The sequence below is a fragment of the Ammospiza caudacuta genome, chromosome 5 (genome assembly GCF_027887145.1).
Source record: "Ammospiza caudacuta isolate bAmmCau1 chromosome 5, bAmmCau1.pri, whole genome shotgun sequence".
Taxonomy (NCBI): domain Eukaryota; kingdom Metazoa; phylum Chordata; class Aves; order Passeriformes; family Passerellidae; genus Ammospiza; species Ammospiza caudacuta.
The window spans coordinates 11,865,612-11,931,864 of NC_080597.1; the positions used below are offsets into that span (position 1 = coordinate 11,865,612).

The 66,253-nt window shown below is 39.6% G+C and overlaps 1 protein-coding gene across 1 annotated transcript; it reads left to right on the top strand.

The window, feature by feature from the left end:
• Positions 1 to 2,746: 2,746 nt before the first annotated feature.
• On the top strand, positions 2,747 to 60,154 carry FGD4 (FYVE, RhoGEF and PH domain containing 4). The gene is made up of 17 exons (XM_058805239.1): positions 2,747 to 2,770; positions 16,575 to 16,739; positions 25,363 to 25,534; positions 29,410 to 29,887; positions 35,280 to 35,369; positions 37,358 to 37,503; positions 41,058 to 41,214; positions 42,269 to 42,407; positions 43,339 to 43,397; positions 44,019 to 44,165; positions 45,420 to 45,592; positions 47,778 to 47,808; positions 47,976 to 48,071; positions 49,006 to 49,131; positions 51,656 to 51,796; positions 52,933 to 53,073; positions 53,258 to 60,154. The coding sequence occupies exons 1-17, from the start codon at positions 2,755 to 2,757 to the stop codon at positions 53,513 to 53,515; spliced, it is 2,535 nt and encodes an 844-aa protein (XP_058661222.1). The 5' UTR covers positions 2,747 to 2,754; the 3' UTR covers positions 53,516 to 60,154.
• The last annotated feature ends 6,099 nt before the right edge of the window (positions 60,155 to 66,253 follow it).

A 66,253-nucleotide genomic window follows, 5' to 3' on the forward strand; every position in this document is an offset into this window, starting at 1 on the left:
AAAAAACTAATCTTATTTTTAAATTAACTTTTCTTTAAAGTTTATAGGCATGTTGTGGTGACAGGGAAGACATAGCTGCACCTCTTGTTGATGAGTTGGCAGCTTATACTTGCATTGTGCAATTTGCATGTTTCTGCTTTTAGAGAAAGCAAAGTTGGGCATAGAACACTTGTGAAACCAGGGTAATAGGTTAATGAGATATTCCCCTCTAGCAGTTTAATCTCTTCCAAATCCCCTTATCTGCTGGCTAATCAAATAGATATGGAACAATTATATATTACTTTTAAAAAAAAGGAGGCGTTAAATACGTATTTCAAAGATGGGCAGTGGTGACTTCTTTATACCTGTTCAAATGTTGCTACTTCTGGAAGTGAAATAGGATCCCCAGTTTCCTTCATGTTTGTAAAATTCCTTCTTTCTGAGTGGTAGCAGAGCTGCAGTGACTCTCCTTGTCTGGCCCCTGCTTTTCCTTGTGTGACCTCTTCTCTTCTCTTCTCTTCTCTTCTCTTCTCTTCTCTTCTCTTCTCTTCTCTTCTCTTCTCTTCTCTTCTCTTCTCTTCTCTTCTCTTCTCTTCTCTTCTCTTCTCTTCTCTTCTCTTCTCTTCTCTTCTCTTCTCTTCTCCCTCTCCTCTCCTCTCCTCTCCTCTCCTCTCCTCTCCTCTCCTCTCCCTCTCCCTCTCCCTCTCCCTCTCCCTCTCCCTCTCCCTCTCCCTCTCCCTCTCCCTCTCCCTCTCCCTCTCCCTCTCCCTCTCCCTCTCCCTCTCCCTCTCCCTCTCCCTCTCCCTCTCCTCCTGTCAGTAACAATTTATGTAGCTGCTTATCTAAAATAATTGCTTCTTGAATTTTCTGTAGCCATTTGTCTTCTAGTTTTCTAACCTACTATATTGTTTGTGTCAATATTGAACCCTATATTGCTGATTCAATCTGAATTTAAAATCAGGTATTTGTATGACAGGCATTGTCAGTGGTTTTGCTGGGCTGGGGAGGGCAGACCTGGCTGAAGAAAGGCTGGCAAAGCCCTCATTCACCAGCAGATGGACAACCCAGACTCCTGGGGAAAGTGGTTTATTCCAAATGTGGGAAACTGAGCAGAAAATTTGCCTTCTCAACAAAGGATTTCCTGGAGCAATAAGGTGTTCTGTTATAAAGGCACTTCATGTGCAAGCCCAAGCAACAGGGGCAAGTTTGAACTCCTGCAGGTGAACTTTCAAAATACAAATAAAACTTATGCACTGGAGTCTTCTTGGTCTGATTATGAAACTCAGCTAATTCTATTTTTTATTTTAATGGTGCATTGATGACCCAGGTGAATAAAATGTGTATGTGTCTTTAAGGAGCCTGGGGTTACTTTCAAGAAATATCAGGGATGAGGAAATGCAACTTCCTAGCTCAGCAGTTTAAATACTCAAAACAGAAAGAAAACTGGTAAATCTTGGCCAAGGTGCTAAAAATGTGTTCCATTTAGGTTTCAAATCCATATGTGTGGAGCTTGCATCTGCTCATCTCGAGACGAATAAGGCACCAAAAATGTTGAAATGACGGGAGGAAAGTTGTTGTTTTGCTGGTTTTGGCAATATCCCTCTGCCGTACAACATCTGTAATAGAAAGGAAACAATTAGCTGCCCAGAGGGCTGTCCCCTCAGTGACAAACACATTCTCAGGGTTTGTTTTGCAAGCGTGTTCCCTGTAACCCTTGGTGCTCACCCCTCCGAGCAGCCCTGCGGTGCTGTGAGCGTGGGGATGGTGAGAGGCTGGAGACGGAAGGGGCTGCAGGGAGCTGTGCCTTGGGCCAGTGCAGAGGTTGAAAATGATCTCAGCTGGCTGCTGTATTCTGATTCATATTATCAGAATTGGCAGGGCTGGATTTAAATCCCACGGTTTTTCTCCTGCTGAGATGAATGTGTGCCAGCTGGGGATCACATGGTGTGGGAGTGCTGAACAATAAAAGAAAGTTACTCGGGGTAACTTCCCTTTCCAGTTAATCCTTTTGCTTTTTGAAACTTTGTATTTCTTCAGTTAATAATTCACTCTAATATCTTTGTATTGTGCCCTGGAGCACGATACGTAGTTTATGTCATTTTAAAAATAGATTTTAAATTATTCTAATCAATTTCAAGCAATGCAAAATAAACTAATGTTTTCATAACAATTCTTTAATGTCGACTCTTTTGGTCAGTACTCTGGTATCCTTTGTCCTGTATACTTAATTCTTGGCATAAATTTAAAGAGAGATTAGTAAATGCAGAGGATTTGACATGAGCACCATGCATTAAAAAGGGAGAACAAAGCACCAAACAGAAAAATGTACTAGCTTGTCCTTTAACCTTGATGCTGTTTTAATTTCAAACAGCAACACAATGAAGAGTAACAAAACTTTCATAGTGGCTGAGGTATTAGACAAAACAACTTACAGCAGTCCCTCCTCCTCCTCCTGCTTTCTCCAGCAGTTTGTAGGTTACATAAGCAGATTTCTTTGTTTTTCCCCTTTCCTCGTGAACAGACTTCACTCTTTTCTCTGAGCAGACTGCTTTGCTTACGCCTCTCCCCTCAGCACAGGCTGGCCCTCCGAGAGGAGGAGCATCGTGTGGCTGAGCCCCAGCATGTGAACTGTGAGCACAAACCGAGCATCTGGGGAGAACTCCTTCCTGGCAACTTGTAGGGCTTGTCAATGGCATCAGTGTGAGCCTCTGGTGGGGTCATTGCCATTGCAAAAGCAGCTCCTCGTGCAGTGGTACTGGATTACGTTTGCAAACAATGTCTTCTGAACCAGGTAAGGCTGACTGGGATGCTTCTGGCAAGCTTTAGTCTCTTCAAGGCTTGGGGTGTGTTTGTGTGCAGAGACACCAAGAGTTAAACTTTATACTCTGAGGCAGATAAACCGGTGAACATCAGCTGCCTTGTGATGCAATACAGCTGGAATGCTCTGGTGGATTTTTCCTCCTATTTGCAGTAGATGAGCTTGAAGTCTCCTGAACGGACTGCCTGATACATCTGCCACACCAATAACCCCGCTGCTTTGGGCTTGTTTCGCTGCTGCTTTCACCAGCTCAGGACTTTCTTAAAAGCCAGTCCGTTTTTTGATGTTTGTAAGTGGTTTCAGTTCCTGGTTCATTTGCCAGATCCACTGAGCTGTGTTCATAGCTGTAAGGTTTCTAGAGGACATATCTATAAGAAAGCATTACCTCTGAGATTTTGTTTTAGGAAGTAGGTGTACACTTATGACTTATAGCCAGCTTTGCACCTATGATGTTGCAATAATCCATTTAACTAATGCTTATGCTACACTTAATGTACAGAATTTGCTTCCAGAATTTTAAAAGAAACTCACATTTTATTGCACCATCCAGTGAAAGGTTTGGATTTTTTCCATTGTATGCTTGTAATGAGTTTTAAAGAATACTATTAAAAATACTGCTTTACTTCTGAGTGCATTTTTCAGTTCTGAGAAAAACTCAGCTTGGGGTAAGCTCAGTCAAAAGGCATACCCAAGCCTAACACTTAATGTAAAACAGCAAATATTCTGAATTAGGTTTTTCACAGAGAGAGGGGTGATGCTGATCTGTGGAAGGTTTGGGTTTAGCATGCCAGTCTCCCTCTCTGGAAAGCCCTCTGAGGCTTGAGAGAGGGAAGGAAGTTGCCAGTGGAGTGAGTTTGAGATTTGCTAGAGAAGCTCAGAGTAGATGTATGCAGATAGCTCTACCCATTTCTCCTGATTTCAGTACTTGTGAGCATCTGCTTTTTTAGGGGGGTACAAAGAACACTTGTTTTAAAAAATTGGCTCCTTATCTGTTTTATGAGCAAGTTTGAAACTGCCCTTTCCCCTCTAGCATTTAATAATCAACGAAAAGGATGGGAATCACAGCTTTCCTCCCACTCCTTAAATACCATTTTGTTGTATCCAGAGAAGAATTTACATGTGGATGTAGGAAACTTTCTGATCTTTCCCTGATCTCTTAAGAGCTGTTCTCTAATGTGTATCCTTTTCCTTTAAATGTGACAGGAACCCTTACGGATCTTTCAGGAAGGATAATGTGGTGTTATAACCACTATTTCCTCTTTCCCTTTGGCTTGCTTTCAGTCTGCAAAGGCCTAGGCCTACAGAATTCTTACATGTAACAGTGGCAGTCTGAAGGTCAAATAGAGTGGTGAAGCTGTGACATTTGGGGTTTTTTTGAGATTAACTATGTGATGCACAAATAAATTTTTACAAGCTTTAAGGTGACATAAATTATGCTATCAGGTGTAGAAGAACTGTGGATATAGACAGTGCACAGAGAAAGGGTGACAGCAAATAATTCCAGTCTGTGTGGGTTTTAAATCAAGTGGACAGATATCCCTGGATCCCCCTAAGCAGTGTCAGAGAAGCAGTGAGTCTCTTGCTGACGCATTGGCTGCCTCCAGTCTGAAACACGAATAAATCCTTCCAGTGCTGAATGCTGGGACTGGGTGAGAGGGCAAAAGGAGGGACAGTACCTGCAGGAAATATAAATTCACATATCAGTCCATTCATTGCTATCACCATGGGTAGTTTGCGCAGTTGAGGGTCTGCAGGTACCTGAGCAAAGCAGTTTTTCCAAGCACTAAAGGCCACAACAAATATGGAGAATGTACCTTTCATGGAGTGTTGATGTTTTTGAAGACTCAAACGTTATAGATTTATGTTCTTTTAGTTATAGCATTCACTATAAGGGAAAAAACTGATTTCAAGCAATGGCTTTTCAAAGAGTCACTGATACCATGACTCAGAAGTCAACAGGGACTCCAGTGTTTTCATTAGTGCCACCATTATGCTTTTCTTTGTGCCTGCAGCACTGAGTCTTATCTTAGCCTTTTCGTGATATGTGGTGTATAAACAGAAAATGTCTGTTGGTTTACACCAATGCTTGTAAACCCAGAGTATTTGTTGAGTCTACTAAAAATTCATAATATTTATGCAATTGTCCTCTATCTCTCTCCTTCTGTTCTGGGTTTATAGTTATTATAAAACAAAGAAGTAAGTTTCTTCAGTGTTAAGAGTTTGGAACTTTAATGCCTGTGTACTTCTAACAGTTTTTGACAGGCAATTCTCAACCTTGAGAAGGACAGGTGGTCAGGAAAAACAGTCTTTCCTTTACATTGCCATAAGATATGTAATGCATTATGGTTACTCTTGCTTGCCTGTGAAAAACCCCTGCAGTCATGATCTGCCACTATAAAAAAAGGAAACAAAAAGAAGGGGAGGCAACAGCTGGTTTACGTCATGTGAGGTGGAGAGGGATTGGAGTATTGCCGAACCTTGTATTAGAAAAGAAATTAAATCCTTAACCTTAAACAAATGTTATTTTTACGAGTAATTTCGTAGAGTTTATTTGCTCTCTGTTTTGGAAAACTTTATTCCCCATCATGCAAGCCATCCACTATTTTTAGTGACTATTACAACGCTCTTTCTACTGATGCCAAGCGTTGAGGCTCTACGGAGAGCGCTAAATATTACATAGGAGTCAGCAACATTCTGTTGGGCTGCAGTTCTGTGAGCAGCTCAGTGATCCCGTGGGCAGCTGCTGCCAGGAGGCTGCCAGGTCCCTTCCTGGGGCTCTTGGGCTCACCCAGAGCCAGCTCAGCTCGTTCCCACTGTACAAAACTCCGGTGTAAAAGCCGCGTCCGCTCGCCCGGGAGCTGTGCGTGCTTACCCTGACCCGGAGAGAAACCCAGCCAGCCCTGGGGTGGGTAAGAAGGGGAGCAGTGGGAATTCCAGGGATGTGGAGGGATGGAAAAGGTGGAACTTCTCATCGTGGTGGGGGCTGCTCACTCTGGGCTAGCTGCAGTTTGGGTGGGAACAGCCTTTTTTTGGTCTGTCCTGGCGCCCTCAAACATTTGCGTTTTGAATGGTTGCACGTCCTCAAGGTGTTTTGGACAAAACTTCAACCATTTCAAAATTATTTCTCTTCTTGGAGTCTAGTTGGCCTTAATGTATTTTTTACATTACATTACTTTTTTTTTTTTTGTTTTAAATAGCATTTTTCTATCCATTTGCACACTCAAAGATAAATATTCATAGGAATATTAAGCTTTTTGGAACAGTATGATAGATATTCAAATTTGCATATAAACAAGATGTTTGAATTATCAGCTTTTTATAAGTTTTAAGAAATTGCATTCAAAATTCATCATACTGTTGCTGTTTTTCTAATTTTTTTTAACATTTGAGATTTTAAATGTAGGTCTAGGAAAGAGAGGAGAGGGAACTAAGCAATAGAATACTTTTCAATTTTAATCTCTCAGCTATTCAGAGCATGAAGTGTAAAGCTGTTTCAATCTGTATAATGTTCAAGGGGCAAATGCATTCACGTGCAGGTCTGTTCACCTGGAGTGAATTCTGTGGACAATACAAAGAGAGGTCATTTCTGGCAATTAAGGGCTAGGGGATTTTTTTTCCCATTTGGATTCCAGGCAACTTGTATTTGGCTTCCTTACATAAGGATGATCATGAGCCAGTGGGTTACTGTGAAATGGTGATTAGTTTCTTGTTCCTTATGGAAAGGAGGTGATGTAAAATCTGGCATAATTGTGCTAGGCTTTAAAGAGACTGGACAAGGAAGGTCCTTCCTGAATGATTGCACAGGAAGGATCTAAATGCACTTAAACGAGGCTTTTTGTAGCTATTCTTCACTTTTTTTTCCCTCAACCAGGTCAAAAGCAGGAAGCTCTTGAATTCTTGTGAAGTGTCCAGCTTGGGGTTCTTTATATTTCTGGTTTGGTGCAGCGAGCATTGCCTGGGAGCTGCTTGTTTGGGAGCTGCTGGTTGTTAATGACTTGGCAGGGAGGCTGGAGCTCCTGGGCAGCCGGGCTTGGGGAGGAAGGCAGCGGCCACGGGGTGGCTGTGGTGCTGCACTGCTGGGGCCCGGGGCTTCCCTGCATCCCCACCTCCCTCTTCATCATAAAGTTCACGGGTTTGCATTCACTTGTAACCTTTCATGTAACAGGAAGCAGTGCCTGGTAGCCTGTTGTAGTGCTATTGTGCACTTAATACCCTGCTGCCTCTTCTATAATTAGAGCATAGTTCAAACCATCCGTTTTTAGATAATGCTTGTTTCTATTATTTTTTTCCCCTCTCTGTCCCTACTGTTTTCTCCAATCACACTGAGATATGATTCAATAAAATCAGTATTACCTAGTGGCTACTTGCTTCTGGAAAGAGAATCTTGTATTCCTTTCCCTATCAATAAATTTGCGTCTTTGCCCAGGCTCCAGTGCATCTAAGGTGAACGAAAGCGTGGAACTGGCTGCTTTATTTTTTGGGCAGGGTTACATTTCTGATGGCTCAACTTTCCCAGACCACATCCTGAGGCTAGATGGGTGCCAGCACTGGTGCACACAGAGGGGTGGGAGCGGGTGGAATGGCTTGTGTCCGTGACAGCTGGCTGCTGGGTGAGCCCTGGGCGGGCAGAGGCTGGCAGGACACACGCACTGCTCAGCAGCTGGATCAGGCAAACAGTTTCCATCTATCAGTGGTAATTTTATTGACTTGTGTTGAGTAATTGACTTCTTTCTGCATCTTTGGCTGTTCTGCATTTTGGATGTACTATATTATGTGTTTATTTCTTTAAATTACTTCAATGTGCCTGTGTTTTACAACTTCTGCCCAGATCTTCTGCAATAATACATCAGTTACAGTTTCAATCTTCTGTAATTAGATACTTTATTTTTTTCCCCTTTGGGTCTGTGGGGGCTTTTTGCTTTGGCTAGTTTAGCATCCTGTTTCTAAAAATGTTTTCTTTTAGTCCTTTTATCTACAGAAATAGTTGATTTCAAGTCTCAAAGCATATGGATAGTTTCCAAAATAGCTCTGACTTGAGATGAAATAACTTCTCAGATAACTGGGCAGAGAACAAGATTGAAGTGTCAGTGACTTGTTAGAGAAGTTCAGAAGCAATGAATACTGTGCAAAATTATGAAATTTGTAGTTAACTCAAATTTCTCTAAGCACACCGATATTTTATAATGGGTTATGAATTATAGAAGGGGAGATCTTTCTGTCACTGTCTGAGTAATCCCTGCACTTGCCTGGTAAGTATATGCTAATGAATCCTCTTGAATTATTCCAGTGATTTGAATGAGATAGTCAGATGCATTTTCCCTTCAGCTGACCCCAGTATTGCAGGTGCCTTCCTTAATATGAAGTTGAATTGGGCTACCCAGCATGGTGTCATACTGTTTATCTGATATATAATAAAAGAAAGAAGAAAATAAATCATCCTAAAACTTGACAAATAAAGTGAAAAAAACCCAGGCTCACTGTAACAGCCCTTGCCCAGACAAGTGATTCTTCTGTGATCAGAAAATCTGTTTTTACAAATGAGGTGTCTTGTTTAGTAAATAGGAGCTTGGGGCACTTAGTGAGTGATGATTGCCATCTGTGCAGAATATGCTGGTGACAAAAACTTAGTGAAAATTTTCATTGTTGCATAAAATAATAGTTGAGGAGACATTGGTCACCTCATGCAGCTCTGTGGAGAAAACTAAAACGAAAAAATAATTCTGGGAAAACGTGGAGGAGCGTATCCTGTCAATCTTTTCTTTTGGTAGGGTTCATAATCAAAGTGACTATTAATGCAGAAGGGACTCCAGAAAGCCACACAAAACTTGCTCAAGCTCTTCCTCATCAAACATGAAGGAAGCTGTAAAGAGAGCATGGGATAGGGAGGGGAGCAAGTGCCCCCCAGACACAGAACTCACCCCATTAATGTGCTCCCATTACCACAATGGGGGAAGAGGTTGGCAGATGTAGTCAGGACTCTGCTGTGACTTTGTGAAATGCACTCATGTGAGAAGCAGCTCTTGAGCTGAAAGTTGCCATCAGGAGTTATGGCACTGGCAAAAGGCAGTGCTGCCAAGGAGGGAGGAATTGCCTGAATTTTCCTGGTGGAGAAATGAGACAGTAAATAGCAGGGCAGCTGACTTGGGCGACGGGGTCAACTTGCCCTGCCTGCCCTGGAGTGATGGAGCTGATGCTTCTCATTGTACTCATTTTCTGTCTTGTTTTGTGGCTTTGGATCCTGTGGTTCTTAGCTACGTGAAGTTCATGGTACATGGCTGTAGGGTCAGGAGCTGTATTCACTTGCAAGTGTTTTAGTCGTAATAAAAGCAAAGAAAAAATATTGTCCAAATCTGCTGAAAGATTTTGACATTATTTCATGAAGCACAAACCATTAAAAGTCTCTACAAGTAAAAGAATACTATTGCTTATTTTCTCTCTAGACTTTGTGCTTGGTAATACTTGTTCAGAGGCTAAAGTGAAAACAAGGCTTTGGGGGAACATATTGTAATACAGGAACTAAGTATGTGGAAGAGGAGTAATTTATTCCTCTGAACAGAACTCCTTGCACTCGGAGCTCTCCCTTCAGTCATGTGTTTCTGGAGATGTGGTTTGTTCATTTATTTTCTCTGTGTACTTAAGAAACCCCCATTATTCATTAAATAGCTGATGAAGTATTCCACCATCAGCAAAACCATCGTCACAGTGAGTACAAGTGTAGGTGACTTATAAAAACCTCAGTGAAGAAATGTTGTTGTTTGGCAGAGGACCTGTCATAAGCTTCTGTTTTCAAACCACAATCATTTGAAGTTCTGTACAGTGCTTTTTGTTTTAATGGAACAGCATCAGCAGTGCATGTTATATTATTTTGCTAATCTGAAATTGAAACAAATGTTGAAAGATAATCCCATTAATTGTTGACTCATTTTAATAAGACTCCCAGCAGATGAGCAGGTTGGCCTGCAAGGAAATGATTATCAGAGCCAAAAGAACAAAGATTGCAGCCAGACAGGACAATAGAGTGAAGCACACTGAGTCTGCCTCCTGTAGCCAGCATTGGCAGGACATTTGTAGTGACTGAATTCACCATTCACGTCCTTGCTTTGTGTGATTCACTGTATGCTGAGACTGAGATCAGGGGATTACTTTTAAATCTGATTTAGTTAATATTTTGGTAGTTCATCTTAAAGCTTGGGCTTTATAATCTTGAATTTGTTACTTTAAATATTTATTCTACTTAAAAGTGGTGGCATCCATAGCAACTCCATCTTTTTGGTAAAAATTACTGAAAGTTCTATTTCAGTCTAGAAAGAAAAGTTACCATCAGAAAGATGCATGATTTCTTCCAACCAAAACAACTGTAATGCTTGGCAAAACATGGGAAAAGCAGCATGGAATGAGCAAGTCTCCTAAATACCTGCAAATCAAACCAATCATCTTAGACCAAGCAGATATGAGAAAATTTGATGTTGGGTTCTGTCACTGATGCTCTGCATAACCCTCCTCAGTTTATTAAAAATGAAACTATTTCAGAAGTTGTTTCTTCTTTTAAAATAATTTGGGTGTTGTCCACAGTTAAACTTGCTGAAGTTTCTTTCACTTTTCCTTCTGTGTTGCTGCTCTGTGTATTTGTTGCCAGTGGTTCACACACTGTTGTGCATACCACAGTCTGGAAACCTTTGCTCTCTGTTACTAAGTAAGGTACCATATCTACCAAGAAGTTAAATATTTTCTGGTTCTTGGCAAGTATCATATAGCAAGTATTTGGTCTGACAGTTTGAAATTCAGTAAGGTTTCCTGTTTAACTTCACTATCACATGTTATGAGGGCATTCACAGGGGTCATTAAACTAAAAGAGCAGCAGTATTTATATACTTTTTGCAATCTACAATTTATATGTATCATATTCACTTGAAGATTTATTTACTCCATCCAGAAAATGCTATGAAAGGCAGGTAATATTGGTTTGGTAGTTCTATTAATGTTTGTATGCAGTGAGAAATAATAGTTTTATATGGTTTGAATCTTTTTTACTCCCAGAAAATGGTCTACCTTCTTCTGTTGAACTTAGAATATTTTTGCCTGTGTCTGGGGAATAGCTCTGCAAGAAAAAACTCTACGTTTTTGCATTTTGTCAGCATAGGTATCTGAACTAATCCTTTAAAAGAACCTGATCTGCCCCCTATCCTTTGCCAAGATTCCATTTTTCAAAGATAATTCTAAACCGTCTGTTATTTGCTATTTATTTTTCTGGCCAGCACCTTCTTGCAGGAAGAAAACTAATTTATTTGGTGAGACAGCCCTCCTGACTTCAGCAAAAGCTATTTTTTTCTCTATTTGCAGTGTTTGGTTGTCAGCTATTTACAATATTTCAGCGATGGCTCACCACAGTAAAGGCTGGCCTGATGTTTAACCTTTTATAGCTCATCTGCACAGAATATCAGTGTGGAGTTTCTGCACTATTCTGTAGCTGAAAACATTCACAATTCTACCACCACTGCAGTGGGACAGGTGAGGACGTATCAAAGCACAGCTGTGTCATTAACTTGGAATGATAGCTTTTAATAGGAATTGGAGGAAGGAAGATTATTTTTTTTTTTTTTCATGAGAGAAATGTTGACTTCCAGACTTCCTACCCTCCTCCTTCACACTCCTAATTCTCAGATAATTTGAGCTTAGTCCAGTTATTATTGACATTGGGTATGCTTCAGCAGTATAAGCCTCTCAGGAGCGTGTCAGCTCCCCTCTCAGAAAGGATAAATCTGTGAAGGGGAAGTAGCAGGTTACTTGAGGCTTAGGTTTGAGGGCAGGTTTGGACACAGCTGTGTGCAGAATCTGTGACCTCATGCGCTGGATGTCTGGCTCGGCCTCAGCGCGTGGTGCTGTGAGTGAGGAGCTGCTTGGTGCCTCCTTGTTGGTGACCAGGGAGCTGCTGCTCGCTCCTGCTGTGCCCTTGCCAGCTCCTGTAGTGTTTGGTGAGTAGGTGGGTGGCTTGGAGTAGTCTGTGCTAGTGTCAGTGTCACTCAGCACTCCTCTGAGCTGCTCAGGAGAATGTCTGGTTTGGTTGCTGTGCCTGAGCCAGTGCCTTGGCAGGGTCTATTTGCTGAATGTCCATTTCTGTCCAAGGCTGGCTCGGGTGAGGCTTTGCATTGATGTTACATCAATGAAAAGATCCAGCAGTAGAACAGCCACAGCCACTGGGGTGGGTGCTCTTGGGACTTAACACAGGGGGCATGCATAACTATATCATTTAAGAGAAGTAATTTTCATCCTTTAATTTTCCCCCTTGTCATAAGAGATTAATACTTCCCCCGTTGATTTTGTTTTTACATCCAGAACCACTGCATTTCTTTCATTCAGAATGCATGAACAAGAGTGGGATCACAGTGGCAATAAAAATTAGACAGTGCTGCAGCAGAAGAGAAGCACTATGTGCTTGGAAGTGGGAATGAAAATAAATGCAACAGAAGAGTTAATGGTGTTGAGATTGGCTTATGGAACTGCTGATGGAGGACCCATCAAATGCTAAGTCATTAGTGTAACCTTCCTGAATATAAATAGGCCATTTTTTAATCTTACTGGCACTTCAAGCTGGCTGGCTGTTTGTCTAAATGTTCATGGATCAAAGTTATTTCTAATTAAAATGCCCTGAAAAAAAAAATATAATGCATTGCCTAGCTTGAAACATACTTGCAGATGCAAGCATGTTTGCAAGCATTCTAGCTTCTCATTTCCTTGCAGATGATAAGCAAAGTAATTAAGTGCTTATCAAATTTGCACTGTTTATTTCTCTTTTCTATTAGCTATTATTACCTCTTTCTCCCTTACACTTCTTAAATCTTTCCCCACCTTTCTCTCCTCTTCAGTGTATTTAATTATTCCTGATTAAAAGAGGGAGGGTTTAATCATGTACTGGTCAACGCAGCAAGTGGCTGGTAGTATTTGGTTGTGCATGGCATTTCTGACTTGAGGTAAAATTTCTTAATTTTTTATAATTCATGGGAGTAGCAGAAGTGCATAAGTGTTTCTTTAATCAGGTCAGAATTAATCATGGTGGAGTTCTACTTCAGCCCAGTGCAGGTTTTTTGCAGCATGTCTGCATTTCTGCATATCTAATGGGATTTTATGTTGTATTTACAGGGCAACAACTGTATTTTAAAAAGGCAAATTGTGTCACTGCTTACTTAAGCCTCAAGAATTGAGCAGCCCTACTGAAATGCATGCTCCTCATTGTGGAGCAAGTATTTGGGCTGAATATTGCATGTTTTGGGCTTTTGTTATGACAAAATGTATTGTTATATTACAATACACTTGAATACAATACGCTAGATACAGGAATTTTCACTATGAGTTTGTGTTTCTGCCACAATTTTATTGTCTGCATCACCTGGAAGGTGCTATTGTTCATCACTGTTCATATACTCTTCATCATCATTGCCTAGAAACTAGGGCTCAGATTTCCATGAGTGTTAAAGGATGTGCTTTGCCCAGAGAATATTCAGTTTTGTATAGAAATATGCTGTGGCTAGATTTTTTTACCTTTTACTATTCCAGCTTTTACACAATTAACAAAATCACTGGTTTGAAATATGTGTTGAATGTCTGCAGCCTGTCCATCTTGAGCAAGCATGAGAGGAAGGAGGATTTGTTTAATGGCTCGTACAACAATCACAAGTTTGAAGTCGCTCTCTTTCCCCACAGCCCCATGTGCTGGGTTGTTGGTGTGAAGACAGAGCACATCTTGAATGAGAACACTTCTTGTAGCTTTTGTTTCCTGTAAGCAGCTGCAAAAATCCCATTCTAGAGAAGCACTCTTTTCTCTTGCTTGTGGTACCGTTCTGTCTTACAGTGGATGAGCTTTACCAAATGGCTTTTGCACACTGAATGCAGATAATATTTGCCAGTCTAGTGGGGACTATGTGATGCTGACAACAAAATTGGTTCTTAAGGCCACCTACTATTTTTGCATTAAAGGTTTTTTTTCAGCTGTTGCTGTTTTTGCTGGACTTTGTATTAAGGCTGTGTGTGTGCATGTGTAAACCAAGCAGAATGAAAGTCTGAACAGCTGCTGAGGAACTGGGGTTGTGCTGAAATGATCTTATCAGGCAGGTCTAAGGAAGGGCTGCTGCTGCTGGGAGGAGCTGTCCTGTCCCTTTCCAGCCATATTCCCAGCTGTTCCCTGTGCAAGCAGCAGTGCTGGGGCTGCTGAGCGAGGCCAAACCCACCCAAAATGCACTCCAGCTGCCACCTGCCCCATTTCTGCTGCTCATCTCACAGTGCAGTGCAACAGGGGCTGCTGCTGGCCCAGGGGAAGGAGTAGCCAGAAGCAGAAGCTGGAGCAGAAGGTGACAGGGAGCGGGGACCGTGGCTGACCACAGAGCAGCTCTATTCTCAGCAGCAGCTCTATTTACTGGGCGTTATGTGATTGTGAGTGATAACCTTCAACAGGTGTGAATGCCTTGATAAAGATGTGCGTGCAAAGCAAGTTCCCATTCTGGCCACAGCAGAACCTCATTTTCTTAGGAAATCCTTATGATAAATAAGATAGTATTTTGATGGAGATTTTTAGCCTTGGCCTGAGCAGTTGACACAGCAACGGCCCTTACTGAGCTGCACTCTGGGAGCTCTGGAGTTTGAAGCATCTTGGCTGACAAATCTGCAAACCAATTAGTTTTCAGTAAAGTTTAAGCCTTCACACTTTGACTCTCACTGCAAACTTATAACTGATCTGAATATAGATTTATAAATTGTGTGCAGTTGCCTACCCAATTTGTACAACCTACTGATCCCACAGGAGTTACTCTTAAATTTGTTTCTGAATTTAGAATTGCCCATTTAGAGTGCAAGCTGCTTCATTTGTAGCAGTATTTGTATGGGATTCTGTAGGAGAGGGAAATCCAGCCTGTCAGCTCTTAGGTGGAGACAAGGAAAACTTGCTGGTCCAACTCCCTGTACCATCAGCTTGGTCTTTCTAAGAGCTCTCAGAACTCCCACCCCCAGGAGAGAGACATATGGCACTTGAAGTACCTTGTTGGGCTTTCAGGAATGCTGTGGGACAGCGCTGTCACTGCTGTAGTACAACACAACTTTTTGGGGATGGGGATGACACCAAAGGAAACAGAGTAAAGGAATCTCTGCCTGAGATTGCAGGCATCTGAGATCTTGCTGCTGTGGAGTGGGGGCCCTGTTAGATTATCCTCATCACTCTGGAACAGCCACCTTTATGTTCTGGGAGATCCCTTGCCACTGGGATGAACTAGAAGAGGGGAAGGTGCTGTGCTGCTGCTGCGGGTGTTGTGCATGCATTGTCACCTGGGGCTCTGGTAGCAGGGATTGTCATCTCACCAAGGACCTCTGCAGGAATCTCTGTTGGTAGAGGCAGCCTCTGGGTGCAAGGCTACCTCAGTGTCCAACAGGAAAAATAGGCTTCCAGGAAATAAAGAATAAATACTTGAAAGTATTGTTGGAATCCAGAAAATGCTGAAGAATCATTGAGCAGCATAGAGCAGTAGTTGTAGCATCCCTTTCCATTGCTGTTCTAATTGTACAGGCTTGGCTGTAGCTGGGTGGGCTTTGCAGTGGGAGAAGTTGGATGGGACCAGAAGGTCCAAACTCTGCAGAGGAGTTGTTGTTCAGAAGATATAGGAAGATCACCTTATGAAATGGGTGAGTGGGTTTTGGATTTGCTTTTTACGGAAACATGCAAAAAAAACCCCAGCAAAGGCAAGAAAATAAAAAGGGTGGTAAAAAACAACAGGAAATAGAGATGCAGAAGCTCTACCCTAATATTTTTTTTAAATGAAAATAATTATGACAACACCACAATAATTGAGTAATGGGCTTTCCTCCTTTTCCTTGCTCCTCCCACAAAAATGTTCTGGAGTATTTTGGATTCAGAGGTAAATGAATCTTGACCTAAGTGACATCTCAAAGTCCTTCATACTATCCTTTCAGGTTTTTGATTGTGTTCAGAGAACCAATTGCTTTTAAGCCGGAAAACTAGAGTGCATGGTTTTGGCTTCCATAATTCACATTACTTACTGTAATAAGTGCTTTTATTACAGTTTCCATTGTTTGAATATGTTTTACTTTATATTTTCTTGCACATTTTTTATCAATAACAGCATATTGAGCCCATGAATGAGAATAAATTCCATTCTGCTAAGAAAGAATTTCTCTCTGGCTTTGTGCTGTGCTTTTTTTTTTTGTTTTTTTTTTGGGGGGGGGGGTGTTTTTGTTTTTTGGGGTTTTTTCTAACTGCTTATAATAGGTTCCTTTCCTACCAAAATAGACACAATTAGTTTAGCTGACTTTTGGATCCTTTCACCAAGTAATTAAATAAATGTTCTGAATATACAGCATTTTGTACACATTTTGAATACAGAAATAGAATAGATGAACAAAAATGCTGGTTCTGTTGAACCAGCTGGTCCAGTTCTGTTGAACAAGCAACAATTCAAATGGGAAAAATATCTGTTGGATATTGTCATGTTCCTATGGAAGAGCTCAGGCTAATCATGGTGGAAGTATATTCTTCATATCCAACCCTTCAAGGTTTAAACAACACAACAAATTTCAGTGAAAGGCAAAGAGGGTTTTTAGGATGAGACACTTTAAATATTTTAATATTCTCTGTAGGGAGTTGTTAGCACTCTAATAAATGTACTTGTAGTCTATTCTAGCCTATACTCAATCCTATTTCTTACTTTCGTGTGTATTTATACTTTTATTTAATTATACTTATTTTCTATATAAATTCTTGTGTGTGTTTATTTTCCAGGCAGCAGCATCTGTCCAAAGCCCTTGATACTGTCCAGGGCTTGTGCAGCAGGTGCCACAGCCAGGCTTGTGGAGCAGAATGTACGCTACGACGCGGCTCAGGGAATAAATGGAAGTGTGCCACTCAGACAGTCCCCACGCTCAGCTGCAAGTCCAAAGCCACAAGGTAAGTGTTCCCAAATATTTTTGTTAGGGAAGTTGTTGTCTCAGACTTCTGAGAGCAGAGCACCTTGAGAGAATTGTATTTGAAAGAGATAAAACCATGGGGCATAAGCTTGCTGCTTAAATGCAAATGTTCTGTAAATGCCTTGTGATTCTGTAGTTTCTGGCTTATTTTTCAAAAGTATTGCTGTTTTTGAGCAGGGAGGTTTGGACACTATTTTTAACTAGAGTGTTTGACACTCTGGCTTCAAGGCAGGGGTGGTGGGAAGATATTCAGGGTCTTTGGAGTTCTAGCAGAGATTGAGAGGAGCCTTCCTGCAGGAGTATGTGGAAAGATGGGAACTTCATGTTTGTGTATCAAAACCTGACAGTAATGTACACAGACTAGAATTAGATCTCCTTTCTCTCTTTTTCTTTCCATAAATATCTTTACTTTTAAAGGCAAAATAGTATATAGTAAATAGTAAAATAGTATATAGTAAATAGTATATACTCTATATATATATAATATAGTCGTATATATAGTATAATAGTATATATATACCCCTCTGTGTATATATATATATGTATACATACTTTATATATACACACTTTATATGCACATATGTATAATCATACATATATAAAATCACTATTCATATTGACTCAAACCATCTTTTTATGTGGTCTTCTCAGTAATATTTTGTTGATTCTGCTGTGGCTGGTCACAGCTAAGAGTCACTACGTTCCAGAAATCTTGATTTCAAATCAAATCTGGACTGATATCTTTTAGAGGTGACATGCAATAGGAACTTTGATTATTTAAGTTAAAAAAAAAGTGAGTTTTGAAGGCATAAATCACAGTGCTGGTCAGTGCATTGGATTCTGAGACACAGTGCTGATAAGACAGAAATGAGAATTACTTACGGAAAACCAGATGTGGAGAGCTGACCCTGGCTGAATGCCAGGTACTCACCAAAGCTGTTCTATCACTCCCCTCTTCAAATAGAGAGGGGAGAGAAAGTATAACAAAAGGCTCCTGAGCTGAGGTAAGGACAGGGGGAAGATCACAAGCTGATTACTGATTAAGCAACATAACAAATTTCAGGGTGCCCCCCATGGGAGACAGTTCTCCATGAGCTGCTCCAGCCTGTGTCCTTCTGTGTGCTTCAGTTCTCCATGAGCTGCTCCAGCATGAGTGCAGGGTGCAGCCCTTCAGGCACAGCCTGCTCCAGCATGGGTTCCCCACAGGGTCACAAACCCAGCCAGAAATCCTGCTCCAGAGTGGGCTTCTCTCTCTCTCTGGGTCTGCAGGTCCCTGCCTGGAGCCTGTGCCAGTGGGGGCTTCCCATGGGGTCACAGCTTCTCCTCAGGCATCCACATGCTCCACCATGGGTCTCCTCCATGGCTGCAGGGGGATCTCTGCATCCCCATGGACCTCCATGGGCTGCAGGTGGATCTCTGCAACTCCTGTGCCCTCCATGGCTGCAGGGGGATCTCTGCAACCCCTGTGCCCTCCATGGCTGCAGGTGGATCTCTGCAACCCCATGGACCTCCATGGCTGCAGGTGGATCTCTGCAACCCCATGGACCTCCATGGGCTGCAGGGGGATCTCTGCAACCCCTGTGCCCTCCATGGCTGCAGGTGGATCTCTGCAACCCCTGTGCCCTCCATGGGCTGCAGGTGGATCTCTGCAACCCCTGTGCCCTCCATGGGCTGCAGGTGGATCTCTGCAACCCCTGTGCCCTCCATGGGCTTCAGGGGCACAGCTGCCTCACCATGGGCTGTGGGGGAATCCCAGCTCCAGCACCTGGAGCACCTCCTGTCCCCCTTCTTCACTGACCTTGGTGTCTGCAAAGTTGTTCCTCCCACATATTGTCACTCCTCTCTTCTCAGCACAGTCATATCTGTACAATAACCTTTTTCCCCTCTCAAATGTGTTATCACAGAGGTGTTACTCCCTTCTCTGATGGCTCAGCCTTGACCAGTGGTGGGTCCATCCTAGAGCTGGCTGGTATTGGCTCTATTGGACATGAGGAAGCTTCTGGCAGCTCCTCACAGAAGCCACTCCTGTAGTCCCCCCAGCTACCAAAACCTGGTCACACAAATCCAGTAGCAGAGCACATCTAAATCAAGTACAGAAGCTAGAATCACACAGAGTCATCATGTGGTGGAGTCAAAAATATCTGTATCACTCAATGGGAAAATGCACCTTGAAGAATTTTGCATCAGTCCTGAGTTTGTCTTAGAGTTAAGGGCAGGAGGAAATTCTTAGAGATGTCAAGAAAGTTTTGTTTCCTTCAGGAGAATGAGAGCAAAATAAAGCTGGTTTTCTGTGTGTTATTTGTTTTTACAGAACATTTGCCAGTATTGTTAACTAAACTAAGACTTTTTGCCAGTCATATGTAAACATTACTTACTGAGGAGCCTTTCTGCACCATTTCCTAGGTCTCTGGAATTAATTCTCTACAGCAAAGGGAACATGTGTTCCTCCCAAAAAAATATTTTAGAAGTAATTAATGGATAAATAGAAATGTGCTATCAATAAAAAGATTTAAAGCCTTTCAAAACCAGAGCCAACACACTTATTATAAAATTTTAGCTATTAGATAAATTAGGAGTTTTATATTATTGGACCTCATTCATTCAAGTTACACAGCTGTTGTTGATCTTTCCTAGCCATGTTTCCTTTTGTTTGTCAATACTGTGTGCTCCAAAATGTGCCACAGCCAGGAATAGTGTGGTAGTCTAAGAAATGCAGCTGTGTAGACAGAATTCAATGATACTGTTGTAAATAGTATTTTGTGTCTCCTTTGTTCATGGCTCACTCTCCATTTAATAATATTAACTATGTGCATCAGATGGAAGTTTTATACTATATCTTTTTGTTTGGCTTTTTATTGAATTGAAGCAAAAGAAACCAGAATTAGTGAGAGAGGCATTTGGGAGACTAAATGTTCTAAGCAAACTAGGCTGTTCTGGTTTATTGGTTTAAAAGTGGCCACTATTTTTTTAAAGAGCTTTCATGCAGAGGTACAAAAATGTTTTTTGTTTTTAGCAGCAGGAAACATCTTTCCATATGCTTATTCTAGTCATGCAAATACTAAGTGGCCTTTAATAGTGAAAGGAAACAAGATGACAGACCTGAACTGCAATGCCAATGTATTTGGTTGTGGAGGAACTAACTGCAAAATGACCTTCATCTAACCTACCAAAGTAGTTAAAATGAGAGATATAAACATGGCTTTGAGGTTGTGTTACAAGTGTGGTACAACCATTTTCAGTAAAATTTGCTTTATTAAGGGAAATAGAGTTTTAACATTGAGGAAAAATGTTCAAAATCTTGTACTTCAAGTGAACCCTGTACTTTCGTCTCTACTTGGTCTCTGAGAAGCAGTTTAAGTATTTGGAAACAGTTCACTCAGGGTATCTAGGTCAAGTGAATAAATTTCTGCACGCAATCCAATATAAAATTCCTTATTTTCATTTTAATTTTTCCCCCTGGCATTTCAAGGAGTAAAAAACCTGTTTGGTACACTGTCAGTAATAGCAGAATTTTTGTTCTCCGATAATTCCTTCCATCAATTTTTGTTCCCCAGTAATTCCTTCCATCAACAAGTCAGCAGTTCGTGTGTCAGATTTCTGTCTGGAGCAGAGTTTGATTCAGGAAAATCTTTGGAACAAATTTGGAGTAAAGCCTGAAATGGGCTGAAAAGATGATGAGGGGGTTGAGCAAAGGAGTCAGGGCTGCAGAGCAAAGCAGTCAGAGTCTGTGTGTCTATCCCAGCTGTGAGATGTGCTGCTTTGCCTTTGCACCAGTGCAGTGCATTCCCTGATAAAGTGGACTAATCTGCACTGGAGGCAGTCAGTGGAAATAGCAAAATATGCTACCACATGGGAATCCACAAGAGAGGAAGTAAGTTGTTAAATAATTTGAAATTTGCCCTTACCTGCAAATATTTGGGTAGTCCTTTGAACCTTGCAATAGCAGAGTTCATGTAGAGTGACATGTAAAAATTACCTTTTTCCCCCCTAGTTTCTTCTATTCCTTGCTCTTTGATCCTCTTGCATCAGTTCTTTTATGATGTCAAGTTGCTAAATACTGGGCACTGAAACTGCTGTCTGTACAAGGCAGTTTTTTTGTAGGATGCAAAATATGTGGAAATGCCAACACTTCTTCAAAGCAGTGAAGTGCCTTGTCAGTTCAAGACTGTGCATCAGTTGCTCATTTAAATTTTTCTAATGAGAGCCTAGGAGTACTTATGAGTCTCCTGCTGAGGCTGAAGAGGCATTTTTGTTTGGGTTGGAGGTGAATTTCCACTCCAAATGTTGGCCTGGTTTGTGCTACTGTGAAATGATTAGGATGCAACAGATTCAACACTTAAACTCTGGCATTCAATTTTAGCTGAATATCTGCTGTGTAGCATGAATCCTGCCTTCCTTTCTCAGTTATTATATAGTCTGTGGTTAAAAGTTGACAGTGGCCTGGGCTTAAAAAAGCTGAGAGACCTCTTAAAGGACTGAAATATAGACTGTACTTCCCTGGCAAATGAAACTAAATTGAATGGAAGTGAGTGGAACTAAAACTGACAGCTGTTCCCAGGTAAGCTTCTCCAGTCTTGGTGGTCCTTTAAGAAACCTGCTACAAAGTCTCTTTTTAACTAAAACTAAAAAAATCCCCAAATTATCTCAGTGAAGATGACAAATGAGAGAACAAAAGACATCTGATTATTATTGGTCTTTTCTCTTGATATACTATTGAAAGATTCTTCTTGTGGCGTGAACCAAAAATGTGGAAACGCACATCTCAAAGAGAAGATGATTTTTTTTCTCTCTTTCTGCTGTGTTTAGGTTACTGGTTATTTCATGTTGTTCTTAAGAGTATAAATCTTTGGCATCTATTCAGCAGTGCTCATTTGATATTCCTGGTGATGATGGATGACTCAGCCAGGAGAGCTGTAGTTGCTTACCACAGGAACTTTTAACTTCATTTCCATTGAGTCAAGGCATAGCGGCATTTTTAACCATTGAACACATTATACTTTATAAGACAAGAGATAAATGACCTTTGTTGATATGCTTTGGAGTCTGCAAAGGTGGTTGTATCTTTTGGGCCATTTATAAAGCATTACCTGACATTTCCTTATGTATATATGCAAAGTTGAATGCACAGGCAGGCACTGCGGCATAAATCTTGATTTTGGTAGCAGTGTACAGTATCTGCTACCTCAGTATATGGAAGGGTTTTCTTTGGGCAGAATAAGCAGTTCATATCTCCTAATGAGCTCAAAATTCTGCAGTACAGAGGCAAAAGTATTTATAGACTCAAACAGAGCTATGTATTATGCAGGTTACTACAATAGGGCAGTCTTTTCTCTTTTTTTCCACTTAAGATCCTTGCTCTGTGCACACTGAAAAATAATCTGATTAAAATAAAACACTACAGAAGTACATTGAGGAAAGAATTAATAGAATTTGCTTTCCATAATCCCTGTTAACAAGGCTGACCTTACAGGAAGGTTTGAGGGTTGTGGATTGCTTTTTTTTTTTTTCTACACTACTGATTCTTTTCTTTCCATTGATCTTGTAACTATTCTTTCTCCATGGCAGTATTTCTGAACCCTACACTAGCTACAGCAGCAGCTGGTAGGGGAAATGCAGTCTGCTAGGTGCTGATAGGGAGTAAGGAATAAAATATTTTACCTAAGTGAATTGACTGCTTGGTTTGTGGTTGTCTTCTGAAGACATTAAAGTGATTTTCAGTATATGGGGATTGTCCAGTTTGACAAGAGGTTCCTCATTGCTTGCCATATGTGCTTAGCTGTGGTTTTTCAGCTGCAGAAGTTTGTGACACTTCCACAAAATGTCCTAGAATTTGATTTTTGTCCCAGTGGATCCAGTATAAAAATAGCCACCAACTAATTCCTTCTGCTTTATCAGTAGATATTAATTCCCTCAAGTTTAGCAGTTTTAATATATCCTTGTGAGGATTATTAACATTTCATGAGATGTACAGAAGAATTGGAGAGCTGTATGAGTCCATTGCGTAAGAGATCTCCCAGGACTGGGGGTTATACAGAGTCCATTGCAAGAGGAAGGAATGTTCCTACACATTGCTGTGGTGTGTTTCATGGCTTTGCAAGGGTTCCTCAGGGTGAGGGAGACAGACGAGAATCTTGCTTCATGGTCAGAAGGCTGGATTTATTAATCCATGACATATACTGCATTATTATTATGCTAATAGGAATAGAGAGAGAAGTTCAGAAGCTGCTAAGCTAAGAATAGAATAGGAATCAATAAACAAGAGAGCTCTCTGTGAATCTGTCCCAGAGAACTTGGTCCCTGATTGGCCCTTAATTGTAAACATGGAACATGGGCCAATCCCTGTTGCACCTGTTACATTCCACAGCAGCAGATAACCATTGTTTACATTCTTCTTCTGGGGCCTCAGCTTCTCAGAAGAGGAAAAATCCTAAAGAAAGGATTTCTATGAAAGGATGTCGGAGACAGTGGTGCTGGTCAGCAAATCCGCTCTGTGTCCCCTTTGCTGTCCCCCTCCTCCCCGAGGGGATGTGCTTGTGATCAATGCTGTGTCCTGCTTTTCCCCAGCCTGCTGGTGTCTCCCTGGCTCAGCTGTCCCATGGCTTTGTCAGCACAGGGAGCTTTTCCGTGCCTGGACAATTACGGGATGCTCACTGGCCTCATTCTGCCAGGCCTTGCCCGGGATCCCCGGGGAGAGGGAATGTGGGGAAAGCTGTTCCACTGCACTGCAGCTGCAGCGGGGCTGCATGGGGCTGCTCAGGAGGGACTGCAGACACTGAAGCAGTTGCACAATTTAATAATCTGCTTGTTTCAGGGTTGCAAATAACTGTTTCAAAAGAGCAGCATTACTGCATCCTTCCCCAAACTTTTTTTTGCATGTGTTAATAAATATAATACTTCTGAAGACTGAGGGCGCACATATGCACAGTAAAAGCATCTGACCTACAGTAATTGTCTTCCTTCTCCCTCTGATTGTGTTATCTATCAGCCTTTGCAGTTGATAGGATTGAAGTCTAAAGATTTTTATGGCAAATTCATTTCTTCACAGTGTATCTCATGGTACTTTTCAGACTGTAGTGATCACTGCAATCCCATTAAACTGCAGTTAGGTTGTTGGAAACACAAACAAATATTGCGTCCTGTATTACCTATAAATTAAATGAAGGGAAGAAATGAAAAATTGTCCTTAATTTAGTGTTCCTTCAAGTTTATCACCATCTATGATTAGTGTATTTGAAAGAATTTTTTCAGCATCCCTTTCAAATACCAGTTGATGGGATCTAAGATCATTCCTGTGATGCATGGGTTTTCCAGGGTAAGTTAGGAAGATATTCTAGCACCAGCAATGCAAGGAACATGGCTTTTCCGCATCCACCTATTGTGTATCCTGTACTGGAGCTTTTTTCCCTACCACAAGAGAGGTAAAAAAAGCCAGTTCAAGTCCTCCTTCCCTTCCCTTGCTCACTGGCAGGTTTTATAGTTGCTGGAGGGCCAGCACTGTGCCCCACTGGAATGTGGTGCCTGTGGAGCAGTGCCTGAGCCCGTGGGGCACTGGTTCCACGGGCAGGATATTGCCTACTCCTGCCAATTTGTGCCTGCCTTTCAATTACTTTTTCCCAATTTCATGTCAAATGCTTTCACTGCTCCCACAGTATGTTTTGGGGATGTGTGTGGGAATGAACAAGTGTTCGTGGGAATTAAGGTCCTTCTCCATCAAGTCTCTCCTTTTGATGGAGCTGGACATTCATTGCTCCAGTGTGGAATGCATTTGTGATGTGCTTTTGTTGCCCACAAATGCTGCATGGTTGTTTAAAGTTAAAGATTTTAGTGATGTGACTTCAGTTGCTTTATGTGTCACCTTGTCTTTTGTGTTCTAGTCACTGCTGTATTAAGCAGTGGCTGATCATCAACAATCTAATTAGAAGGACTTGTGGTAAGGATGGGGAAAAAGCAAGAATTAAAAAAATGTTTTCAGGGGGGAAGGTTTTCAGCAGTATAATTAGACAAAGGTTCAGTGAGTAAGGGAATTTTAAAGCTGAAGGCAAATACCTTTTCTACTGATTATTATTACTGAGGTCACAAGGGATAAGGTAAAGAATGAGAGCACCAGAATTTTGGGACAGCAATTTCCTTCGTCTTTCCTTTGTGCTTAATTCTTTTTTATTACAAAATCTGCAGTCATAAACTTCTCATATGTATTTCCTACAGTACACTATGCAAACAAACAGAAAGAAAACAAGAAAACTCCCTAATTTTCTAGCTTGTTAAAGTAGCATATGGTTCAGCTTTTAGTCAAGAAATAGAACAAGATCCCTAATACCAAACAGTGCATGAAGAATTATATGAAGTCCATGTATTTGTAAAGCAGCTTTGAGGTTGAATAAAGCCAAGGGTATCTCTTTTTCATTGATGCAATGAGTTCTTTATGCAAAAATCTCATTTGTGAAGGTACCCTGATCTTGCAGAAAGTGTCCCTGACCATGGCAGGGGGTTTGGAACTCGATGATCTTTTAGATCCCTTTCAACATAAGCCATTCTATGATTCTGTATTCTAGAAACTCAAAGAAATACGAGTGATTGATTTTTGTTGTTGTTGTTCTTTGCAGTGCCTCCAAAGCCAATTCATCTGCAGAAGGCAACATACCAAACCCCTAGGCATAAAGCTTTAACAAACCAGAAACCAAGAATGGAGGAAGAGACACCTGCTGCTGTTTCTAGTGTCACAAAGGAAAAGTCCAGTAAAGTGTCAGATCTCATCAACCGTTTTGAGGGAGGCAGGTATGTGATGGAATTTGTTTTGGTTTGTAACTCTGCTTGTTGTGTGGGGATTGTTGGAGCTTGAAGCTGTTGATGCCTTGTGAAGGCTGAGCTGGAGCAGAGGCTAGGCAGAGTTAAAGAATAAAGCAGGGATTTATTAGAAGGCTTCAATGGATACACCTGGAGCAGCACAAGAGCCCAGCCAGGGCTACACCCCAGATGAACCCAAAGTGGTCACTAAATTCGTGACCAGTCACTTTGCTAAGTTCTGGTCCATTTGCATATTGGAGTTAATTGTCCAATTATAGCTTTAGCTTATGAAGTCCCATCCTTCTTGTTTTTCTCTCTTCAGTCCACGTTGTTTATGCTCTTGGGCCTGAAATTTGGATCATTTGTCCTTGGTCCCCAGCTAGAGAAGGAATTGTTTTGTTTCCCTACTCTGTGAAGAGAGCTCCTCATCCCCTAATATGAGGCTCAGAACTACACAACAGAGCAGCACAGAATCTGAAAAATATAAAAGCTAAAACCTGAGAGGCATGACTGTGAGGAAGAACATTGGTACTGTGGTAGAGCTCAATCCTATCCCTGCTAAAGGACTTGATGGCAAAACTGCATGTGTTTTGAAATAGTGGGAGCCAGTTGTATATTTGGCTTAACAAGGTGTGCTTTTTCGTAAGGCTTTTTCATTATTCCTAATTTTCCTTTAAAAGACAAAAAAAAAAGAAACCTGCAGTATTTTAAAAACAACCTGGAAAATGTCAGCAATTGGAAATAATTTGAAGCTAATTTGAATATTTGAAAATGTCAGCAATTTGAAGCTAATATTAAATACTTCTTTTCTTGAAGGAGAAAAAAATACTTTTATGAGCAAATAGAAAAACCTGAAATACTGGTTTTAATTTCATACTGTCTTAACTTCAATTGTTCATGTATAGAGGGTGAACTCAACAAATTATTTGTAGTGGTATGGCATGCATTCCCTAAATGGCTTGCTTTGTAGTACTTGGTGATTTTGGTGGAAAAGCTCATTGTTCTTGAGTTTCAATTCTGTGGTTTATGGGAAACATGGAACTTTGGGAAAAAAGAACCACAGCCAACACTGCTTTCACAAAATGGTGTTTCTTGGGTGTTTTTAATTAGATGCACATGATGCATCTCTAAGTGGAGGCATTATAAACTCTGAAACAGAAGTTTCTAATATATCTGCTCTGTACAAAGAGACAGACTTTCCAGAAGGCCCATGGCAGAGGAACAGAAACTGTCCAGTAAGAGTTGAGCATTGCAAGGTTTGGATGTGGTTTCTTCATGTTCCCTTGGGACATGAAATCCCTTGGATCTCAGAAGGGAGGCCCCCTGTGGGAGTGAATGAATGATGCACAGCAGAGTACATGAATGCATGACCTGCTATGGAGTCAGAGTTAAAAAGGCTTTCATTGAAAGAATTTCCCCTCAAGATGGGTGAAATTTAATCCTTTATATGGAAGCTGCTGAGCATTGCAAAAGTGTTTTTGTCCGTTGGAATAGAAATAATTTCAGAGCTTCATCTGCAACAAACTTCTGTCATTAGGCAGAGATTTAATTGCACTTGGTGATGACAGGTTCTCAGAGATGGGAAAACAAGATTACTGCAGCACTGGAGGTCATGTGAATTCTTTTAGCACCAGTCTCTAATCCTGCTATCACTCTGTTTTCCAGTCTTCCTCCAAAGCATCACCCAGCTTTTAAACAGTGCAGTATCCTTAAAAAAATTTTTAAAAATTATCTTTTCTGGAAGAAAACTCTTCAGTATCCTTAAAAAAAAAATTTAAAAATTATCCTTTCTGGAAGAAAACTCTTCAGGTTTGTTGTGCCCTGCACCACTGAGCCTTACATTTCTTCCTCCTAGACCTGCTTGCTGTGCTGTGCAGGAACTTCTTCCATATTATGCAATCAAAGGAAACTATAAAGAAAGAAAGAAAACTTTCTTGTTGATAGAGCTTTACAAGTAGGGACATTTTGTGAACTATGGGAAGCTGTGTTGTTTTTTGGCAGCATAATTTATTCGGTGCACCAGTAATACCTGTCCAATGACTAAATTCTACTCAAGTCTATGATCTCTGCTTATGAGAAACTTTCATTATTAGCATGCTGGGTTCTGGATTATCCTGCGTAGCCAGTGGAGGTAATTCCTGTTTTTTTGAATGAGCTCAGCCCACAAAATATGTCTTCTGTGAAGCTGAACTTCAGTTTAATTAAAGATCTTGAAATGGCTAGGTAGCATGTTCATGAACTGCAAACTGTGATTGTCAACTCTAATAACTTATTTTCATTAGTCTGTTAAGCCCACAAGCATGTAGGCATGTCAGAAAGTTAATTAAACCTCTTTGTGCAGGCAGCTGAAAAACATATATTAATTTTATCCTGGAGTTAAGTTTATTTAATAAAAAAAACATAGTCTTTACATGACTAAAGAAAAAGTGATTTAAACTTTTTTTTTGTTATATGATGGAAGAAGATAAAGCTAGTGTAAGTTATTTTTCATCTGTATGCACAAAAGTGCAGGATATGTTTGCAACATTTATGTAAAGTATCCTATAAATAAGGACTAAAAGTACGTTTTCTAAGCAGTTTTCATCCTTCCAGAAGATGGAAGTCCATACCAAGAATAGTTAGGGGACAGTCAGGAACAAGAAATAATATGTTTAACGCAGAGACAAATTTTGGAGAACAAAGATCTTCAGAAAAGATGCAGCATGAAAAAAGGACATTGCTAAGGAAACAAAGGAAACAAAGGAAACTGGAAATGAGAAAAAAATGTAAAGGTCCTTGAATAATCTGAATTAACGAAAGGGATGCTAAATGTTCTTGATTGATTTTATTTGATTAATTTTTAATAATTAAAGAGCTGTTAGGGAATGGGCTATTTGTTAGTTTAAGCAGTGGACTAGGACTTGGGAAACCACAAGCCTTGCTCCATTTCTATCAATAACCTTCTGGGACACTTTGGACAAGTTGTCTGTCAGTTTCTTGGTTTCCTGCTCTTGGTTTCATGGAGCTAAGAATAGAAAAATTTAGGTTGCAAAAGATGACTGAGTCCAACTGTTAACCCAGCACTGCCAAACCAGTAAACCACCTCCTCAAGTGCCACATCTTTACAACTTTTAAATACCTCCACGGATGGTGGCTCAATGTCTTCCCTGGACACCCTGTTCCTGTAGCCATGATATTTTCTGAAAAATCCTTTCCTCAGGATTTTTTCTCCTGAGGAGCTGAGAGGCCTCAGGAACAAAATGTAAGCAATGGTTATCTGCTGCTGTGGAATGCAACAGGTGCATCTGTGATTGGCTCATGTTGGTTGTTTCTAATTAATGGCCAGTCACAGTCCAGCTGTCCAGACTGTCTCGGTCAGTCACAGGATTTTGTTATTACTCCTTTTCTATTCTTAGCTAGCCTTCTGATGAAATCCTTTTTTCTATTCTTTCAGTATAGTTTTAATGTAATATATATAATAAAATAATAAATTAAGCCTTCTGAAACATGGAGTCAGATCCTTGTCTGTTCCCTCATCCTGGGACCCCTGCAAACACCACCACATGTTCCAATGCCTGATGACCTTTCAGTGGAGAGTTTTTTCCTAATATCCAATATAAATCTCCCATACACATGTGATTCAAAACACATAGGGATGCAATGGCTCAGAATGGGCAGAGGTCTGGGTTTCTGGTAAGAGAAGCTTGTTTGTAAGTGTTTTATTGCATTTCAGGTCTCAGAACTTCCTAATATTAACACCGGAAAAATAAGACTTTTTGGGAGAAATCAGTTATGTGGTGCAACTCTCCTTTTTCACATAGTAGGATTTTCTATGAGTCCACATTTAACTCTCCTCTCATCCATGCTTTATTTGCTTGGTCTTTTAGCTCCCTGAACCCTAGCGACTTCAAGAAAGACCCCTCCGTTCTCCACATCACTAAATCTCAAGGAAGATATGGGTCCACTCCATCACCTCAGCCAAAACTCCCCTCCCAGCGCTCACTACAGACACAGGGAACCAGTAACACTGACAGAACTCAGGTTGCACAGCTGCCCACGGCCAACGGCGTGGCGGAGCAGGAGGAAGAGGAGCGGCGATCGCCGGAGCGCGGCTCGGCCGCGTCCACCCCGCTCCCGGACGGGGCCACGGACAGCAGCTTGACCAACGGGGAAGGAGAGAGCACTCGCACAGAGCCCCTGCCAGGTGAGGCTGCCTGCCAGGAGCAGGTGCTCAACAGCTGCCACAGGACTCCCAGCAGCGACGCGCTGCTCCCACCCGACGGCGAAACTCTAGGAACTGATGCTGATGTCAAGGAGGAGCCGGCTGAGGAAAGCAGTAAACAGGATCAACCTGTAGAAATAAAGGTAAAGACAGAAATGCTTTCATTCCTGATATATCGCTACTTTTCCTATTTTCTCTAGGTTTTTATTTACAAAAAATAGGCTTCCAGGAGCAGGTCAGAAATTGGAAATATTTTGGTTATTTTCCCTCTGGAAAAAGATAAGAAAAAAATCTTGCTTGCCTTTTCCCACACTCTCCTCTCCTTTTTACTCTTCTCCTCGTCCCCTTGGCTCTTTCCCCATTAGTTATCTGAGGTTTAAAAAAAGTGAAACTCAAATATGTGTGCCTGTTTAGCAGCATGCTTCAGCTGTGCTAGCCTACAAGGGACACATGTTAGTGGTGTATATGAAATAAAATGCCATGTGCAGTAAACTGTCATGATAGAGCTTCAGGCAGAAGAGTTGTGTGAATCCCTAACTTGGATGTGGTTGGCAAGTCAAAGCTGAAAAGGCAGTGGCAGTCGGCTAGTGATCAGATAGATGCAATGTTCAGGGTATACTAAATACGTGACTTTTAGCAAGGAGAACTTATGATGAATTTGAGTTCCCTTGTGAGGAAGATTTTAAATGCTTAAGCGAAGTAAGTGGGTGGAAGGAAATCTGTCTTGGGAAATTAATTGCTGAAAAATAGTGCATATTTTTCACTTGTGAAAGTTTACTTGTGAGTTTGCCTCCTTGTACCAAAGCAGTGAATGTGATTAACAGTTCTGCTCCAGCCATCCCCTGTTTGGCAAGGGGAGCTTCTCCTCTTCAACACAGAGCCAAACAGCTGATGCTGGAAAAGCTCTGCACTGTTGGTCAGGTGTGCACCTGCAGCAGCTCACTTGAGTTTGGTTAGCTGGGGATCACATACATACATACCAGGAGGTAAATTCTGTAATTCTGTGAGTAGGAAAGGTGGATGAAATATCCTGGGTAATGATAAGAAAGTGATGGGTTGTGTGGTTTTCTTCTTTTTATTAGGGGTTGTTTTCTTCTGTAATGTTTTTTTTTTTTCCAGTAATGAATGTTATGATACCCACCTAAGCATAAGCCTGGGAATAAGGCACTTTTGGCCCTCCACACCTGTGATAATGTTTCAGTCTCCTGTTGGGAAATGCTTTTTTCCCCTCTCTGTGCTGAATTCTCAGTGAGCAACAATGTTAAGCTTGAATCCAAGTCACGCAGTAAGGTGCTGGGAGCATTTTCAAGAAAAAAGCTGAAAAGGGAAGCAGTTCTGTCTTAAAGTTCAGGAGGGAACTGGACAAATGCTAATGGCAGCAATCTCTTTAAAATCTGTCTTGGAGCTGCTGGGACCAGCACATGTGATGTGTCTTATATTGACTCTGAGTCAGCTTGTGGGGTGTAATGTGGCTGTAACTGGATGTATATTGTTCATTGGTGCTTGAAGGGTACAAAACCAAGACATAGCCATGCAGGATGACTTTTAAGCTTGCACTTGGGTCACAGCAGCCCTTCCTGAGATACCTTGTGCAGCAAGGACTTCCCCTTTAGTCTGGTGGGGTTGAGAAGTGTGTCTGCCACCCTTTACAGAATCAAACACTGATTTAGTTTGCGTTAATGCACCCTGGAGATGGAAATCAGCCCTGTGGTGGTCTAAAGAGCTGCTGCCACGCTGTCTGGATTAGGAGAAGGATGATGAGCAACAGGAGAGTTCTGGTGGAGCTTTAAGCTGTTTCTGTGTTCAAGCACACACTGGTAAGAATTAAGAGCATTAGACAATCTGTGATTTTGCTAAATGCCTACTTAGTCGTTATAGAATATTAAAACTGGGATGTAGTCCAGCTGAAGTTGCTCCACACAGGATAACAGCACTCTCCTGCCCTTTTGATTAAAAATGTAAGTACAGTTGAATAAAAGCAAAAGGAGCAGATGCTTGTGAGTCATAGTCAAACTTTGAGTCTGATATATGTATTTTGATGCTGATACAAAGTGTCTTGTCTCTTGCACGTCGTGTTTCTTAGTTCAGGAAAGAGCAGAAAGTGGTGCTCTCTCTCTTTGGAAATGTGTACATGTACAGTAGAAGTAATCCTAAATCCACAGCTGAAAGGGGCGAATTAAATTCGTGACTGATGCAAAAAAAAAGTGCAGAAATTACTTTTTGGACTTGGAAAAGAAGGCTTGTTTTGAAATAGTGTTCCTCTTAAAATTATTCCCCTCCCTCTCCCCCCAGTCAGTGTAGATCTGACTAAAGACATATTATTGCAGGTTCTGGAAAAAGTTGAGCAAAACTTATTAAATTTGGCAGTGATCTGAAACAATTTCCCCAAACAACCAGAGTAGAGTATCCTTTATTTCTCTTATTGACTGAATTAGTTTGAAGGTAATGAAACATAATCATAACAAGCAAAAAGACAATTAAAAGTTAAAACTTTCCTGCCTTGCAGCAGAAAAACCTCCTGTCAAAAAAATTGGTTTGTGTAAACTGCGGAGGCTGAATAGCACAAGAACATCTCAATCAATTAACTTCCTGAACAACATCTTGTGGGGAATCTGCTGCTGCAGCTAACTGAGGACAAGAGGACAAATGTGTCAGTGTTTGCTGTGAGACTGGTAGGAAACAGGGATCTAGACTGCCTGCATGCCACAGATGGGGGAGAATCCACTGAACATCTTTAAACAAAATCCTTATATGATGTCTTCTTTCAGTGATAGTGCTGGGGGCTCTGATGTTTCAGATGCAGAAACCTGGTGTAGATACTGGATTTCTGAATGTGGGGTGATGTTTCAGTTTAACCAGAGTAAAAGTTTTGGTTTTGCAAAGTTAATTCTCTGCCAAGAAATGTTTTACTGTTGAAAGATTTGAGAAGTTCTACCAGCTTCTTGATTCTACAGTTTTTAGCCTTCTTTACCTGAAACAAAGCTGTGTATCTTCAGCAACCAATATAAATGCATAAATCTTCTTGTGAACAGCCACTACTTTAGGGATACCAGAATTTTCCTGCTTTATTGGTTGCTGTGCAAGAAACAAGCACAGTGTAATTTAAATTTTATTTGTTCATACTCTACTTCTCTCACCCTGTCTGTGTTGTTTAATATATTCCTTCAAATCCCTCAGGGCAAGGGCTATGACTGAGTAAGAGTGAATCATATACATCACTGTCATGTTGGCAGGTACAGTTTTCTTGACAGGAGATGGCTCCTGTTTGGTTTGGATAATAAGAAACTTCATACTTTCACCAGCATTTTTCACACTTCTTCTTAATTTCAGAGTTCAAAATCACTTATTTTAATTTCTTAAGCATGCATAGTAATAGAATTATTCTAGGCATGAGCAGCTTTGTACTAAAGAACTAGATCCAGCTGACAAATTTACTGTAAGCATTGGAGTATAGATTCAGGTTTGCAGTCCCTGCTGATGCAACTCTTGGTCTCTCACATTGTTGATATTTTGCTCCAGGGATTAAATAATGTACCTGTGTAATGTAAATGTTCTCTGTATAGTACACTAGCCATTTCTGCCTGGTTTTATACATTGAGTTGCCATGTGTGCTGGATTGTCACAGAAGTTTAAAATGTTCCTTGAAGTAATTGTTCCCTGAAGTTCCCCTCAACAACACCCCCTGCTTCCCCACTGAGGATGTGCTGAAAGAGAAGCAGTAGTAGAATTTTCTGCTATTTTGCTCTGATCTGACCCTCTAGGTGTGTGTTTTTGTGCTGGAATAGGAACACGCCACAGTGATTAAAATATAACTCATCTGAGATGTGCATCTTACCCCACACAGAAGATCCCTCTGTCAGGTCGTGCAGTTGATGTAGAAAGGAGGTGCAGGTTCAAGAATTAAGATGATGTCTAAGGTTGATACTGAGAGGGTTGGAAATGTGGGCTCAGCTCGTTTTATGTGATTTTTTTTTTGCGTTTGTTATGCATGATTTTCCCTCTCTTAATTAGTTCAAGTAATGTTCTAAAAACTATGGATTGCTTCTATAGCACTGCTTCAGGGAGAAAGTGGGGTTCTCAGGTGAGGAAAAAAAATAAAATTACTGAGGAACCAGTAACCTCCATGGTTTTGTGCCTCAAGTCCACATGTGAGATCTTTTGTAAATGGCTGCACTGAGCAGCAAGCTGCAGCTGTAATAGCTAATCTCCAGCTCCCTGCAATGTCTCTTGACAGCACTTAAAACACTGTTCTGCAGGTTACTGTTGGTTGCTATGCTGATTTAAACAGACTTAATGAACAGCTTTGAAGTCACTATTGAAAGCCTGTTTTTAAGGAGGAGGTTTGCCATGTAGCAGTGCAACTGTGAACACTGCATATTAGAACTGAAATATGTTGAAATTTGGAATACTTATTGAATACCAGAATGGGGGAAAATGCACTGAACTGCTTTAAATATAAGACTGTACTTTAATATTTGGTATTCTTCACACAATTTTTGTAAAGGTACTTGCAAGTGTTTATCATAACCTTGTGGGAAGCAGTGTGCAGCTTGAAATCAGAAACCACTCAAGCTCTCCTCTTTATTTATTTTTTAATGAAGAATTTTCATGGTTTGTCTAGCAATTACCAGTTTCCCATAAGCAGTGTGATAATACTGCCATTTATTTCAGGAAGACTCTGTTGTTGTTAGATGTGAACAGACAGACTATCACTAGATCTGGAGAAAGAACCTTGTAATGGAAGTGTCAGTTTGTTGAGCCTGACACTTGCAAGCCTGAGGCATTTCCATAATGTTTTGACACTGTAGAAGGCTGTCCTTTCATTGTTTGTTTTGGAGTAATTTTGCCCAGCAACTTACAATTACATATTCTAACATATTTAGTTTAATACTGAAAATTCAATGAATGTTTTGAGTTCCTGTTCAGCAGAAGAACCAGAAATATATTTTGTGGATTAAAAGATTTTAAAATGAAAACTTCCCTCAGAATGCAAAAATTACTTCCATAAAGACTTAATGAAGGAGTCCTCTAATTGCAGCCAACAATTGTTCAGCAGTGAATGTATTGGTGAACATAAAACGTTTCGTACCACATTTTTCAATAATTTTGCTGTGCAAAGAACACGCAGTTCAAATAAGTTCTGAAATGGGGTGGGGGTGAGCGCTGAGTGCTCCCATCTGTTCCCTCTCACTCTGTAAATCGGCTCCTCCAGCTCTGAAAGGTCAGTGGTACTCACTTACCAGGATGGGAGCTGGTGCTTTGGCAAAGATCCCTACACAAACTGGAAAATACTACGTCTTCTAGGCTTTGAATTTTGCTTCGCAATTTGACTGATATTTAACATTCTGTGGCTTTTGTATGTGTTGATTAAACTGCGGGAAATGATGTATTTTTCAAAGTTGACGTTTATTACTAATTGTTAACCTTGTATTTCTTTTTGGACTACAAGTTAGCTATAAGTATTTTCAAAAAATTTTGTTATTATTAAATTATGTTTTCTTCAGTATCCTAAGAGTTGCTCTTCTTTTCCTCCAGGAGACAGATGAGCAGAAACGTCACAAAATTGCCAATGAACTTCTGCAAACAGAAAAGGCCTACGTAAGCCGACTGGACCTCCTAGATGGGGTACATTTTTCTCAATTTGCTTTTATTGTGTTGCCTTGAATTCACTCAAATGGCTATGTATAAGTGTGGGTATAAATTACAGAAGATGTGGCATGTTTTTCACAATTTGCTGATTTTCCAGTCAGTCATTTTCTGTTGCCTCAAAGTTTTGCCTTTGTTTCTATTTTAAGAGTGCTATATTTTTAATAAGTATTAGAATTTTGTGGCTCTTAATGCAATATGTTCTGTGTGTGGGGATGTCACTTTAAGCAATCATGCTGGTAGCCAGCAAAGAGGATGGATAACCATGTTTTGGCTTCCAGTGAATTGGAGTGAATGTTGCAATCACCCACTCGTTTGAAAATTACTAAATCCTTCTAATTTGAACCACCCAATCAGAATTTTTCTTTAGTCCCAAAGAACCTAGAAATTGCCCATTCCAAAAAGAATATCCTCTATTTTACCATTATATATTTAGAAACACAAATTACTGTTCCTGCAAGGAAAGGGTTGGACTCATGCTTTGTACAATCTAGCTGATATTTCTTAAACCTAAAAGTCTGGACTTAAGAATTTTCCTCCCTAAGTCTTGTTTGCTTTCCACATAACACATATACCCTTTACTTGGATGCCTCTAGCTTTGCATTGCCTTACTACAGGATATTTTTCTCAGACTCTACAGTTTAAATTTCTTAAGTCCAGTGCAGAAGTGCTGTACAAACAGTTGATGAAAAGTAAGAAGTCTCAACTGATACAATAATTGTTCAGGCTGCTGGGAATCTAAGTAATTGTCCTCAAGAAAGTGGATTTACACAGCAGACCTACATTGTGATGGATGTGTGGTAACTTTTAAAAGCCAAAATATTGCAGGGTGAAAAAAAGTGATTTAGAGAACTTTAAAAATAAAAAAAAATATGTTTACTTCCTGCATAGATTTTTCCGATGGGTAATGCACAATTATTTTCCTTGATGACTTTTTAAGTGCATTACTGCTATGTCTGTTTTTCAAATATTAACTGGAGAAAATTCTGAAAAATTAGTTTCAAACACAGCTGCTCAACTGCTGCTAATGAGAGAAAAGCAGAAGACTAGGAGGGGACTGTTACATTTCTGAGCTTGGTTAAAAAGTTGTGTAATCTTTATGGTCTTCAAAGTAACTAACTATCCTGTTGGCAATGCAGCAAACTGGGCATGTTTTAGAGTGTATGTGGCAGTACATGGCTTTTTTCCTTTTAAGACACTTTGGCTATCTCAGTTGGGGTGATCAAAGCTGCTGTCTTCAGACTCTTTTCTTCTTTTGCAAGTCCTTACCCAGACTTTTCTAGGGATATGCAATCTGTTCAAGCATGGGAGAGGGTGGCAGAGGGACAAGAGCTGTCCAAAAGCATGGAGTTTTTTGTGATGTGCATATTAACAGATGCACATTTTGTAGCTGCACCTAGTCAGGTTGAGCCCACTGAAGGAGAAAAAATACATTTATTTTTAAAAGAGACTATAGTCCACTCAGAACTGGGTCTCTTCTGTACTTTAAATGATACATGGGGACCACTCATAGTCTGCCAACTACTTTGATTTCGAAAGGGTAAGGGGATACAGCATTCAAGGGAATTGGTGGGGCTAATGGTGATCAGACATCATGCTAATTGCAAAGAACAGAAGAGTGGAAAATACTGCTGGAAGACTGGGGAAGCTGAGATGATGTAGCTGCTAAAACAGACAGGATGAGATGTCTGGAGCTGCTCCCAAATGGCACTGCTTCAGCTTGGCTCTCCTTGTGTCAGCCCTGCCTGCAGGGCTCTCCTGCCTTATGAGAACAAATGGGGGGTGTCAGGAGAGGAGAAGCATTTCACTTCCAGAGAGGGAAAGGCAATGAATGAATTCATCACTACCCATCTGTATTATTGAAATGTTAATCTTGCCTCAGCTGGAGCAGGAGGGGTGGATAGGTGGTCTTCTATTGGTTAAATATAATGGGCTGATAGGTTTGTGGCTCTTTTTCTGTATTGCAGGTATTCTATTCCAGACTCCTTGAGGAAGCCAACCGAGGTTCGTTTCCACCTGAGGTGATTAATAAAATATTCTCCAACATTTCATCGATAAATGCTTTCCACAGTAAATTCTTACTTCCGGAACTTGAAAAAAGAATGCAGGAATGGTAAGAGGCAATTTACTGGTTAATACACTTCTGAAACTGTGTCTGTAGAAACTCTCTTGCAGGGCTGAGGTAGGGAAAGTATCTTCAAATTAGGTGTCCAGGCCCAGGAGCCACTGTAAGTAAGAGAACATCTGCTCTCCCACTCTTCCTCAGGATCTGACTCAGCAGAGGACTGGCATCATTTGCTCAAAATAAAGGACATGGATCATGAGTAACCCCACTGAAGGCAGTGAGATTGCTCATGATCTTGCTAAATTAGGGGTTCAGACTCAAATTATGTGCTACCTGGTGAATTTATTGTACAGAGTACAAAGCTGAGGTAAATAACACTTATGTGATTTATGATAATACTGAAGTACAGTAACCTCTATTTTTACTGCCTTTTGTAATAACATGGGACAGAATCTTCTTTTTCCATGTTTTAATTTTCCTTTTGAAATTAAAATCCATGCCAGATATATTCCATTTTCATTTCATATTCCATTTCATTTCCAAAATCCATTTCCCCCTCAGCTTTTCTTGACCTCCGTTTGGAGCCAGCAAGGATAGAACAAGTGTAAATACACTGTGTAATACTCATGTACAGATGTAGTATATTTATCTTGCTTTGGTGTGTGTGTGTGATTCTGGACATGTTAAAACACAGCCATACGTTTTTGGTCTCTTCTATGTAACTAAAAAAAAAAAAAAAAAAAAAGGTCTCAAACCATTGCTGCTTCCCTACCTTCTTTGGGAAAAAGGATAACCTCATTTAAAAAGAAATGGTAAATAAAGTTTCATCCAGTCATTTCACCTCAGCACTTGTTTGGCTCCTATATTCTATATTGTCTAGAATTTATTATGAGGAATTCAAGTGTTTGTCCGTATATAATTTCCAGCTACACTGTCATATAGCTCCTTTATTATCAAAAAACACACCAAAAATGAAGGGGAAAAACCCCTTGTTTTGTAATATATATGAAAATCTTAGACCATGCAATGGTGGTTTAGACAGCAGCTGTACATATTCTGACTCTGTAAGATGATTCCCCTTTAAATGATGGTTCCTTAAAAAAGAATACTTCACATGCACAAACACATGGTACCTCTGGGCAGTCTATAATGCAAGGAAGTAATAAAATGCAAGCATTGTGAAATATAAGAAGTTCCCTGCAGAATGACTGGAGTAAGTAAAAACTACCCATTTCTTTTAGCAGAACTTGAAAAAAATCAGATAGGAAATACTGATTCCTGGATTCCTGAATGCCTGGATTACACTAGAGTACATGTCCATAAGAAGTGGAGTTTAGATGTTTAAAAAACAGCTCACACCACATTATGGCAGTGCTGTGTGATTTGAAGTGAGATTCACAGTGTAATCTTAAAATTCTGCTCTAGACACTTTATGGAGCACAGAATATGCGTTGCCTTACTTTACATATCTGCAAAATGCTAAACTGCTCACTACTATGGTGTGTATAATTATATAGCTTCAAAGGTTGAAAAGTGCTTTTGTAGATAAGCTTTGACTCTTGGTGCAGAGCTAATAAATTGCATCTCAAGGATATTATCTTTTCCAAATTGTATGAATACAACCTTTGTGCTGCACCTGAGACAGCCTGTTTAAATGTCCTTGAAACACTGTGCTTTTGGGAGGAGTTAGAAAAAAGGGTGCAGTTGAAGACAGCTTTTTCTGATCATTGCTGAAAGTAAAATCTGGGCTAATTTTCTCTCCCCATCACTGGTCTCTGAAATTGTCTGGAATAATAGCTTCTTCCAGATATAGTCTTCTCATAAGTCCCTCTCATTATACACAAGAAATTAAGTATGTTCTATGGGTAGCTTTATGTGCTTCTATTATTCTTTATCTTCCCGCAAAAAAACCTGGATAAAAATTTCTGACCTTTCCTTGAGTTTTGGTTTAAATTGAAAACTTAGAGTAAAAATATGTAAAAATATGTAAAGCAGATCAAATGCAAATTCTTTCTTGGAAGAAAAGGCAGTGTGAATCTAAACTTGCCAAGTGAAAGTGAAATTGTCTGGTAGCTGCATTTTGAGTGAGTTGAGCAACAGCTGGAGCTGAATATCTCTTACAACATATGGCTTGGAAACACCAGAACCAGCATTGTTGCAATGTATTTCTCATGAAAAGTGTGTAACAGAGCACAGCAGTGATCCCATGCCATGGAATCATGAAATGGTTTGGCTTGGAACAGACCTGAAAGATCATCTAATTCCAGCTCCCCTTCCATGGGCAGGGAGACCTTTCACTAGCCTATCAAATAATGATAATGATAATTAGATACAATACCCTGAGACTTCTGGATCCTAGGATGACCAGTAGCAGGTACTTTGGAATAACATAAGAGCCCTGCATGATTTCAGAGACCAACTTCCCACCCTGTTTTGTCCCCTCATTGCCAGCCCCAGCAGCAGCCCAGTGTTACACAGGAACTCTCTGCCCTGCAGAGGCAGCTGCAGCTGGACCAGTTTTTGACAGTCCTGCAATATTCACTTTTCAAGCACAACCCTTCTGTTCTGCACGGCTGTTCTCTCAGAGAAGTGGTGTGTTGGAGTGGGCTGAAGAATTTTTCGCTTCAGACCGCTATGAGAACATTGATTTCAGACTTTTAGAAATCCTTACTAAGATACTGAGTTTCTGAGTCTGTCTCTGAAAAAGAGACATGAAATGTGCTTCCTATTGTAGTTCTTGGAGGGGCCTCTGTGCTGCTCCACATTTTTTGTGTGCCCTGGGAGTGCAGCCTCTCCATCTGCTACTTTACTATTCTGGTTTATTGGAAGGCGCCATCAGGAGTTGGGAAAAACGTGGGAAAGTTCTCACAAAAGACTGAAATCCAAGGGATTATCTTTCCTTCATATGTTCCCTTAGATAATTAGTAATTAAAACCCAGATGTTAATATGTATATATTTCTAGAATGTTATGTTTATACAAGGCACAGCATGGAAGCTGTACAGAATGGGTTTAGCCCTCAAACCAAGCCACAGGTTAGATATTTTAAGGATTAAATTATGGTCAAAAGAAGGTAATGTAATTTTAAGGAACTGCAGATAAAGTAAATTAGGCCATATTTTGTAAATAAAATCTTTCATGCCTTCAATTTCTAGCTTTACTTGTTTTAGCCCTCTATGTGACCTGTGGTACTTATACATCATCAAAGGGGATATAAACACTCTTTCTAGATTTTCTAATTTGGGTCCTCTACATGACCTGTGCTGCTTATACATCATTAAAGGAGGATACCATCACTTTCTAGATTTTCTTATTTGAGTCCTCTACATGACCTATGGTGCTTATACATCATTAGAGGGGGATACAAACACTTTTTAGATTTTCTTATTTCAGTCCTCCACATGACCTGTGGTGCTTTACATTATTAAAGGGGAATACATACACTCTTTCCCTGCAAATTCAGATTTACTGCTCATTTTGGAAATCCATATGAGGCGATCCCAAACAGAAGGGTTCTCTGTTAAACGCTTGGGACCTTTTATAACCTTGAGTGACTTTTTTTCTTTCCATTTTGCTCTGGGATTCCACCCTTTTGCTTTGCAGGACCACCACCCCTAGGATTGGAGACATTCTGCAGAAGCTGGCTCCTTTCCTCAAGATGTACGGCGAGTACGTGAAGAATTTCGACAACGCGATGGAACTGGTGAAAACATGGACTGAGCGGTCACCTCAGTTCAAATTCATTATCCAAGACATTCAGGTAATGGGGAGAACAATGGAGATCATCAAGTGATATATAAAAATACATAGGTTTGTGGATGAAAAAAGGATTGAAGAGGAAATTGAATACCAAATCCCTTAGAATTAAGGTAGTTGTTTTTATCCACTTCACACTGCGTTTTTCCCTACTCCTTCCTGCGTATCCGCACAACCCACCCACAAAAATCCAGATTTTTCTCCTGCAAAATAGAGGAGCAATTTGTAAAGGTTGAAATAGCTGAAGATTATAAAAATAGTACATTTTTTTGTAAATACCAAAGTAAATACCACTTTAGGATGAAGTGAAAAGGCAGTGCATCCCTAGATCCCTGCACTGCGTGCAATAATACTGTGTTTTCTCCCAGTAACGCTGGGCACAGGAATGCCAGTCTTTCCCAAAGGCTCCTTTCACACCCTCTGGTGCTCCCTGGGGGTGTCTCTGGGAATTGGCCGTGTGTGTCCTGCAGTGTGAGCACTTAGAAATAGAATGGAATATTTCTACTTAAATTTTACTGCTCTGTGGGGTCTTTTGGTTGTAAGGCAGGGAAGAAAACAATGTAGGTTTTAATGTAATTTTTGTTTTTATAATCTAATTGCATCTAAGATTATGGAAATGAATATTCATCTTAAGATATGAGGGAGTTGACATTGTAAATGAACCTCAAAGAAAGCTTTCCCTCACATAGGTAAAACATATCTTTGTAGCCCATTAGAGTGATTGTTTATATATGTGGTCATGAACTGTTCTTATAAATTTAGAAGTATTTCTCATGTGTGTTATCACAAACCTATTTTAAAATACACTGGAGTTTAAAAGATTTTTTTGATAAGACTTTTTGGTAAGACTGTCAAGTACTTAGAAAAGTTTTTACAATTATTTTTTGTGAAGATTTTCTGATTATCTGGTTTGGTAAACTAGTTCTGTATTCTTTCAGAAGATCTATCATGCATGTCTCAAAATACATTGTTTATGTTTCATCAACCATTACTTTTATTTTATGGTATTGTAATGACATTTTTGCCTGCTTCATTGAAATATGTTTACAATTTTTTAGAAGGAAAAAGTGTGTGGAAATTTGACATTGCAACATCACATGCTAGAACCAGTCCAACGCATTCCACGCTACGAGATGCTTCTAAAGGACTACCTAAGGAAATTGCCTCAGGATTCCCTAGACTGGAAAGATGCTGAAAGTAAATATCTTCAGGCCATTAAAGGAGCTATATTAAGATATTAGTAAGAGGATACTGTAAATTAAAGATATTTTCAGGAAAGATCAAGTGAAGAATTACCCATGAAAAGAATGATAGAATTTCTTCAGTGGAATCATAGCATTCCTTGAAAAAAAAAATCTGTTTGAATTGAAGTTAATTTTAAAGTCATAAAGCCTTTAGTACTCTCCTGGAGAACAGAAGTTTTACTTTGGTTTTGGAATAGCACACAGGTTTTGATTTGTTTGCTTTGCAGATGATCAGGGCTTGTGGTGGCTTTTTAATTTATTTTTGTTGGCATTTTGTTTTGCTTTATGCACATTTGGAATGTTTGACTGCTACTTGTAAAAAAGTGAAGTTAGGCTCATTGTATTTTTAAGCTTCTGCAGGGAAAAAGCACAGCCCACTTTTAAATTTCGTCCTCTCTGTATTTACATGAGAACAGTTCAAGGTATTTGCATGGAGTGTTCAAATTCACTTGCCAGATAATTCTTTTAAATATTTCATTTTTAGTACCATTGCAGTAAACACTTATAAGATGAGCTGTTTCAACTGAAAAAATATTGTTTGACTTTCTGAACTACTTTGAGAAAAGGAGGGACAGAACCATGACTGTTCTTGTCACAGAAAAATGTGATTCTAAGTACTGAAGTGCTACAGTAAACTGTAATAATTCTCTTCTTCTTTTCCATATTGTTTCTATTTGGTACCTGACTTTTTTATGCCTTCTGCTTTACCTTGTTTTCTTTTTATTGCTAACTGAAGAAATTTATTGTACTTTGAAATTTACATAAAAACAACAAATATTTTTGTAGAATTACCACAGTGCCCCCCCTTTTTCCCCCTGTGTAGTACATAAATAAGTAAAAGTAAAGCTTTTTGGTTTTACTTATTTTCTTTTTCTTCTGTTTAGAATCCCTGGAAATTATATCCACTGCAGCAAGTCACTCAAATAGTGCAATAAGAAAGATGGTAAATGATCCTTGTTTTCCTGATCACTTTTCAGTATATTATATTTCAATATATGGCCAAGCTAGGAGAGTTAATTGCAAATCTTCCTAAAAATGGCAAGAATTGGTTTCTTGGGTCAAAGTGATTGTTCCTACTTAATGTATTTATACAGCTCCTGGAAATGACAGACAAAATCTGTCATTGGATCAAATTTTCTCAAGTGGAAAATGGGACATACATAGTTCTCCTGGCTCAAATCACTGATACTGCACTGGACTCTTAACCATGTTTCATCTGTTTCTGTCAGTGCAGGACAATGTTTGTAGAGAGCAGTTACTGTTTCTCTGCCTGATTGGGCTGGGATGATAGGATCTTAATTGAAATGTGAGATGTTTTGGGCAAGAAATAATGCAGACTGTATAAAGACTGCATTTTAAAAATTACCAAGGATATAACATTTCTAAAAGTACTTCTAGCTTTATCAACTAAATTAATCAGTCAGACCACACATGCTGGGTATAAATATGTTTTCCAAAGCTTAACAGTCTCCAGATTTACGCCAGCTCCCATCATTTAATTTAAACTGCATCAAGACCTGTGCTTTCAATTAATAACTTTTATAACTGTATTTTCACCATAAAGGAGAATCTAAAGAAGTTGTTGGAGATCTATGAGATGCTGGGAGAGGAGGAAGACATCGTGAACCCTTCAAATGAGCTGATCAAAGAAGGGCAGATCCTTAAGCTGGCTGCTCGCAACACGTCTGCCCAGGAGCGCTACCTTTTCCTGGTGAGTGTGGGGGCTGCTGCTGCTGCTGAGAACTTTGAAACCCTCATTAAACTGAAATGTAAAAGCTTAGGATCTCTGCCCTGATGGATTGGGTGTTGGGGTCCCAGTAAGTAAGTCTCGTGGTTCTGTGGGAGTTTTACATCGTGGCAGATCATCCTCTCAGCTGGAGTTTGAAAAGTACAGCCATGCTCCCTTACCACTCCCTTGGAAGGTTTGGTGGAATTTGTTGCTTCCTGTGCATTGAAAATTGCTGCTATATTTTTGCTCAGGGGTCTCTGGCATGGCCCTTCTTCTGGTTAATAAAGGATGTTGAGGCACAGCTCCTCCTTATCTGTGCTTCAAACAAAAGGAGAAATCATAGAATAGAAATACTTCAGCCGGGGCCAGACAGCTGACTTAAATAATGTTCTCTTCATAAGAGAGGTGACAAGCTCAAATGTGCTCTGTGTCTGTGATACAGACTAGGCAATAGTGTAGTCAGGATTTCTATGAAATAGGATTCAGCTGAAGTGAGTTTTCAACTGAAGTGAATTTTTCTTTTCAATAATTAATTTTGAGAAAAATGAGAGAGGGGAAAAAAGTGAGAAAATTAAACACTTTATATCTGATTTAATAACTCTGCTTCTAGGCTGTGGCTTTAGACATTTTAACATTATTTAAAGTTCTACTTTAGTAAAGGAATATATCTTTGCCCTGCTCTCTGTACTGTATTTTCCCCTTGTGATATGGAGGGTTTCAGGGAATAAAAACTTTAGGAAATGTTCTTTTGTCTTGGAGAAAAGACAGATAATGTCTTTGAATAACATAAGTTACGACTTGTACAAAACAAAATTATTTTTGTACAGGATAAATATAAATGTATAGACTGAAGGAAAAAGTCCTTATTCTACAGTTTACAGTAGGTTTTGTAGAATTGAGACATGAGAACAGATTTGGTTAGAAAAGCTTTACACTGGCATAGAATATCTGGTCTGAGTATAATTTAATAATAAATACTATGAAGACTGCTGCATAAGCAGAACAATTATTTTTACATTCACTGAAGCCATCCTTGAATCCTGTTCCTAAAGAAACAAGAAAGAGGAAGTCTTGCATTAGAGCTTTGGTCATCTTATGTGCCAGCTGATCAGGAAAGAACCTGCTTTCTCACCCACCAAGTCTAGCTTTGTGATACTGTCCAGCTCTCAGTGGACAAACTGTGGCTTTATCTGTGTTTTTCTTAGTGCAAAACCACGTGTTTATTTCTCCCCCCAGTTTAACAATATGTTGCTCTACTGCGTCCCCAAATTCAGCCTGGTAGGATCCAAGTTCTCGGTTCGAACCAGAGTTGGCATAGATGGCATGAAGATTATAGAAACCCATAATGAAGAATATCCACACACTTTCCAAGTGTCTGGGAAAGAGAGGACACTGGAGTTGCAGGCCAGGTAAGCAGTCTTTTTAGCCAGTTCCTTGAGATCAAATATATACACACAGAAGAGTGGATTAACAGATTTGAAGAACGAGGCAGCGGACTTCATCTTAATGTTGGTGTTTTGGAAATAGCCTAGGCTGCCAAAAAATCATCAATTGTCAATCCAGGAATCTCCCTGAGCAGAAGATGCATCTGGGATGCATAGCACATTGGCTGACCTTGCAGAAATGCCCAGGATAGCTGTGAATGGGCTGGCTGGGAATTCGAGGGCAGTGCCAGGGCAGCCTGTGTGACTGGGGTGTTTTAGGACACAGGGTGTGATAATCACTGGTACCTCTGGGTCTGAGCTGCCTTGGTACCAACGAGTCTGTTCACCTCAGGGCAGCTCCAACAGACAGAGCTCTCCCTCCCAGTGGGTTTACCTCCACAGAACAGAGTTTTCTGCAGAAATAGCTGATGATCTGCTTTCCTCTGTTCCTCAGCCTCATTTCCCATCTACTTGTATTCTTCCAGTCCACGTATCAACCTCCTCCTGGAAGGCAAGCTCTCCTCTTAGTTCTTGGGTCCTTTCCCTCCAGGTGCACTCTTCTCACTGGCACTTATTCTGCTCTCCAATTTATTAGTCCTTGTATCCTCCTTTTGCTGAGTTACCTTCCCCTCACCTTTTTGCAGTGCCTAGGCTAAATTGCCCCTGTCTAGACTCAAATAGAGTGAGATGCTCCTTCTCTCCTTTTGGGCCTGCTTAAAAATCCTGTTCTTAGCAGTCAGGGTTTCATTGCAGGGAGGCAAGGATTAAATAAACAGGAAAATGTCCATGGCTGGTATAGTTCTGTGTTTGCACCATGTATCTGGGGACAAAGCATAGCCTGCTAGCCAATTAACTTTCAAGCTACTTTCCTTTATGAGAAACATGTAATGTTTAATGAGAGTTACAGCAGAGAATGTGCAAAGGCAGCATATAGGTGTTTACCTACACTTTCATTCAATTTCAAATTAGATGTATACTTCGAAAAATTACACAAAAAAACCCCTTTCCACTAAGATCTGCAAGATTTCTGGGACAGGTTTATGGCTATCAGTCATATCTGCTGTAAATTACTGTCTGATATCTTGCTAAATATTTTGTCTATTGATATGCCATACACCTATTTCAATGGTGAAAGGTGGCATCTTGCTATACCATTTCTGAAGCATGTTTTAATTAGAAGAAAATTGATACAGCAAAGTAAGTTTATTTTGTTAGCTTTCCTACATTACCCATAGGAGAAATTTTATTGCATTAATTTATTTTAGGTGAGGGAAGCACAGATTTTTATCTTTTGCTTTGTGGTCATTGTTAGAATACATTAAGTCTGTACAAAACTCTGAAGGAATAGATGCCACAAAGCTCTTATTCAATTATATTAGAAAAATCTTTATCAATGTATGAATAGTGAATGTACCCTATGCCTTAATGTCCTTAACTCATGAACTTTTATTTGACATTGTAATAATTTTTAATTTACTCTTGGCATATTCTTTAGTAGGAGGATTATATTTATTATTCAAAGTATTATTGGAGTACATTTTCAATTACTGTTTTAAACAGCTGGCAGATTATTTCTTTGGAAGGCTGCTGGTCAGGTACTATGGTTAATAGCCCAGCTTTTTGTTTTTACTGTAAGCAGGTAGGAAGAATGATTTTGACTGCTTGGAGGGGTTTCTTCTTCCTCATGTGCAGATGGTAGGTGGGAAGGGCAAAGTAGTTTAAGATTCTGCCAGCTTAAAAGTTCTGCTAATACTGCAAAACAACAGGTGGGGAACTGTTTTAATTGAGATGTTGTAAAGGTTCTCTTTTGCATCCTTCAGAGCAATCCATAGAAAAATTAATTTTTGTATGACTGGTATTACATGGTGCAGCAGGGTGTTTTCCCCAACACATTATCCAAGGAGGAGGCAACTCTTGGAGAGCAGATACACTGAAGTGTTAATTCTCATGTTTCTAACTTGTCTTCTGGTTTGGTTTGTTTGGGTTTTTCTTTTGTTTTTTGGTTTTGTTTTGTTTTTGTTTTTTTTTTAAAGTTGGACAGTGAACAATTAGTATTGTTTAAATTCTTGAGAATTACTGAAGCATTACGTGGCTTTTGCAAGAAATTGTTGATAGTGGAATAATGTTTCCTAAACTAGTCTGAAACTAATGTGTCAAATATTTCTTTTAGTTCTGAACAGGATAAAGAAGAATGGATAAAGGTAAATTCATCTACATTCTTCATTTGCTAAACATTTTGTCACTGAAGCAATTGGAAATATTTGTGTTTTCTGTCTCTACCTTCTTTCTGCTGATCAATAACTGGTCAGAATGCAGAGTCTGTTTTAAATTTTACCATGTCTGAGGAATCTCTCCACTCTTTCCTTAGGCACTTCAGAGTACTATTGAAGCTTTTCAGCAGAGGAATGAAACTTTCAGAAATGCTATTGCTAAAGAATATGAAGACATGCCTGTTGAAGTCTCTGTAAGCTGCTCTTATTCCTTTGTACCCTTCTTAATATCCATTGTGTTCTTCAATAAGTGGAAAAAGTTTGGCAGAAACTTTGTTTTCAAGCTCATCATTCCTAAAGCAGAGTAATCAACAAAGCAGTCATCTTGTTGGTAATTGTTTTTCTTCAAAATGCCAAATCTTGTAAACAAGCCTCTATCTTTCTCGAAACACATAACAGAGCACCCTTTCAGCGATGCATCATGATTTTTCACTGGGTTCTTTGTTATTTCTTTTATAGATTTCAAAAAGCATCTTGAGCTATGTTTTGTAATTTCCTTTCCAGAGGATGAGTAATGAGGCTTTTTCTGGGGTTCGGGGTGTCCCCAGCAGGCTGCAATGGGGTCCGGATAGCTCTGACCTGCTCGGCACAGCTGTCTGAGCAGTTCTTTGCCACAGGCAACCTTAGCAAGCTTAAGTGACATCAGCTCTTTCGTGATTATCAGCTCATTGTGATTTCAGCCCTTCAGCTTGCTAGGTGCCTGGGCAGGCAGATGCAGGGAGACAGAGGAGAAAGGCTGTGTGAGGTTCCACAGGGGTGTCTTTATTGAATCTTCTGTGAAGGTTCCCAGTGACAGCTTTTCTGCCTGAGCTGGGCAAAAGCAGCTCTTTATATAGATTTCCAAAACCTCTTTCAGGGGTTTTGGAAATTGTCCTATAGTAAGGGTTAAAGGAAAGTGATCTATAGTCTTAGAGAGAGATAAGCAAGGGGTCCAAAGGTGGAAGAGAGGGGCTTCTAGTCCAGTCACCATGACTTGGCATTTCCTATCTTGGGCTTCTGACTGCCAGGGAAGTCTTACAGGCTCTGGGCCTGCTACAGATGAGAATAACTATTTTCATTATTTCAAGTACTGTGCAGTTTTTTCCTAGCTTTTAAAAGTCTTTTCTCCTCCTCCTGGCCCTCCTTTAGAATGCTGAGCTTGGGAAGAGGGCGCCGCGGTGGATCCGGGACAACGAGGTCACCATGTGCATGAAGTGCAAGGAGCCCTTCAACGCGCTGACGAGGAGGAGGCACCACTGCCGAGCCTGTGGACATGTGAGTGCCAACCCCCTGCTGCAGCTGCTCAGCATGGCTGCCAGTGTCTCCAGGCACCTGCCTGGCTTCTCGTGGCTCCTTGGCATCATAGAAGCTTAGAATGGCTTGGGTTGGAAGGGACTTTGAACATCACCCAGCCCCTGTGGTCACCCAATTGTTGCGGTGTTGTGGGGGTCCCCAGGATGAGGTGAGAGATGAGAATTGACTCCAAGTCAGAGAATTATGAGAGATGAGAATTGACTCCTTCTCAGAAGGCTGATTTATTATATGATGATATTATATTATGTTAAAAGAAAATTATATACTAAAACTATACTAAAAAAAGAGAAAGGAGACCTCAGAAAGCTAGACAAGAATGAATAGTAAAAAACTCCTGACTAACCAGAGTCCCAACACAGCTGGCTGTGATCGGCCATTAATTAAAAACAATTCACATGCTGGGTAAACAATTCTCCAAATCACATTCCAAAGCAGCAAAACATGGAGAAGCTGAGGCTTCTCATCTTGCCAGGAGAAGAAATCCTGGCAAAGGGATTTTTCGTAAACAATCACAGTGCCAAGTGCCAACCCCAGTGCTGCAGGCAGGGACCTTCCAGCAGACCAGGCTGCTCGGAGTCACATTCAGCCTGGCCTTGAACCCCTCCAGGGATGGGGCATCCATCCACAGCTTCCCTGGGCAGCCTGGCCAGTGCTGTGGAGTTTGCTGCTGCACTTGAAGCTGGAAGAAGCAGCTCTGCACACCACCAAGCAGCCTCTGCCTGCTCTAGTCATTAGAAACACATATGCTTGTGTATAATATCCCAAGGCCCTGCACAAAGTATATTGTTAATTTTGAGAGAACTCTACTAATATGAAGAGTTTCAAGACTGTATTAAGATGGCATAATCCAGCAAAATTTCAGTATATTGTTAGTTTTGAGAGACCTCTACTAATATGAATAATTTCAAGACCATATTAAGATGGCATAACCCAGCATTATTTCAGGCAGCACTGGCTGGCTCCACCAAAAGAACATAAAACCCTGCAGTTTTCCCTTAGGTTAACTTGGAGCTGCTCCTAGCTGGGTTCAACAAGTGTGCACATGTGCAAAGCATCAGGGAAGGAGGGAATGTGTGGGTGGGGAGAGAGTTTTGCTGCTGCTTTCCCTGTGGGGTGGTACAGTACATATTCAGCATGAAAGCAACCATCAGGCAATGGCAGTATGACTTGTGAGTTTTCAGAAGGTAACAAAAGAACAGCAAACACACTGTGCTTTCTTTTCTTGCCACCCAGCAGCTCTGCCTGTCTCCACCAGATGGTAGCACAAGCTCAGGTTTAATATCTGTTATACAGGGTGTTTCGTCTGATTCCTTTCTAATGTTTTTAAGTGGTATGAAGGCTTGTTGCATTAATAACACTGCTTTTGTGCTTTGCAGGACACTAGAGACTTTTTCAGAAGCTCTAAGTTATTGGTTTTACAGTTGTCATAGAGGGTTTTTCCCCAGATCTTTTTGTCTTAAAATTCTGTTAATGTTCGAAGCACACCCTCCCTTTTTATTTCCCTTTTTGTTTAGACTCTAACTACTTCCCTCTTTTATAGTTCTATCACATCTCCTTGTGCTTTAATTTCAAATTTTTTCATGGGACTTAATTTGGGCTAGCAATGATGGCTCTCCAAAAGTGACTAATTTGGAATACTTAACGAGGATTGTCTAGGGCTACAAGCTGAAGGTGCTGATCTAGATTAGCACTGCAAAGCCTTGGTCCACGATAAAGTTTTGTTCAGATCTGTTAATGGTTCAAATCCATTTATCTACCTTTGTTTCTTGAAATAACTTCACTCATATTTTTTTATTCAGGGCATCTTTTTTCATGTGAAAGAAAAGTTCTGTGGAAAACCAGTTCTAATGAAACAACTTTGATATGAGATATCAAAGTTGAAATATTGAAAAGAAAAATCAGGAAAAATCAGTGAATATTGACTTATTTATTCTGTGTATTTATGATTTGATTTTAAAATTGTAAATTTTATATGTATAGGTATATGTATGTACACTGAAATATGCTATTATTTCTTAGCAAGTTAAAAATGTAGCCATTTCTGATTTTATCAGGATTTTATCATTAAAAGGTCATCTCAATTGTAGGTTTTTTTTAATCCCATAACCTCATTCTGGTTACATAGAAAACCAGGTGGTAAATTTACCTTTTCACACTGGCATATAAAGAAACTGCCAGAATGGTTTGGGCTATATTCTGATTCTATACTAACTTGAAACTACAGATATAATTAAAAGCTAAATGTGATTTTATGCAAAGTGCAAAATTTCCAGCCAGTAAATAGGAAGAAGCACTTCTAGTTAAGTAGTGGCACAAATTTGGAAAATCATTATTTTCATTTAAGTTATTGCTGACATATTATAAAGACATCTTTCTCGTTCTGTATAATTAAAAATATACTACAAAAAGCTTAACGCTAATTTTTATTTATATTTTAATAAACTTCTATAAATACTTAAATATTATATGTATTTCCTTTTCTAAGGTGGTTTGCTGGAAATGTTCCGATTACAAAGCACATCTCGAATATGATGGCAACAAATTGAACAAAGTCTGTAAAGATTGCTATCATGTTATAATTGGTTGTACAGACAGTGAAGAAAAGAAGAGGAAAGGCATCTTGGAGGTATGTCATTCCAAAATACTATATATGTATAGCTGCAATCTTTTTGGTTCATCAGTAGGTGAAAAATGGTAGTACTCTTGCAGAGTTTATTTTCTCTTTGAGAAATAAAAAGTATGTGGATCAATTTAATATAATTCCACAGATTTTGGTTTCCAGTACTCACCTTTGCAAAATTGCCTTGTTTCTTGCAACTTTACATTTATTAAGGGAATTATAAACCTTAGAACTTGTTTGCTTCTTTCAGTTACATCAGTTCCTGTGACAAAATGTAACCTTCCCTTATAAATTTTCAGTTTTCTTCTCTTGCACTTAAGCTTTCATCACACCAAACCACTGCTACCAGTTGGTTTTTAAAAATATATACCCAGACTGAAAGAACTGGGGATGGCAATGAGGAGAATGGGGGAGAATTTTGCTCTTCCTTCAAAGTCTGAGTAGTAAGATACTGTTTTGATCAGTCTATAAAATGGGCCTTTAACTTATCAGGTTGTCCTCAGCTTTTGGCATCTGAAAAGCCAAGGCCAGTGGAAATTTTAACACATAATTATTTTGTGTTCTTTCTTATCATCTCAAGTTCACTATTTAATTTGAGTAGCATTTCACTCTGTCTACAGGTTTAAGCAATTAATCTAATCTTTTCTCTAGGATTAGTGCTTGAATGCTCATGTTATTCTTAAAAATGTATTTGAACTTGATACTGTCGTAATATTTTGACTGCCAAAGTAGATAAGTTCTCATGTGGGATAGTTAGTGGCACTTCAGTGCCTAACATGGTGCTATTTTGGAAATCAGACATTTTTGTAGATGCTGGGATATAGAGAAAGGCAGGCTGTGGTGGCAAAATGAAAATTGGAGTGATATAGGAGTCTATAATCCAAAGTTACTGATGAAAAAGGAATGGGTTACACATGCTAAGGGAATGTGTGTTGTGATTGCACATGTGTAATATATATATATATTCTCCATAAATCCAGTCCTTCATGATCTTTCTTGGGTATTTCCTGAAGCCTTTTTGCAGATACTATCCAAGAGCTGATGTGAATGGCGATATATTTCCTGCTTTTCTGATCTTTCTGGTTTTCGTCTTTATTGAAGGAAAGTTTAGTTTCCTTTTTATGCTTTCTGCTGCCTCCTAGATTGAATCTGCAGAAGTCTCTGGAAACAGTGTCATATGTAGCTTTCTTCAGTACATGGAGAAGTCCAAGCCCTGGCAGAAGGCATGGTGTGTCATACCCAAACAGGAGGCTCTTGTGCTCTACATGTATGGTGCTCCACAGGTATGTACAGGGAAAATGGGAAAGATTTTAGTAATTTTTGTCACTGGTATTTGAGGAAGAGACAGCAAACAGCTTGGGAGTGGAGGAAAGATCCAAGTGTTTTCACCAAACTGTACAGCAAATGAGAAGTAATGGGTAGATTAGTTGTTCTTAAAAAATAACAACTTCTTATTCTTCTTCTTAGGATGTGAAAGCTCTGGCTACAATTCCTCTTCTGGGCTACACAGTGGATGACACCCCAAAAAGTGCTGACCTCCCCCACAGCTTCAAACTGACCCAGTCCAAGTCTGTGCACAGCTTTGCTGCAGACAACGAGGAACTGAAACAGAAGTGGCTCAAAGTTATCCATTTAGCTGTCAAAGGTGAGACACCAGAATGTCAAAATGAACTGCAAGTGAATTTAGAAGAGCAGCCTGAATCTTCTAAAAGATCTGAATGCTGAAGCACAGGAACACATGGCATTTTTAAAAATTTTTAGTTGAAATTGTGGTTAACCTTTGTGTTAACCTTTCTTTGCTCAATCAAGGAAAAAAAAAAAGAAAAACTTCCTACTACCGTACACATCTTGGCACTTTATGTTTGGGAAAGAATTCTGGTCTTTTTAGGGATCTTTTTCTTATATTTATGTTCTGTCAATAAAAGTGATGTACAGGTCCATTTCAGAGACTTTTAAAAAAAATGTGAATGCTATTAAAAATACTTACTAACTTTACTGTACTACTTGTTCGTTGTAATGCAATTTTTTTAAAATCCAGTTGCTCTTCAGTTAACATTTAAGAATGCAAATATTTGAAGCCTCCTACTTACATGTTAGGACTTGCAACAGGATAAAAGATATACCTCCACATTGCCAAAATAGATCTGTACTTAAATATGCAGGGACAGTTTGGTTCAATGTATGTAGTTTATAGATTGATTTCCACAGTTCTGTACATATGTTGTATTCACTTGTATCTTTTTAATTAAAGTAATGCAAATTGCTTTCACAGGTATATTGGCTTTTAAGGTTTCAATTTATCAAGGAAACAATCTAATGATTTTCAATGTAGAAATAAATACCTAAAATATGAGAAAACTATATATAATATATGTACAGTATTAAAAATGTACAATACTTGATTATTGCTTTGATTTCATGATACTGGGTTCTTATTAGTGAATAATTTATTTTTTAAAAAGCATGTTTTCTATTTGAAATTAAACACAGTCCTAAATTGAAAAATACTGTTCAGTGATTTGTTTTAATAGCTGACACTTAATGATCTTGACATTTTTATGCATCAAAGAATTGACAGTAATGTAAGTGGCATGCAATGGACAAATGAGTTCCAGTTGTGTTTAAACAAGTAGTCGCTTTTCTTCAGTGTCCTATCACTGTTAGCTTTTAAGAGTGCAGTAGTTTGTTGCTCAAATGCAGTATGTGGTTTGAGAAAAGCAACAGATTCTAGTAACCTTCTGGGAATGTGTCTTTTTGCTATTATGCTTATTGGAGCAAAAGAAGAATTTGAACTTCAGTTTTTTAATTTTTGTAGAAGATTAGGTATTGTAATGCTTATTTATGACAACAATCTTCAAGGATTCTTGTTTTAAAGTGGAGCCTGGTTTATAAAAATTTAGTATGAAATCTGAGCTTGCAAATCTGAAATTTTATGAACTAGCATTATTTCTTTCCTGTTCCTGGGTACAAGGACTCATTGGCTTTACAATATTAAGTTCCTTATGAACTTCCATTCCTATTAGAGTTTTTATACATAGAGACAAATGACTTCCATAAAATTTTTACTTGAGTGAAATATGGCAAACTCAGAGGTAGTGATTGACTATCAAAATCATTGCTGTCTTTCCTTTTTGAAACCCTTTAAGGAAGGAAAATATGTAACTTCTACAATCAGCTTGTCATAAGAACATTCAGAAGTCTTACTTCTCAATAAATCTGCAATCTGTGTTTTAAATCATGTCAAGCTGAAAAGCTCAGGTTCAATTTTGTTAGTAACATGACATTTAAATTGTTGGGTTTTTATGATGAGTTTGCCAAACAAATTATCCACTGAACTCCTACTCCTGCTTTACTCTTTCTGCAACATTATAGGGAAAAAAAAACCCAACTCATTTGCATTTAGCAAGGGATTCATACCTGTTTGTAGTGTCAGGCACACATGAGCATGCAGTTTCATCATTCCTTCATAAAAATATCATGTAAGTTAATGTTAGTGGGATGGATTTTGCTCTCACCTGCACAGATCCAGGATCTACCATATCGTTTAGATTCCACAGCTTTACACCAGTGTTAATAATGATCAGGACACGGTATGGTACTAACTCTCCAGCTGACTTGGTGCATGTCCATTCTGAATTCTCTTCCTTGGGTGCTCCCTGGGTCCAGATTGTTCTGGATATAACCCTGGTATTGCCTTTATCCAATGTGCAAGCTCTTCTGTAATTCTCTTTGGGATTTTTAGTTACTTCTACTGGCAGCTGTGTTTACCTTTAGCAATGGGCAGCTCAAGCCTGGTTTGATTCATGTTGGTGAATACCATCAGGTTTTTGCCCAGGTAATATAAGATCTCCCTAGCTAATACATGTAATCTTACATATACCTTGGCAAGAGAGGGGGGAACATTCAGGTAAGCAAGCAGAACTCTTGGTGGCTATCTTTCCTTCATGGCCATCTCCCAAGAGTGGCTATCTTCTACAAGAGCCTCAAGTGCAATTGTGGGGTATGGAGAGTTGTCTTTCCACATCCCAATGTATAAAAACAGTTTCCCATGGTCAAGGTGTGGAGTATAAAGGAAGAAGTTGCTTTAGAGGAGTTCTCAGATTGGAAGGACTGAGATATAGTGAAAATATGATGATATGACTGTAGAGTCAGTTAGGTTGGAAAAGCCCTCTAAGATCACTGAGCCAACCATTGCCCAGCACTGCCAAGTCCACCACTAAACCATGTCCCTAAGTGCCACTTCCACACACCTTTTAAACACCTTCAGGGATGGTGACTCAACCCTTTCCACAGGCAGCTTGTTCCAATGCTTCACCTCTGTTTTGGTGACAAAATATTTTCTAAAATTCTATCTAAAACTCCCCTGGTGCAACTTCAGGCCATTTCATCTTGTGCTATTGCTTGTTTCTTGGGAGAAGAGACCAATCCCCTCCTTGCCATCATCTCCTTTCAGAGAGTGATAAGGTCCCTCCTAAGCCTTCTTTTCTCCAAGCTGAACACTCCCAGCTCCCCCAGCCACCTCTCACAGGACTTGTGCTCCAGACCCTTCACCAGCTCTTGTTGCCTTTCTCTGGGCCCATTCCAGCACTTCCATGTCCTTCTTATCCTGTCTTTCATGTCCCAGAACTGGACATGGCATTTGAGGCACAGCCTCACCTGTGCCAAGTACAGGGGACAACCACTGTCCTGGTCCTGCTGGCCACACTGTTGCTGGTACAGGGGACAATCACTGCTCTGGTCCTGCTGGCCACACTGTTGGTGGTACAGGGGACACTCTGGTCCTGCTGGCCACACTGTTGCTGGTACAGGGGACAATCACTGCTCTGGTTCTGCTGGCCACACTGTTGCTGGTACAGGCCAGGACACTCTTGGCCTTCTTGCCCACCTGGGCCCACAGCTGGTTCTTGTTCAGCTGCTGTCAAACCAGCACTCCCAGGTCCTTTTCCACCAGGCAGCTTTCCAGCCTTTCTTCCCCAAGCCTGTAGTGCTGCAGGGCTTGTTGTGACCCAGCACTAGGCCTTGTTGAACCTCTTGGAGCTGGCTTGGCCCATTGATCCAGCCTGGATCCCACTGCAGAGCCTTCCTGCCCTCCAGCATCCTACCCAGCTTGGTGCTGTGTAGTACATTCTGTTTCCTCCTGCAAATCTCATCCTAAGCCCGTTCAGTTAAGAGATTAGAAGTAGCAGTTTCTGTGCTGCCTTATTGTTATAGTGGTGTTGAGCAGTTGAAGGTACTTGAATGGCAGCATCTCGCAGATGAAGCCCAGCATCTGGGCACAAGCAGTTTGAAATGGGAGTTGCTTGTTTGGATGTTAGCCTCATGTTTGTTCTCAGCCATTAAATTTTATACAGGATAGCACAGGATATTTTATTTGCCCTAGTGAAACCCATTTGTTTGGTCAGAATTGTTCTCTTCTGAGTCAGAACGCCTTGGCACTCAAATACATGGTTGTATGTGTATTTTGTGGGAAAAGTGTATATTACCAATATTGAAGGACATCCGAAGTTGGAGAAATTCTAAATTTAACCACCCTGTTGCCTTCATTCTCCACAGACAAACCCTCCTAAAACAGCATCCCAAACCTGTGCTTTAAACTGTAAATTATGACTGCAGAGGAACAAATACAAAGTTGTAGTTGCTGTGGCTTTAGAATTATGATGAAAGCAGTGAAATTAAAACCATCATTCTAACAAGGTAGAAACTGTTCCCATTTGAGATAAATTCTTAAATTCTTCAAGGAAAATAAAAAAGGCATTAAATTTGGGAGCATAAAGCTCCATGTGTAAGGAATAAACTGTAACTAAGCATTCATTCATAATGCATGAATGCATGTGAATGGCTCTGCTGAATTATTTAAGTTTTGCAGCTCTTGTGTTCAAGTAATGCTTGTTTCTCAGTTTAAAAGTGATCACTCTTCTGTGTGATATAAAGCAGATAAAAACTTATTTTAGTGGTTTTATCTGAGTTCAACCAGAACAAGACTTAAATTTATCATTCATATTTTTGGATCATAGCAATATATTTTTTGAAATTACTTATTTTTCCCCCTACCATGGGAAAATACTGTATCATGATGTCTGCATGTCTGCACCATTCCTCCAGGCCCTCTAAAAATTCTTTTTTGGTATCAGGTACTCCTGCTTGGTTGAAGAGCTGCTATAAAACCTGTATTATGTAGTATTTTCAAATCCCTTTATGCCAAGTAGTTCTGTTTATTTCTAAGTGTATTTAACTTGTATGTGCAAAAAAGATATTGAGAGTACAAAACATTCTCTTCTATTTGGAAAGAATATTAAACCACTTTAATTGCATGTATATATAGTAGCACCTTTTTATGCAAAACCATCTCAAAGTGCTTTATAAATCTCCTCAAAGATTCTAACTCTTTTTCATAGAAAAGAAGATTTTTATTGCTCATGTTTTTAAGTTATGGATGAAGGCAAGGCACTGATTAAATATAGAGTAAATACACTACCACCTAAGTAAAATTTAGGAGAAATTATAGAAGTATGCTCCACAGACTTCCAAGTGGAGTCAGAAGGAAAAAGAATATTTATATTGAAACAAGTGGGAAAGATGTGGAAACACTTGACAGGTTGTTTGGGTTCCTCACCACATAGCTAGCATAAAAAATCATCAGCTTTTCATTTCAAGGAAAGATTAATTAAAATTAAGAAAGGGTAGTTATTTCTTACCCTGAAGGAAAGACTTTCTGGAAAGAAATAAACATTCCATGTAGAAATAATCCTAAGCAATAACAAAAGGTCTTTCTCCATATAGCTGGTATAAACTAGCATGGGCCTGCTGGAGCTATTATACCCTCAGTGATTTAAATTTACATACAATCTGCCTTACATAATATAAGGACACTTGTGGGAGATGAAACTTCCACCATTAGGGAGCTGATGTGATACCAGGTCTCACCTGGACTCACAGAGCTCAGGTGAAGTTCAGATGGAGGTAATGGATGTAGGGGTGAATGTAAACAACTGGAAATATATATCCAAAATAAATGACTGGAGAGAAGTAATTTCGTGGCAGAACTGACTACCCTTAATGTAAATCCATTCTTAGTCTCTGTGGTGTACTGTTATTTGAAATCTGAAATTAAATACATGGGGTTAATGTTTTTTGCTCTAGTCTGTGGCCCTGTTGGTGTGAGGAATTTATCCAGCTGGTTCTGACACATGGGACTGTAGTATGTTCCTCAGATAGGAGTTTTAATCTGCTAGTCAGATTGTTTCCTAATTCCTTCTCCTTTAACAGATGATAACATTAATTTAATGATTACATATGTGTGTGTATATACACATATGCATATGTATGTGTGTATATGTATATATGTCTATTTATATATTTGAGACTATTATTCAGATGACTTGTTTTCAAGCAGTATTTTACAATCAAAAAAGATACACTGTGCTGCATTCAAAATAGAATGTATAATGATTGTGTTGAGTATGCTTTCCAGAAAAAGATGGAGGTTGATCTGCTATTGTGGCATGTTTACTATTTCAGCCTATAAAAACAAACACACGAGCCCTCACAAACACGCTAATTCCAGTGAGGCATTTCAATCAGCTTCCTTTGAAACCTTGTGATTAAATTTCTACCTAGAATAAACCGTGGCATTTTATTTCACCCTTTCCTCTTCCTAGCACAAGTGAATGTAGAACATGCTTTATTCTCAAAATCCTCAAGCAGTTTTCTTTGAATAAAATATGTTTTCAGCCACTGCTGAACACCAGCCTACTTCTGTTTATAGTTCATCCTCGTAGATTCATTAAGTATTTATGGTGGAAACATTCAGAAAAGAGGGAACTATATCAAAGCATTTTTGCATCTATGTGCCCTGGTATTTTTAAGCCAAATTTGTTGCATGTAGAAAACAGTTTGCAATAGAAATATTATTTTTTCTAGCATTGTATTTTCTATTCTGCAGCTGTTAAGGCAGATTAATACAGTAATTTTAGTGGGAGCTGTATCAGCTGTAATGTTTAACATCAGAATTACAGGCTATACATGTTCCATTTCCCTTCATTATGGAAGCATTTCTGATTTTAATTGCAAAAAGATTTTCTAAAAAATTAAGAATTGGAAGAATTGTAAATTTGTTTCGGTTTTGCAATAAAGTGAATAATGTTAAAAAGGTGAAATACAAATGCCATTGTAAGTTGTGCAAATGTAAGTCGTCATTTTTATGGTTAAGAAATATATGAATGTAAAAATGTTGAAGATATTGTACATATTTTCTGTAATATATGTATATTTGATCCTAAGGTGGGTGGAGAATTGTAAAAATTAAGCACTTTAATTCATGTTGAGTACCTAAAAAGAACAGAAATTTGTATCCTGTAAAATAAAAGCATCATTAAATAAGTATTGCTGGTTGACTAATTTTTTTTGTCCACCTACCCATTTTGCTGATAAAATCTTTAAGCTGTATTTCTTGCTGTGTGTGATGGTGAGGACCAGTTTTGGAACACTGGTATCTAATTTGCTGAAGTGCTGGTTACTCACAAGTATTGCTAAGTTGGTGAAAGATGTATTCTGAGTTTATAAAGGGTGTATTTAATGCTATGGTGTATTTATCCTAGGTAGGAAAGATAAATGACATCTGCACAGTTTGGTCCAGATTTATGTAATGGGAATGTGACCAGGATGTTATATGAGTTCTTTATGGATTTTTGTACCACCATCCCCATAGAAAAGTGCAAAAATAAAGAAATTGTTCAGCAGAGCCCCAAATCTTTCTTAGTATTACTCAATACTAAATGATCAGTGTGATCTCATGCACTGAACTAAAGTGGCGCTGCAAAGCAAAAAATGATCAAGTAATTAGCTGGATGTGCCCTATAACAGTCCAAACCTGGTTGCAGTTGCCTCTGATTTCCATCATCTGCACACATTAAACCTGTTTTGATTGTATCTGATTTATTCTTGGTATTCTTCTGCAGGTGGGCACAGTGTTGCAGAAAACACAGAAACACAAAACAGAGGAAAAGTTACTGTAGTACTTGGTAGTTCCTGATTGGAAAGAATTGCATACAAGAATTTTCGTTTCATTTCTAGATCTTCTTCTCTTTGCACACACCATAAACAAATCAGTATTTGAAATAAGCACTGATTAACCACAAAGACTAATGCTTCCCTTTCTGTTTATCCAACTTACTTATTGTTCTGATTTTGTTTTGTACTGTACTCTATTCCAAATCTCATTTTCCCCATTAGGCACAATGCAATGCCTTCTGCATGGAGAAAAAAAAAATAGCATTAACCCTAAAAATGTGCTTTAATAAGAAAACACAATTATAAAACTCAAACTACGGGAAATTGGGCACCACAGGTCCTAATTATTTCCTTTAAATCAGCAGGGTTAATAAGCACTGGTATTTCCATGTGGCTGCAAATTGGCCAGAGCCCATCAGGTTGGGGAGGAAGTGGTAGGTGTTGCCTCCTTTGGCTTTCCTGCCTCATTACCAGGGAGCTGTTCTTGGCATTGCATGAACTTCCTGACATGAGAGAAGTGGCAGACCAGCCTTTGGTAAACACAGTATTTGGAGCTGGTTAGGCTTAGGTGCTGTCTCAAATGGACAAGCAGAGGGATCCTTATGACTGTGATAATTTTATTTCACCCCCTGCCTTCTTGGCCCTGTGCACCAGGCAGCCATGGCAATATTTAGCCTCACCAGACTCAGTTCTTGTGTTTGGTTCCTTGAGGAACACCACGTCTGTGTTGTATGGTGCTGGTCACTTTTAAAATTAAATCACTTTAAAAATAATAATAAATGTATAAATAATAATAACAAACAACAATAATAAGACTTTTCCCATTAAGCTTCCCATTCAGACTTTCTCATGCTTGCTACTGTTTAGGCAATGAATATTCATGAATTTAAACATGATTTGTAACATCTGTATGCCGATGGTGGAATGTTAGCGAGGCATTTACACTCCTTTGTTTGGGGTATATACATTTATACAAAAAGAGAAAGTTTCCCTTGTGATCTTCTCCAGAGATGATTTCACACTCCAAAGTCTGGCCATTGTGCTTCTGTCTCAAAAGCACAATGCTCTGGTGTCATGAGCAGGATGTGCTGTCTGCCCCAGTCAGAGTTGACATAGCCTCCAACCATCAAGATCTTACCAAGAAAATTCATTAATACTTTTTAACTGCCAAAATTGAATTTTTTTTTTTTTTTTTTTGTTTGCTGAATGAAGGAAATTACTGCTGTCAGAAGCATTTCCTTATGGAATAGATCCTTAACTGGGAATCTAAGATAAGGTGAATTTCCAGATCCCAAAGCATCTTCATACTAATTTTACTGAATACTACCTTATTTAATTTAAAGATTCTAAAGGTTTCTGGCCTTGATTTATGCATTTGTAACATTAAAATAACGTGTGGCAGAAGAAATGGAGATTGTCTTGGGAGTAGAAGCTGGGATTACTCTCTCTTTGGCAACTAGAAGCCTGTTGTCTTCTGCCCCTTCCTACTCCTGTCTGGGAGCCAGGCAGTCCCAGCACTCTTGCATGGAGAACGTGGAAATGAACTTTCTCTTGGGTTCACTGGACACTGAACTGGTACCTCTGATTTTGGGAGCTTGTGTTTGGAAACAAGGCCGGACGTTTGTGCTCTCTTTTGAACATTTTAACATTGTATATGTGACTCACTTTTCCAAACTCTAGGTAAGGGGAAGTTCCTGCTTTGGGAAATGGGTTTTAGACTCCAACTGCTACTGAGCAGGGGAGCCTTCTCTCAGTGTGAAATTAAATTAATGAGCCTGTGGTGGAAGAAGACAGGATTTCATTGTAGTTCTGTTTTGGTGTACTGCCTAGCATGTAGAACCACCTGCATTGCCTCTTTTGTCTTACTTGAATATTTCTTGCAAAGCAAATCCAAATATCACAGCCAGAGGTTCTGGGACGCAGCATTTGCAAAAGCCTGCCACCTTATCTCTGCTGTATTTGGGAAGTTGATCTCAGACTAGCACTAAGTTGGTCCTTTGAACTGAATGCCTTTTAGTTGCTGAAGTGCATCCTGCAGTTGTGTTTCACATGGAAAGATGCATCCCTATGCCTCCAGATGAACCTGCAGTGCAAAGCAAAGCATGGCAGGTGAGACATGAAGTGCCTGCTGCCATTACTCTTACAAGCAGGGTGGGATGTTGTAAACCCCATATGCTCAATTGTTACCTTGCCTACTTAAAATTGTGCCAATCATAAGCACAAGAAATGTGTATCACAAGAATAAGAAATTCTCCTCTTGGCACACTATTTTACCTTAAAAAGACTACAGGAGATAGATTGTCTTCTTTAACTACTAGATCCAGAAGTAGAAGACACAAGCTCAATTCCTCCTGAATATCAGCAAGTTTTGGTTGAGGTAAGGTTTGGTTGGGATAAGATTTTTTCTTTTCTGTTTATGTTGAATGCTGAGTGTGCACTTTGTTTAGCAATAAAAGTTACTCACTTGATAGCAGACAGGAGGTTATTGCTTTTCTTCCCAAAACTTTGGTCCTTTAACATAAAGAGTCCTCACCTGAAAACTGAACTGCAAACCATTGGGGTGGTGAAAATCTTTTACTGAAGGAACTGTTTCAGTACTGTGTTTATTATTTCAAGTGACCACCCCAGTGGCAGCAAGGAGGGAGCACTGCTGTACAGGAATCCACAAGGATACAGATTTTACTTTCATCTCCAGCCTAAGTTTTTATCTCTATTGACCCTGTGAGAAAAGCTGATGTCTTCCAAATACCAAAATGCTTGGGCTTTGTTACTGATTTATGAGGTTTGACTGCTGTGCTTGCCTTGTGGCTCTTGACCTCTGCTCTCCCCTCCCTTAACTTGTGACCTGCTTCCAGTTCCACAAGCAAGATTTACCGGAAGTTGTCTGGCACCCCAAATAGCCAGTGGATTTTCATAGATAACTTCCCAGTGTTCATATTAAGAAAATATAAAGAACTGTCAGTTTTTTAGTTCATATTGTCCGGCAAAGTTGCATTCCTGCCCCAGGAAAAGTTTGTTTTGCCAGAGACTGAGTATCAGCACAGGTAAATGCTCCTCTCACTCAGGAATTCCTATCAGCACTGTGATTTCTCATAGCCAACCAAAGCACATAGGAGAGCTTGCTTTGCCAACTCAGCAGAATTCCTGAAATATGGATTTCAAACCTCTGACTTCTGTTGCTTCTGGGAAAAGAAAAAAAAAAGCAAGATTTTGAATGTCTCAGCCTGGGAAATCTGTGTAGAGCAGCCAAACAAAGGATCACTCTGTTAAGGGATTTCAGAAATTTATTTATCTCATCTTCTAATGGTGCCTGGTGTGAGAAAATGTTACAGTTACATCTGTGACAAGGTTGCTCTGGAGAATACAGAAACACCATTCAATTTGACTTCACATAAAATCTGACCTCTGCCAGACCCATAGAATTGCTGTACTGCATGATTCCAAAAGGTGACATTAATAAGAAATAATTTATAGAAGTATTTTGCTAGTAGTGTGTTTGCAGCATAAAGCAGTATGAATGTATGAGGCACAAATTTTACATTACATACTTGATATATTTCAGTAATAATTCTCTAGACAAAAGAGGATGTCAGGAAAATACTTTGCTGAGGTGCTAGTTTGTGGTTTCCTTGTCTGGCACAAATGAAATAAATGGCAAATGACTTGTCCATTACTGTCAATATGCCAATAAGAAAGACTCAGCTGTCTAAGAAAAATTGAAGCAAATGATGATGCAAAACTAAAAAGAAATTCATATTGTGAAGAAGAAAGTCTGGAAATGTTCTCCTGATGTCAAACATAAAACCAAGGAGGCTTACAAGGAAATTAGAAGATGACCAATACAAAACTCATATAAAATTGAATTTATGTATTATATATAATTAGATAATGAAATTTACCACCAGAGGTTGTAATTGGAGCCAAGAATTTAGTGTGATGGGACAAAACCCTATTATATGTTAAATAAAGCAATCTAGTTTGCAGTAACATGGAAGAAATATTGAACTGTCTACTTCAGATCTTACAGCAGTATCAAAATAATTTAAAAATAATTTAACATACAGTTTTTGGGATTATCTTATTACTGCATTTTTATATTTTCCCCAGAGGGCTGATGCTGGAAGGTCTTAGGTGAGGTCCTGAAGTAGATTGATATCAGGTCACATTTGGTGTGGCAGTTCCTGTGTCCTCATGTCAATTAACTTCAATAACCAGTCTGACTACTATTTTCTTTATCAGAACTTTGAGTTTCTTGCTCAGCAAGTCAGCCATGGGAATTTAGAGTTAAAGCTCCACACAGCCATTGCTTGTTAAAATATTTATTGCTTTGGCACATTCCTCAAGAGCGCTGAGGTAACTGTTGGTGCAGGCCATGGAACTTCACAGCAGAGGTATTTCTGGCTCTCACTTTTTACCCAGAAATGTGAAATATGTTAAATGTAGTATTCTGATGCTTCTTAGTTTTATATCTTCTTTAGTACTTTCTTCATGCATTCCTTCCTTAATTCACTTCCTCTATCTTCACTGTGCATCTCCCTTGGTGCATCCAGCCCTTGACAGGCTGGGCAAGCTGGCTTCTCTCAGCTTGGTTCAGCAACTGATATTTCCTCTGTGTGCTCCTTGAAACATTACACTGATAAAATTCTAAGAATAGCCCTAGTGGGGCAGGCTAGCGGGTGAGCACACAGCGCTGCTCCCCCAGCTCCCAAACACTGCCAGCTCAGAAACAGCCCCAGCTAGATCTGATCCCTACAGGGCTGCTTTTGTACATGCAATGCATTTTTCCTTCTTAATCTAACCCATGCAACATCTGAACCAATTAAAGTTTTACTGTCTTCGGCATCCTTAGGCAAGGGGCTCAAAAGGTCACCAAAGCACCCGTATGGGGCTCCTCTGTTTTGTTCTGAGCTGGCTCTTATTTTCATTAGATGTTCCCAAAATCTCTCTACTGGAAGGGAGAGTAAAGAAATCTGATTCTCTTTCACCCACTCCAGGCTGCTGATGTTTACGCAGACCTCTGGTCCTTGCTACCTTGTGCCATTTTTTTCCTAGAGTGAAGGCTCCTGGCTTTCTTAGTTGGTTTTGACATAGAAGCTGTTCCACACCTTTCATCATCCTTGTTTTTCCTCTATGACTCTCTTCCAGTTTGACACTCTTGCTGAGATGTCCCACTTCTGGTCTAAATTAAGACATAAACCAGGTTTCACTTTCTCCATTTCACAGGGGTGTCCATGAGGTCATATAGCAAAATAAAACTGGTAGGAGAAAAGAGATTTGCATTGAGAAATAAGCTGGTGGTATCCACTTCATTGGGAGCCAGCAGCTTCTTGTTCTGTGCAACTGGGATGCTTTCTTACTTTCCTTTTCCTTTTCCTTTTCCTTTTCCTTTTCCTTTTCCTTTTCCTTTTCCTTTTCCTTTTCCTTTTCCTTTTCCTTTTCCTTCCAGAGACTCAA

Coding starts and splice junctions, on each gene's coding strand:
- FGD4 (XM_058805239.1), top strand. Junction 49,132..51,655: donor ACTGCCGAGCCTGTGGACAT/GTGAGTGCCAAC, acceptor TCCTTTTCTAAG/GTGGTTTGCTGGAAATGTTC. Junction 51,797..52,932: donor AGAGGAAAGGCATCTTGGAG/GTATGTCATTCC, acceptor GCTGCCTCCTAG/ATTGAATCTGCAGAAGTCTC.